Source organism: Uloborus diversus, chromosome 1 (assembly GCF_026930045.1).
Source record: "Uloborus diversus isolate 005 chromosome 1, Udiv.v.3.1, whole genome shotgun sequence".
Classification (NCBI taxonomy): domain Eukaryota; kingdom Metazoa; phylum Arthropoda; class Arachnida; order Araneae; family Uloboridae; genus Uloborus; species Uloborus diversus.
Window position 1 is genome coordinate 224,390,650 of NC_072731.1, and position 72,089 is coordinate 224,462,738.

Genomic DNA, 72,089 nt, shown 5'->3' on the forward strand with positions numbered 1-72,089 from the left:
AGGACTGGAATGTGGTACAGATGTTTTTTTTATGTACAACTCTCATTCAATTTTTACTTTTTTTGCTAAAACTTCAACCAACAAGTTTTTCAGAAAAAAAAGTATAATATAATAATAATAATAATATTTCTCTCATAAATTCTATTAAATATAAGAGGGTGAGGGAGGTGTGTAGACACGTTTTTGACAGAAATGTTGAAGACAAAAATTTTAAAAATTTTCTGTTACACTACTTGCTTACCCTTATCGTTCGACCATTTTAATTTCTACTGCCCAAAATTCTTCTGATCGTTCAAAGTGATCCTACTAACCGCTTGCTTGACGTTCGTGACAAACAATAATGTATTTTTAAAAGGCTTATTGCAATCACAGCAGTTGCGCTTATAACTTCTTGTTAAATTTATTTGATTAGGAGAGCGACAAAAGAACGGCTAGATGCGCGCTCTTCATCCCTAGCGGGGGAACACCTTCACGTGGCTATCGGACGGAGCTAGTATGAATGTTGCAATATTTTCTCACCCGTCTGTCACGTCCGATAAATCGGAACGGGCGGACGGATCGGTCGTCATGTGAATCGGCCTTAACACGGGTGAAAGTTACTGACAAATTTGCACATTCCCCTGTCTCACACGGGTAATTTTGTATCGCGCTTTATTCTATTTTTCTAATGCCCATCTGAGTTCTGAGTTTCGTTCTAGTTCAAATAGAGTGGTGTGGTAAAGGTAATGTACAGTCGAATCTCGATAACTCGAAGCTTATAACTCGAATATTCCTTGAAGTTTTGGTCTCAAACTCTTGAGACTGTTGTGGAAACTTCCCATAATTCGAACGTTTATCTGGTTATAACTCGAAGTCTCAAGAGCTTAGAGTTATCAAGAGTTGACTGTATCTATTTATATTAAAGTTTTGGCCATTCTTATGCTTGCAAGTATGACAATTTGATTTTGATAGTTTGAAATTTAAAATAAATATGCAACCAACTTGTTTACTTTGTTCGTTTACCATTTTCTTAAAAATAACTATTACTCTCACACTCTAGTCAACTCCCCCCCCCCCCCCCACACACAACTGAAATTGCAAAAAATAACTTAAAATATACTTATCTATTCATTTTCTGCTCAAAAAAGAAACTCCGATATTTTTTTTTGGCCAGTCAATTCGTGCCTTAAAGGATTAAATTAAAATATTGTTGCATTAGCGCACTACAGTAAATCCCCTTATTTTGACATTTTTGAGGTGTGAGAAAAAAATATCGGCATACATCCATTATTTCACTAATAATTATGCGAAGATAATGCATTTCCCCCCCCCCCCCAATTATATCAAATAAAATCGGTTACCTACATACTTTCAGAACATTATTTCTACTCTCAAAAATGTTTATTTTACATTTAATCATGTTGGTTTGGAAACGAACTGAAGGAATGATGGAGGCAGTGACAAGCAAAGCGGTGCAAATGAAAAAATTAAACATTTGGAAATAACCAGTACAAATGGTAGGTGAACCTCTCAAGGCAGGTACAAAAGATAGTACCAGTAGCCCTGGTAAGTGCTGCTATACAGCGTGATTTTGAAAATTTTTCAATGAAAGCCTACCTAAGAACGGAATTTTATATATAAACGCGTTTTGCTTAAACTTGAAAATATCCACTTACATACCTTTTGCTTCTCACTGCTTCAATTTATCACTTTGAAAGAAACTGCAGCAACTTCATTCACGTGGTTGATTATGTAAGAAAAGCAAAAACCGATTTCAGTTTCATCTTACTTTCCTAATAAATTGGGAACAATAGTCACAATATTTTTAATGCGTTACGTAAGAACTGAAGTTCACGGACATCCTTTTATCCATATGCACATTGGTCGGCGCAGTATGTGTCGGTAGAAATTTTATCGATACGTATATTTATCAATACATCGTTCACAGTACCGAGTTCACAATTGTCTGAAGCGCGACACACGTTTCAAAACGTGCCGATGTTAATAACACGTTCCAGAACACTTGATCTTAGTCATAGTTTGATGTGAAGGTATCAACAAGTTCATTTGAAGCCTTCATTTCCATTCAGGGGGTGAAGAATCTTTTTCAACATCAAACCTGAATGGCCAACTAGATCAAAGATTCCAGAAGAATAGAATCGGTTTAGAATCAATAGCTGACGTATAGTACCTTGACAGTTACAAAGTAGTTGAATGAAGGTGATGTTACATTTTTGATGTAAGCGTGCCAATAGAACTTTTTGTCGCTACATCCGGAAAAGTGCTGGCGTCTAAATCTTTCAAACAGGAAAACTTTGTGTAAAGAAAATGTTTTATATAAGAACTTTCCTTAAAGTGTAAATGATAAAACGATCTAATTTGGCAATCAATAATTAAACATGGATAATTTCTGCTGCTGAAAACAGTTCACCCTGGGACTAATAAATAACGCATTGGGCTTTCTGTCCTGGTCAGGTAGCATCTTGGAATTGTAACTTTAACCAAAGTTTTCTACAGTCGCCAACATGGATATAAGTAAGTCTTTCTACAAGTTTCTTTAGCAGTTTAAATGCTGACTATATTTTAACTAAAATCTCAGATTTATATTAATGCCACTAGAAATTAAAACATTAACAAAATACTTAGATTCGGGGTCTTTATTGGTTTGTTTTTTCTCAAATACTTGCCGATGAATTTGTTCATTGGGGTTCCGGTGCTGGCAAATTTACGAATCAATCCGGGCGTATGGTAAATGTACCTTGAAAATTTTTGGGGAAAAGATGGAGGTAAAAATTGTTATGACACTTGATTAATTCCTTGAACAATGATAAACTAATGCTTCATATATAGCAGAAACGATTACCACACACACAACCTTCCCCAGAACAAAGTACAAACTATGCAAAATTTGTATATGAACAATTTCTGTATGAGAAGAAAGTTTTTTTTTTTAAATTCCGATAGCAAGTAAAAATCGATTTAGGTAGGAGCCCTTTTTTTCAGGTTTAACTTTTTCATTTCATATGATTGGGTCCGTTAGTTTAAAAATAAAAGGTCAAAAATAATTTAAAATTAGGAAATTAGAATGCTTTCATAAAAATCACTTATTTTGAGGTAAATGCCAGCAGAGGTCGCAATTTTTAAAAGGTCATTCGCAAACAAAAATAGCAGTAAGTTGCTGAAAGTGTCTTCTTGGGGTAAAGAATGTTATTTTCCTCTTCTACTTTATAAATTTTTAACTTCAAAGTGTTTTATTTCATTACTCAAGTCTCAAACTTGAAATTTAGCTACAAAAAGTTAATGAATGTATAGGCTTATATTTGTAATTTCGGTTTTCAAATTCAAATAAAGGTACATCATTTCTTACAGTCTAAATAGCAAATATTTATTCCCCTAATTTTATGTAAATACAGTCACAGGACGACAATACGTAGCAAAGGAATAATATTTTTGAACAGTGGTAATTTTTTTTGGTTAGGGGTGGTTAAAACAGGAAAATAGATTTTTCTCTCGCTTGTTTGTATTTGAGGAAGTAACATGAAATTAACATGAAGATTTCATGAAAACTAAAGTATTTTCGATCAATAAATGTAAAAATGTTCAAAAAATAAAAAAACTTAATGTTTTACGTTCGAGTTGAATTTTATCTTCCTCGCAGCAAAAAATGGGGTGAAGTTCAACGTCGCAGCTTTGATTCGGATGAATCGAAACGATTTTGGTAGTTTGTTTAAAAAGTGACTTTGATCGACAGTGTTCTTAACTATCATTCATCTCAGTCTGTTTTTTAGAGTAAAATTTTAAATTTAGTATTAGTTCTTGTGCAGTCTTTAAGGTTAACTCTCTGAAAAAGGGCATATTTTGTATTAAAAAAAAAAAATTTATTTTCATTAGCTAATTATTTTCTGGGGTACCTAAGCAGCTATTCAACGTCAGGAAAACTGTGGTCCTGTAAGTTTCACTTTAATTCTTTAGTTAAAAAAATATTTAAATTCATTAATAACGGAGGTGAATCCTTAGTAACGCAGAGGAGAGCCAAGCAAACTATACCTGCATACACATGTGTAAATTAAATAATGAGCTTTTAAAAATCTAAACTGGCTCTTAAGAATTTTTTTTATGTTTAACAATAGGAAATAATAAAACTTGATGCAAAACATACCAAACATATTGACAAAAATCAACAGGTGATCTGTGTTCTATTACTTTATTGAAAAATAATTTGCTTGTCAACATATTCATATTTTCATGTATCATGCATAAGCATGTATCCCTTTCAGAAACTTTTGGATTTATGATCCAAAATGGGTTAAGTTTATAAAATGATGAATATTTGCATTTTATGTGAGGATTCTCTTAACTTGAACGCTTTGTGAAGATTACGTGTACTACAATGAATGCACATTTAATCGGAAAAGCAGAATAATTGTAAAATTTTTTTCCAAGCCAGGGGTGCTATTGATCTTCTTCTGGCCTTCTAAACGATGGATCTGCATAAATAATTGATAGTTTGAAATAACTACAATAATGGTTAATTTAGTCACAGCTCTAAGAATAATCAAGGTAACGTAGGGGAGAGTAATGGAGGTGAGAATCTTCTAAGGTATAATAGTGCATATTTTGGAAATATATGAACTAATGTTAATGTAATTTTTACATTATATATTGCTACATGTGTAAACTTAAGTAGAATAGCTAAATAAAATATTTCATTTACTTTATGCCAGTGGTAATGGAATGGAGTATCTCAAATAGCAAAGTGGATTTTTTTCAATTTATATCAGCAAACTAATGGGACACCTAAAACATATGGCAAATTTCTTCCCCAAAACTCACAAAATGGCTTAATTAACTTAGTTCTAAAGCGCTCATTAACTAGTATTGCCCTCTATAAATTTTTAAACTAAAACTTAATGGTGATGGAGTTGACAATATCATCTGAGACAAAACTCTATCAAAATAAAAATATATTTGTTTAAGGGGGATGGGGTACTTTATTCATTGTAATATTTTTTAGGTTTATTTTGCCAACATTCACGTAAAAAGAAATTCAGTTAATTTTCTTTAGCTTTTTGTTTATTCTACATTGCAAGACAAAAATGATAAAAGTTATGGATGGGGACAAGCCCCGGAGTTGATATTTCACATATATACCGTACAATTTAAAATTTAAAAACCGTAGAAAAATGTTAAATCATGTAAGTAGATCTAATGTACTGTAAGAGTTAATAATTACAAAAGAAACAAGCAAATAATTCTTTTTAAAAGATGCTAGATCTAAAACTGTCCTATTTGCGGAGAATGACCATTAAACGTTTTTCTTACTTCCGTATAGATATCCTCTCGTAAAATTTACTTGGGTACTGTAATTTCAGTTTCAGTAATGTTTGAAAAATTAAAAACGCTATACTTTGAAACAATTTTGAAAAATCTAATTAAATACAAGTTTTAAGAAGCTAGTTTAAAAAGATTCTTTTAGGCTCTTTTTATGTTTCATTTATTGCTCTCACACTTAATCATCTCAATGCATTTTTTACTCTATTTACGTTTAAAACTCTCCCAATGCGTTTTTCTAAGGGCGGCCTGCCCTGCTCGTCCTTTCCTTTTAGCCTCCAAAATTATCACATTTTTATCAAGACCCCAGTAAAAATTATACTAAATAATAATAATAAAAAGAACTAGTTGGATAAAGAGCGCCTAAAAAAAGTAGTCAAACGGAGGGCAATAAAATTAAATGCTTTTTCTAAACATGTATTGTTCATATCTGAAATTTGATTCAACAATATTTTGATATTTTTCGCATGGAGTATCCTGTGCCTTTCATACAATTTTTTCTTTTTTTAAAAAAATTAGATACGTCTTGGTGTACTTTTTATTGTTTTTTGATAATTTGCATTTCGTTCTCATGGCGTGAAATTTGGACAAGTCTTCCTATCCATCGAAATTTCCAACCTTTTGCGAGTACCAGAATTTATTAGTGATTACATGAGCTATTATACGGTTAGAGGAAAGAACCAGTAAGATAGACACACAAGGGAAACTTCGTGACTGCCACAACATATTTTAATTTGCTACAGAATATTGGTTGGAGCTGTCTCGTTCTTGTAAGAAATGAAAGATGATATTTTTCTTCATATATTTCAAATGTAAAACACAAACCAATGGATAGTTTAGCTTTCCTCTTGCTCCGTAGTCTTCAAATAAGGCAGTAAGAAGCAAAGGGATGCAAGTCGAGTTTTGAATAAAATCATGCTATACAGCAGCACCTACCAGGGCTACTAATACTATCTCTTGCCCAAGACAGGAGGGGTTCACCTGCCATTTGTACTGGCTATCTCCAAATTTTTAATTTTGCCATTTGCATCCCTTTGCTTCTTACTACCTCAATTGTAATTATGTGTCTAATTTATAATTCACGTTTTTCCTTGCTCATATTACCTCTAATGCATGCTTCATCCCGATATAGTTTCTTGACCAAAACATTTTAGGTTCTCAATGAGCGTCAAAAAATGTTTTTGACATGGTGGGGGAAAGAAAAAGACTAGATGAAACTGCCATTTTTCAAAAACTCGGTAAACATGTTGATTATGAAGGACTGTTCTGTAAGGTAAAGAATCCTCTTTTCGTTTCTAACGAATTCTTGTGTTGCAGGTGCCCCCGAACTCTTGTCCTCGCAAAAGAGTGGCAGCTTCTTCCTCGCACCTCCGAATCTAGTCTCCTCCAGTTTGCTCAGCATTTCTGGAAGCACCATGACGACCCTCGTCAAATCCGTAACCGACGTCTATGACGAATATATGGCCAGTGGAGGTTGGTATTGGTTTTATTTTTAGTCTCGGATAAAATCCAGTGCAAGGTCAAAGTTTCAGTTAGGGTTGATTTCAAAGTTCTGTAAAGTATTTATAAGGCTCATGCTGAAGAAGCATTCCAACAAGACACTCATTTCTAACATGTCAGTATTCTTATCTTAGGAGAACTCTCTTTTGCGGAAATGGTGGTAAAATAGCTATTTTTAAAATTATATCGATGCCATCAGCATAAGCAAAAATTTGAGCAGGTTAGCTGAGAGCACTGACTTTGTAGAACTTGTTTGTAGATTTTCAAGACAGCAAATTAACTCCAAAAATTTGGTTGAATTGGAAAATCTGACATTTGTTTTATGCTTACATCTTACCTCCGTTTTCTGTTTTCGGGGAAAATAAATTCTTCGTAATACCTTGTGGCGTGAAAAGTTTTAATGTGTAAAATGAAAGTATAAATAAACATTGGAGCTCCTTTTTTATAGTTATGAAAAACAGAAAATAAGGCATTTCTTAATGCTCATTCTAATAAAAGTATCAACAGCTTTTAATTGTATTTAATGGTTAAAATTTTGAAAAATGGTCCGAAGCGTATACATTTTTTTATATTTCCTCATAGATCCTCGTGTCACGAATTGGTTTCTGATGGAAAGTCCTGCTCCCACTTTCCTTTTGGTCATCGCCTACGTTCTATTTGTGAAAAAAATTGGCCCTGCTTGGATGATGGACAAGAAGCCATATGACCTTAGGTATCCTATGTTCCTGTACAACTTTGTCCTCGTCTTAAGCAACCTTTATCTAATACTTGAGGTGAGTGTGAAAAATAGTCCTCTCGTGTTTTTTTTTTCCTTTTTAACAAAGTTTTGTCTAAAATTATTCATTAATGGGAATAAAAGAACACTTGTATAAAGTACACAAACTATCAGCTGGGTTATGAAAAGGCCATTATATTACAGGAGCTAACTTATCCGCCATTTTGGATCAAAAAAGAGAACGTGTGATACCTCTAATATGGGGGTTCCCAAACTTTTCTGAAGCGCGGCACTCTTTGAAAAACTGAAATTTTTTCCCGGCTCACTAGTTCATTTCTTTTATATACATATGTTAACCTAAAAGACTGAAATTGGAGGATTTTAACATTTATCGGTGATTTACTGGAAATCTAAGAAGCGACCGAGCTGGAGACATCTCCAGCTCAGTCACAACTCAGCTCAGTCTCAACAGCGTGCCACCGCCGTTGCAAAGTTAAACATTTTTTTTTCTAAATGCACGTTGGAAGACATGGTTTTCAAAATATTTAACTTCAGTGTTTTTTCAAAGACGAGAAATAAACTTTAAAATTAATTTCCATTGTTCTTGATTTGGCAGCTATTAATGAAAAGGAAACTAGAATTTTAGATATTTTACTATTAATTCGCTTGGGGGAAATAAATTGAAACTGGACGTTTAGAACGAGGAAAGCTAGTGAAGTGTTTGCATGCGCGTAAAAAGAAATAATGATCGGCTTACATAACTTTTTCCTCTTAAGTTAGCAAATATAAGTAGGCAAAGTAATATAAAAGTTTCATATTTTTATCGTTCATCTGTAAATAAATACATCCGCAGTTTTAATTTATATCTTTAGTATGACCTTGTGTACTAAAACACATTGTTTGTAGAAGAAATGAATGAAGCGATTCATTTTGGGAACTGATAAATGGTCCGGGAATTTGATTGGCGTGTCAGGTTCCAATTAAACGCTTTTTCAAATGGAAGCAGCAATTTCAAGGTGACATACATGCGTTGCAATTTATTATGCAATTGACGGGCTATTACATCGGCTAGATAACTAGGGGCTAACCATTTAAAAGCAGATGAAAGCTTTTACACAAAATGAAATTAAAGAAGAAAGTGGCAAAACACACCAAAGCCAAGTGCAGCCAAAACAGCGTTCTGTGTGGCTTTTTGTGCAACTTTTGAGTCTGTTTGTATTCACCAGAAATGTCTGGGAATTTCCGTGCATTAAGTATCTCTTACTTAAAAATTCTATTTCGATCTGTTGTTAATTACAAGTTTGGCCATGGGCGTTTGGCATAATTTTATGGTTTTGTTCTTTCTCCTAGAATATCAAGTTCGTATTTTAACCAAGGTTAAGGCAGAATTTTGGCACTGCATTTGGAAATACTTTTGAATACAGACCGTACTATCGCGTTTACGGTCTACGTACAAACACCATTTATTGTCTATGAGAAATTTGTGAAGATTTTAATTGATAAAGCTTCTCGCTCTATTCTATTTGACTAAAATCTTTTTTATCTGCAGTTCTTAGGAAGCGAATATGAAAAGTTTCTCTGCTTCGTTTTTCATTACAAGTTATAGTTAAATTCCAGCAATGCCAAACTTAGAACCATTGAAAGTAATTTTTAGGTTTGGGCGCCATTTTTACTGCTTCAGTCAAAATATACATTGGCAATATTCCTTCAGGTTTACCTTTATGACCTAGACACGCTGTTTCGGTACCCAAAAATGTACATTCCTGAAAATTTAATGTGAGTCTTATACTATAAGTAATTTAACTTTTTCAAAATTCAGTTAACTCGTTTTGCTTACACTTAAGATGTAAGAAATATACCGCAATTGGAATACTTTCTAATATTTTACCTACAACTACGTGATATGAAGATGGTGCTCCAGGAACCTCATAAGGTAGTTTACGATTTGTACATGGATAAACCTTTTTGCTTACTGAGTTTTTAAAAATTTGGATTTAAACGTAATTTCTGATAAGCACTTGTTAAATTCAGATGTGAGAAATTTTACACTGTTCGACCATGGATTGTATGAAAAGGCAAACATCCAATTCGCGGGCGGAATCGGACCTATTTATTAGTTTTTAGGGATGTCAGCGTTTGCAGATGCATGTTAGCCTCTTAATTAAGCAGAGTCTCCTTCAAATGAGCGGAACACGAGCATCAAATTTTTACTTTTACCCCTCATTCAGATAGACTCGTCTTAATTGGACGTTTGTCAATAACATACAATCCATGGTTGGACAGTGAATGGTAATGTTTTGGTTGTAATACCGAAATTCAAGTCATTTAAACATCCTAGAAAATCCAATTCTATCAATATTGTTAGAATTACGACTGGCGCAATCCTTTCTGAATGTGGAGCTAAGTGAAGTTTAACCAGATTTTTTCTATTTTTACGGTTCGACAGGAACTAATTTTTCCTCAGAACTCTGCAAGGGGAGGCGTTTTTGCTAAGTTTAAGAACAATGTTTGGCCTCAGGTTTACTTAACTTTAACTGATTTGGTGTGGGATTTCTTATAACCTCAGAACAATTGGATTAGTGCCTTCAAACGTTTCTTAATGTTTGCATATACGGCTTTAAAATGTATGGTACTGCTTCAGTTGTACTTTCACGAACGAATAGACTAGCTTTAACTTGCTAAATTTAGCTTAGTGGTTAAGAAATATAATGCTTGGGTTACAACATAAACCCCTCATCATAACCATTTGCGTCTCAAAAAAGCACCTCGCTTGTTAGGGGTTAATTTGTTTTCTTTTAATTCCCCTTGTTTCTCGATAACCATCAACATTTCACCCCTCCAATTTTTAAATCGCAAAAACGACCTTTGGTTTACGTTCGTCTCCTGTCGAATGTCAACTACTTCGCTGCTTTCAATAATTCCAAATTTGATTAACTATTTAAAAAATAATAATAAAAAAGAACCTTAAAGTTTCTAAATTTCTTCAGTTTGCACGCTCTTGCTTCCTCTTCCCCCCTTCCGGTACGTATATTTACTGTATTTTCTGTAAGTAAATGTTTTGAAGCGACAATTGTATATGAAGTATGCTGCTTTTTTTCTGCGGTTTCATTTAAAATCTGCTTAATCCATACATTTATACTGTAAAACTGTTTTAACAGGTTTCTGGACCTTATTTATAAAATTCGCTTTTTTCAGATACAGTAAACTTTCCTGTAAACGATGTTACTGGGGCCTGATTACTGAATAAGCTAACTAGGTCGTGACTTAGGGCCCCCACATGGTTAAAATTGTTTTAGACAATGACTAATAGTGCAATGTTTGACTGCAGGGCTCCCTCCCCGAAGAAGTGCTTGGCCTGAGCCCCCAGATATCTTAGTCAAGGCCTAAATGTTCCGCAACTTTCTCAATCGTATAGTCAGATGTTTTCGAGCGAAATGCAACCGATGAAGAAAAAGTTATTAAAGTTGATACTGCTTTAGCAACTAATCACGTTATACTTATTGAAACTTCCCAGGAAACGCTATGTGAGCTACTCCGGTTTCAATTCAACTTTTATATCGTTGATCCCCCAGAACTTGTGTCGAAAGGAGTGACTTGAGAACACATGCGTGAGAGGTTTTACACACCATTTATTTCCCCCAACAAAATGTTAAAAATCTTTTTTTAAGCTTTACTAATAATAAAGCGGAAAGTCTCTGTCTGGATGTCTGGAAGATGTCTGTAGGATTTCCGCCGATTTTCATGAAATTTGGCACAAAGTTAGTTTGTAGCATGGGGGTGCGCACCTCAAAGCAAATTTTTCGAAAATTCGATTTTATTCTTTTTTACTTCAATTTTAAGAATATTTTCCGGAGCAAAATTATCATAAGATGGAAGAGTAAATTACGAAGTTATCATGACGTGGAATGGGAGAGCGCATGAACATAGCCAATTGGCGAGAAATTCGTCAACCATTATTTGTAAATATACAGGCGAACCGAATGATCTTTTAATTTTCAACTATGGGCAAAGCCGTGCGGGTACCACTAGTTCAAAATATTTTACTAGATATTCGTTTTAAACGCCAAATGTTGTTTTGTACCAGCTAGGCTGGCAATTTGGGGTGCGCTGCTTCACTTTTCCAACTGTACCTTAACTTGGGTGTGAAGTCCGAACTTCCGCAGAACACACATACCATAAGGATTCGTTCATAGGGTAGGCAACCATTCACAACACACTCACACAAAGAAAGGACAGTAGAGAAAGTACATAGCAGTCAGACTCCTCTAGACAGGGCGGGCGGTGCCAAATGTTATTAAAAGTATTTGATGAAACGATGAAATATTTGATGTTACAAATATAAGTTGCATTTCTTCTTGGTGACAGTGTTTTGCCCATGGCGCAAATTTTGAAGGATTAACAAGCATAAGATACTGAGTACGTAAAAGATAAGTATCAGAATTATTAATATATGGGTTGAAGTATCTTATTTTCTAAGGTTAGCCATTTCTAAATTTTAAAAGCCACAAGAAGATTTGAATTTCGTTCGTAACCCTTTTTAAATTATAATTTTTAACTCGTTTAATGCTCTTAATCACCATGTCGAAACTTATTGATCTGTTTATGTTTCACCTGAAGTTTATTTGACACGCGGTTTTGTTAAAATTTTGGCTGTTGTCATTTAACCTACTTTTACTCGAAGTAACTCAGTTTTACAATAAAACGCCAATTTTTCCTCCATAACTTCGTCTTTTAACGCTATTACGAGGTTTTTGAAGTCAATGTCACACTTTGTTCATCAAATGAATGAGAAAAATATCCATTCATGTTCTCTTCAATAAGTGCATTATTGCAGTTAGTTTGAAACATTTATCTTGAGAAAACGATAACATTAGGAGCTAATTAAATGATGCACGGATGCGAAATGTCACTTGATTGAAGGTTGACTATTGATTGGATGATTATTTTCCTGTTCGAAGATTGACTGTTCAGCTGTCTTCCTCGATCAAGGTTGGAAAAAGGTCCGAAATGGGTAACAAAATTGATGCATTCAAGATCTTCACGCGTGAGATTGAAGGGTTGCACGTGCGAGACTTGAAAAGGATAAGATGATACAAATGATTCTAGAGTTGTGCAAGGGCACTACGAACTGTTTCGTTGAGAACGTTTTGATTTGATAAGTGTATCTTCAAGAGTAGCACCTGCGCGAACTTTGGTAGTAAATTACGTTAGCAGTATTTGAAGATGTTGCACTTAGTGTCCGAAGCAGCGTGTTTTGATTCATTGAAACTGCATCTACATGTTACTAAATTAACACTTAGCGGATCTGCTCCGACTTTTTTGGTTTCTCAGCGTTTTGTTAGAGAATTGAATAAATATGTATAAATGTGTACCATTTTAACATTTAAAGAGTATGACATTTTGCTTTTAAAAACTCAAATATATTTTTTAAAATTCCGTTTTTTTCCATTTTTCAGGATGCAAATTTTTTTTCTCAAAATACGAAGCGTGAAAAAGGTTTTTATCAAGTTTTTGAGGCGCAATCCCGATTTTCAAGGCGCGAAATACGAGGGTTGGAACTTTAATAACGGCAAATATTTATTTACACATAATATGAAAACGATACATGCCACCAAGGGACCTTCAATATAGTCACCAGCATAGTGTACAGTGTCCAATGACGTGGAAGTGGCACCTTCCACGGACATTTGTATAGCAGCGCATGCTCAGTTGATGGCTGGAATGAAGCGTTCCACTGCCGCAATGAATCTCTGGAACAAAAAAAAAAGTTCTGAAGCGAATTGAATTCCACGAAGTGATTACTTCATTTTAGGAAAGTCAGTCCCAGAGACTAACCTCGAGTGACTTAGAATCAATCCATAAGACGAACACAGAATTCGTTTCAGAACAGCTCGAGATTCCTGCAACAGTAGATCTAATTATCGACAGAACAGGTGTCTTACGACTTCTATATCGTTAGAAACGGGTTGTATACAATTCTGGTTACTGTATTGAAGGATAGTAATTCTTATTGGCATGTATGACTTTTGTAATTGATGTGAATAAATAATTGTTACTTACAGCTCTAACCCTCATAATCTTCTCGAGGTGTTAAAATAATGTCTGCACAGTACTAATTTAAATTAAGTTTTCATTACACTAATTGTGCTTGGAAGTTTTTCTTTCCTTGAGTTTAACTTTCTCAAACTCTTGTTTTTCAGACCATTTCCATTCTAGCTGAACCTCCTTACAGTTTCACATGTCGATCAGACAACAAGGAAAATGCAATGAGGGTAATGTCTTCAATTTTGGCATTTTAAACTTTAATTTGTTTTGAAGTAACAGTATTTCTTATGAATATATTCGTATTTTTATGAATACAACATAGTACTTAGTTAAATTTATAGTGTATTGTTGTAGTGTTAAATAAAAATACTTTAAACTTTAAATCTCAGTGAAATTAAAAAAATTCTTCTGCAGGAAACTATGCTACACACATAAAGTTAGTCTTTAGAAATAGCAAAGGAATCTTTTAATAAATTTGTGTTTGATTATTTGTAGCTGATATTAAAAAATACATTTTTAAATTATACAGTGAAAGGTTATACATCGTCACCTCAGAACAAAAGTCGGATATATTACTATTATTTATAGACTTGGATGTCTTGCTTGTTGCTCTGAGGCAACAATATATTACTGAAATCTCTTGTGTATTAATTCAGTTTTTTTACTTTTATTGCAGTTGGCAGTTTTAGGATGGTGGTTTTATTTCATGAAATTCGTTGAATTTGCAGACACGGTAAGCTACATTTCTGTTTATGCCTTTCATTTACATCAAATAAAGACAAATTTGGTTCACTTAGATATCAAAGGGATTATATATACCCCGTGGTTCAACATTTTCTCAACATTTCGTTAAAGTTTAAAAAAAAAATGTTTTGTTTCAAATTTTAATTTCTTCTTTTAAAAAAAAAATTATCTGCCGTAGAATATTTTTTAAATTCAAGCCAACTCGAATTTTAAAACATTTTATACAGCTGGAGTAAAAAACCTGTTGAAGCTTAAAATATTTTAACAACAGTAATTAATTGAAATTGTGTGTTTTTGATTTTAATATATTTCGAAACAGAAAACCTTCTAGCTATTATTTTAACTGTTCAGTTTTTGTTAGAGGCACACTTTATCACTGATTGAGCAAAATGTTAAAACTGAGCTAAGATACCACTTTTTTCGAAACTAAATGTAAATTACAAAAAGCTTTCTGCTTAGAAAAATGTCGAAACATAAACAAAGATTTTTACAGCTACGCACATCTCATCGCTAAAGTATCATTTCCTGTTTTAAAAATTAAACCCTTTTAAAAACCCACATCGAATGACCAACAATTATTTTGTCATCAACTCTTATTGAACCGTTTATTGCCAGTCATGCAATTGTAATTTCTTTGCAGCATGCTGTGAATAAGTTGTTCAGGTATTCGTTAGTTGAAGGTCGTGGATACTTTCTCTGAGTAAAATAAGCAAGTTCTCCTTACGGAGTGACAGCAGTCTTATTTCTATGAAAAGTTAATGCGAATAATTTTCCTTTCAGATCTTTTTCGTATTGAGGAAGAAGAACAAACACATCTCAACTCTTCATGTGGTCCATCATGCTGTAGTACCTATTGCAGTATGGGGCGGCTTGAGAATAGAACCAGGTACTAATTTTTGTTTTTACTCAAAAGGTTTAATTGCACATTTTACAATCTACGAACTGTATTTTAATTTTAAAATGTAAGTGCTATCTTAATTTAAGCTACGGAGTGCTTATTATTTTCCCCGAGAGCAGCAACTCACAGCAAATTGAACCTCGTGGCCCAGAACACATATAAAATAAAAATAATTTTAGTTTTTTTTCCAGATGACGCAGAAAAAAAAATACAAACTCAGAATTATTATTGTGACCTGCTTATTTTAATGATACAATCTCTCGGTTTTTCAGGAACCAATTTCTGACTATTTGACCTGAAATTTGCGACTGTCATTCGAGAAGGAAGGTTCGAGGAGATAGTTTTCAATTCGTAAAATAGAACATTACAATGGGCCACGTGGATCAGCTCATTGAGCCATTGATTCCTCGTTGGCCGTAGGTTCAGCGCCATTGCTTTAAGCTTTTAGCTTAAGCTATTTGCATGAAGAAATGCTTAGTTCGCCACGCCAATAGTGCAGGCAAAAATTACTTTGTGGGTTCTAGTTGTGGTCAGCCGCCTTTATATGTATATAAACTACCATATTAGGATGCAACATGCGTTAAAACCAAGGATTTTGGGATGAGTTTTGACCCCTAAGCCTCTCCTATGGCTTCGCTACTGCGCCATGCACTTCTTCCCTTTCTAATGTAACAAAGATTACTCCATTAGCTATTATATAGCTACTTAATTCAAAAAAGAAAGTTTCTCAAATTTCATTCCATTATTTGGGTTGACAGTAATGTATCTGTCACAGTAGATACTTAGTCACAGAACCTGCAGTAAAATGTCTATAATTGAGGAGTAATTTAACAAAAGGGAACGTATCCACTTTTTAGAAGAAAAAATCATTTTATGACACTTTCTAAATCTTTCAGATGACATTTATCAATTCACTTACTCTCAAGAAGTCCAAACGTGGAAAATCCTGTTTTATTTTAGGGTAAAATGCAACTTTTTGATCAAAAGGTAACAAATCCGTCCTATGCACGCTTTATTTTGAACAAAAGGGGACAGATCCTGAAAGAATCTGTAGTACGAAGTCTTTTAGATCCAAAGGATCACATGTCCAAAATCCTCAAATTTTAATCCACTACTTTTAGGTTCATGTATTTCGATAAGAGAATATGAGAAGGTGAAATATTAGGGTTTTAGTGAAATTGAAATTCTCAACATTCAGATTTTCTTTCAAAAGGGGCACATATCCAAAATTAAGATGGCGATATCTACTTATTTTTTTTTACACAAATATTTCTTACTATGGGCCATGGTTTGATGTGCTTTTTTGCTCAATTATGTACCTAGAGAAGTTGATAAAACTATTTTGCTCTTTTCCTAATTCGTTCTCACCTCCTGAACATTTTTAGAAAATGGATTTGTTCTCTTTTGATAAATTAGTCCTCAATTGAAGTGGAAAAGTGTCTATATTCTCCTTCTCACGTAAGAGACTAAAAAATCTAGCTTATGAACATCAGGAAGTTTTAAGAAATTCTTATTTGAAACGTATTCTGTTTTATTTTTTGTTTAATCTATCCTTTATTTTTAGGGAGCTACAATTATTTCTTCCCCTTCATCAATACGATCGTTCACACAGTCATGTACTCCTACTATGGGTTGTCTGCCTTGGGACCAAGCGTGCAGAAGTACTTGTGGTGGAAGAAGCATCTCACCACTTTCCAAATAGTAAGTTATCTCAGAAAGTGTTCCTTTATCTTCTGCTATAATGTTATTTATTTATTAAATAGAAATTTAATTATTTACTTATATTTTGAATAGAAAGTGAATCGAGTACGTCTTAACCGTGAAAAATTTACTAAAATTAATGCTTAGATTTCAGTAAAAAACAAATGTCAACAAAAACAAACTAAAAAAAAAATTAACATGAAACAATGAAAAAGAAACAGTGGGTACTGATCTGCCTCGTCGTTACAGGCCCCACTACCCATTATTTCTTTTTCAAGTTGTTTAAAACTTAAAGATTCTCGTTTTTGTTTACATTTGCTTTTGTGCACGCCTAAGGGTAAGACCTATATTAAAACTTAATACATTTAATGCTTTAGCTGCATTTGTGTGCTGGTTAATATGTAGAATATTTTATCATTCCATGGGGGGAGAGGGAGAGTGCCATTCCCCGAAATATCTATTTTTTTATTGTAAAAATAATCAAACTGGAATATAAATTGCTTTCAAACTACCTTTTCTTTTGATGAGTCCTCCAAAACACCAAGGTGAGTTGTACCAAATATTGCTTTTCAACTATAGCAGTGCGTGTAAATGTGCATATATATATATATATACAATAAAATCCCGTTACAGCGACTACTAATACAAAGAAATATGTTTCAGCGAAAAAAAAATTCAGTTTCGATTTAACTGCCATTACATTGCTTGAATTTTGTTACGACGAATAAAATTAGTGGTCCCTCTTGAAGTTCGTTGTTACGGGACTTCACTGTATATATGAGGCAGCGAGAAACAAACGGATGTAAGTGGCAAAATTACAAATTTGGAGATAACCAGTACAAATGCTGGGTGAATTTCTCCTTTGTCTTGGAGCAAGAGATAGTACTAGTATAGTCCTGGTAGGTGCTGCTATGCAGCATGATTTGGAACATTTTTTAATGAAAGCATACCTAGGACCTTATCTTCAAACATTTTTTTCTCTCACAACTTGAAAATGTTCACTTACACCCCTTTGCTTCTCACTAGCTCATACTCGTATATAGTATGCATTTATTGATTTATTTCGCAAAAAGTTTCTCAAAATGTGTTCACGTTTTATTTTTTTCAAATTTCCAAAATTACACAGCGTTATATTCAAGAGTACATTTTTGTTGCACATCAACAGTTTTTATTTAATTTTTATGCCTTGCGGAGAGTTCTCTTATTTGTTTTTCTACTTTCAGATTCAATTCGTAATGGTTTTCTTCTATGTGCTAACACTAAGCGTCACCAACTGTCAAGTTTCGAAGTTTATCATCTACCTGAACGTGTTCTTGGCCGGCCTGTTTCTCTTGATGTTCTTGGATTATTTCCATAACACATACTTGAAGCAGAGGGCCGTCCAAAAGCAAAGAATGTTGGATGAGAAACTTCATGCCGCTGCTCAGCTTAAGAATAAATTACTCATCTCAATCAACGAGCCAGAGAATTCTATCGAGAAGAAAATTGGTTGAACATTATTGTTTTTGTTGCGTGAAAAGGGAATTCTGAAGTACATTCCGATTTCATTGTAAATACGTGCTTTGTTTCGTTTTTGGACATTTTATTCGGAGGTTTGATAGTGGCTACCAGCTCAATCATATGTTGATCAATGATGGTACTTAAATTTGTTATTTAATTTGAGAAATGTTTACGACATGGTTTGAACAACTTTTCTGTAAATGTTTTGTTTTGCTGAAGACAGATTACCTGGCCTCTGAACTCTGAGGTGGTATTTGCATTCAAGATATACATGTGATAGGATGAACATGAAATTGTTGCGTTGTGTTTCTTTCATTTTATAAGTCTGAGCTAAAAGATAACTTTGAGAGCTCTTACTTGAATTTACGAGTTTAAATTTGGTTTTGAGCTATAATTTACGTTACAATGAGATGATATTGAATTAGTTTTATTATTTTCTTTATCTTGAAATATTTTTTCTTTAATAATAATAAAAGTTGGTCAATGGTGTTTTTTCCTTTGTTCCAAAAGTGCTCAGAGCTTCTGACATTTTCCCCCTCCAGGATTCAAAACTGTTCCCATTCTATATAACTATTCAAGTACTAAATATTTGTACATGAAATTCTTAGTGGCTCTTTATGAGTGTAGCTGATTTGGTATGACCTATTATCAGTGACTCACTTTTTCATCATTATGCTATTTGCATTAAATCATACCTTTTTGTTTATCACTGAAATGATTTGTAGCTTATGCATGCTTAAAAATTAAATGCCCCACGGCTCATGCAGTACTACTTTTGGGTGAAATACTCACTTGGTATCCATGTTTCTGTGATGAACAAATAGCAGTGGTTCTAAACTATTGCAACTTTTCTGCCAATATGTCTGTGTGAATCTTTTAACTCATGAAGCTTCTCAGATTGTTAATGAATTATCTTATAAGCAGGTTAAATTTCCTTTCATTTTGTCCTATTACTTGTTATCTTAAGATAACTCATTTTCACTATTGCCCCTTGATAGAGTGCCACTATCACTCTCTGATTTGTTAATGACATAAGCTCTTCGCGGGCAAAGAACACATGGTACAGGTGTATTGTTGTAGCATTGTACATAATATTTATGTTGAACTGTCATTGCTTACAAATCAAGTTTGTTTCAACTGTTGAGGTGTAATTCTCGAAGGAGTTTAAAATTTGGGAAATACATAAAACCATTAGAAGGATGGAGAAAAAGTTTTCGTTTCGCTAGTTAATTCTCAAAGAAATTTGTACAGAATAAAATGGTCTTCCACTGGTGATTTTTCTGTGTTATTTTTCTTCAGAGTTTACAATGGAAATCGGTAAAAAAAAAATTGTTCTGCGCTTTCTGTAGTGTCTTATCTGCAATAAAACATTTATACCTCAACTAAACTTGCATATACGACTTTGTAAAATCGATTTTTGATTTGGACTTTTCCCGCTGATTTCAAAATAATGAGGTAAATGTTTATGATAAAAAAAAAAACATATTTAAAAACTATTTAATTGTTTTGTCTGTGTTTCCACCTATTTACGATGCATAAAAAATCATCACAAAGAATCTTTTTATAAGTTATCTCAAGTAAAATGAAGAGAATCGTTTTCTAAAAAGCAAATACAAAATTTTGTTAACCATTGATTAGTTTAGAAAACTTTGTTTTAAATTTGAATCGAAACAAACTTTAAGGATTTGCTATGCGATCAATATCTAGATTTCTTTTTGTTCAAAATAATAAAGTGCTGTTTTTTAATAATTTACAAGTATATACGTAAACTTATCTAGAATCTTGTTTTACATATTTGAAATATTTATTCCATTTTAAAAAAAGTTCTTATTCCAGTTATTTTTAAATCACTGGTTGATATACTATTTATAAAAATGATTTTCAATAAATTTTAATAAGTGGATATACTTTGTGTGATTCAGATTTGTAAGCATTCTAAATGCACATTGTTTGTTTTTGTAAATTTTGATAATAAATACTGTTTGTGTTTGTACATTTTGATTTCTTCTTTTAAAGCAGCGTTTCAAGCTGTTAACTTTACAGCCATCGAGTTTTATATTGCCCTATGCGTTCTTATTTTATTCTTTTTGATTACTGACGGATAACTCTGTTTTAATAAAACAAAATTTATAATGTTTTTTATTAGTCAAAGAGTTTCAAGCTTTTATGCGAATCGTAAGAAGGAAAATCATATGGTAATGACTCCAAAAATATGAATATTTGTAGCACAGGAAATTGAAAAACCTTTTCAGTGAACCCTTCTCTCTCCCTTTTCCCCCTCAATGGTATATAGATTTTTATAGGTTAAATAAAAAAATTCTGAATGAAATCTATTAAATGTTCTCGGTATGAAGAAATTAAGTTGGAAATGATATATGCTTTTAAGTTCATGTTGGATAAAAGAATAATCAAAATTACCGCTGCAACGAGTTTAAAACTAAATAACACTAAGAAAACCTAAATAGCAATAAAAGATATCTAATCCAGAAAAAATTACTAAAGATACTTAAAAAAAAAAAAAAAAAAAAAAAAAAAAATGCAGACTATATTATTTAGTACTACACTTTTTTCACCCCCATTTGATTACTTCAGAAAATAGAATTCAAAAGATCAATTACTTTACCTCACTGACAAATGTTCAAATGAAAATTTGCACATACACTCAAATGCAACATTTAAAAGGAAAATAGAGCTTTTTCGTGAGGGAGGAGGGGGGGGGGGGGGGAGCTACTGAAAAGAGGCAAGTTTTATTGAAAAAAAGTTTATTTCCGAAATGTTTGTATGTAGAAGTTTAGAAATAAAATGGTAAGAGCAAGAACAATTGCCATGATTGAGGCGTCCAAGGTGCTTAGAATTTCGCAGCCAGTCAGATGTGCGTGTCCCATATACGCAATTATAGTCAGAAACTGGACCTGAGGAGAAAGATTCAATCGTTTAAGGTATCCGACTGCATTCGAAGACATTTTTTTGAAAAATAACCTGAACATTTTTTTAAATGTTATTTTTTAACTACATATGTTTCAAAACCACGAAAAAAATGTAAAAACAAGCTTTTAAAATATAATTTTTTAAGAAAATGGACAAATTTGAAGAAAAATAGCGAAAAAAAATCTCTTACGCTAACAGCTATGGACAAAATTTAGTTCTAATCACACACAAACCCTTGTAGTAATACATTTGTATGACATTAATGTGTGTTTTGCTCTAAAAGTTTTATTATTTTTAAAAAAAGTACTGAAATATAGCCGAACAAAGTTCCTATACCGGTATTTTTTCGTAAACAAACGCCTTTGTTTAAAATTAACCGCATGAAAATATTACTTAATAATGAAATTCAGCTTAGCTTTTAGAGGAAAACATCAAGCATATTACAGAGAACTATCTCAGAAAATTTCACATCAATACTCGAATAACTTTTTGAGATATTGTTACAGTAGACAGCTTTCTTCAAAAATATCGTTCTTCAGAAAACGCGTTTAAATGCAACTTCCGTTCTGGAGTTCAGTGTACGAATCTGTAATAATACAGCTATAACTCCAGTTGTAAGTCCCGTAGAGTAAAAACTAAGACAGTTTTGGAAAACTAATGAATGAGACTATAAAATGAAATCATAAAAACAATTACGAATATTTCATCGAAAATGTCGATTTTAACGCAGTCGGATACCTTAAAGATTTTAGTTAATGGCTACACAACAATATACATAAATTTCAAGCTAGTGAATTGATTCTTTCCTATAAGTGTTGTGGAAAAAAGTCTTAATAACCAAAATCAAATTTAGCAAGCGTTACTTTTTTTTTTTGGTTTGGTGTTTCAATGATTATTTTCAGATAGCTTCCCCTCCCTGTCAATCCCATGGCAACAGGCAAGTATCATGCAGGAACATATGATAGCAAATAGGCAGTGCTGGTGCGCCTCATTAATACAAAACCAGACTGAAGGAAGCGACAAAGGTCGCAAGTAATGAAAGGAAAAATTTTCCAAATATTTTTAAATATTTAAGAAATGTTGGATTGAGTTTTCTAACTTTGCGGTCTGAATGCGTAATACACGCGTCGCGACAACAGCAACGCACGTGGTGAACGAAGCTCGCCAGAATGGTTGGTGGTCGCTGCGTAGTCAGTGCATTACTGCTGCAGGTCGTGACCGTGAACAACTGCTTTAAACCTTTCTTAAAAACTAAAATGAAGTGTAAAATCAAGTTTTTATAAATTTATTGAGCAATTACGATTGCTTATTGTTCTCATTTGACTGTTTTTGGCGTCTTTTGATTTTTCCCACCGCCACCCTCCGCACCATCACCGACGACGCGCTATTCACGATGCTGAATGATTCCTATAGCGAAAGCCGTCTCCAGGTTGCATCCATTTCCTACAGACACGCGCATACATACAGACACCCACACATACACACAAAAACATACACACAATTACCCACACATTCATGCCTGCACACAGACACAAACACATATTCCTACACACATATACACATACACCCGCAACACATTCATACACACAACCACCTACACACTTATGCCAGCACACAGACACAAACACACATGCCTACACACACATACACATAACCCCTACACACAAACACATACCCCCACACACAAACACACACGCCTACATACACACACTCGTGATTGCGAAAAACATAATTTGAATTCAAGATGTCAAAATTCAAATTAATTTTTTTTAAATTATTATTTAGGACCTGTTTTGCCTTTTCCATTCCCTGACTCTGCTTGCATGTACCGCATCAGAATTGCGCATCCGAGTATAAATTCCTTAATACTTTACATCCTTGTGATCGTGTGCCTGAACCAAATGTAAATCTTTGAACAGTAGTTCCTAATCCTCTTTTATATTATTCTCAGCCTATAGCAACGCGCTGCAGGACTTCCTAAATGGAGGAGAAATAGTTGACTTAGAGTGTTTTTTAATATTTTTCTTGTGATATTATTTCATAAGAAAATAAATGGAACTTTGAATTAGATGAAGAGAGTCTACTGTGACCATCCGTCTCTATTTTGAGGTCGTGCCTCCAATTTTCCGAGGCATTTAATACATGACGTTAGAATCCTTCAATAGACAATTTTCTGAGGAAAAAGTCTAGTTTCTAAGGTACTGACTACCACCCGCTTTTCCTTAGAGCTTTGACCCTCTCTTTTTTAATTCACCAGTCCTCTGTCTTACACGGTGCTATTACTGTAATTAAATTGATTTTTGACCCACCAGTGCTTCGTGAAAGACAGTTGCAAGACTATGTTTTACGTAATTTTCTATTGAGATTTGTTTGTTTTTACTTCCCTTAATTGTTTCCCTGATTCGCTTTCATAATTTTAATGAGTCATTTATGTATTTCTGCTTTAGATCTGGCTTAGGGCGGTAACTTACTGCAAAATATACAGAGCTACCATAAACGAATATCCCGGTTTTAAAAATGTGTTTCATACACTATTACACTTGCCACTACAAATGATACATAATATAAAAATAAACTGTCCGAGCTTTTTTGAACGTAGTACGTAACTACTTAAAAGCGCACGTTCCACACTAGCGCAGCCAGAAATCCCTTCGGGAAGGGCTTTTTTGTTCACAACAGTCCTTACAGGTGTATTAAATACTGTGTTAGGATTGAAAGCAATGTTAAAACTAATACCTTTGGGTAAGGGGATTATCCCCAAACTAAATGGCGCAGCCAAGTGGGTGGTTTACCCCCCCCCCCTTCGCTGCGCCACTGGCGTTCCGTAACGCTGTATTGGCCGTGGAGGTGATGAGGATGGTTAGTTTACCCTGTACGTCAGATCCCCGAACCTAACCCCATGTGATTTTTTTATGAAGTTTCGTCAAAGACAGTGTTTATACACCACCATTGTTTACAACATTGCAAGAACTGAAAGATCGCATCAAATTGACGGTGAAACATTCCAAAATGTAATATATGTGTGTCGCGTTACGAAAGGAGCACACTTCGAATATTTGTGATTGAAAAAAAAAAAACTTTCACAGTTTATCTTTATTTTTATGTGTCATTTATAGTTCTGAGTGTAATAGTTTGTGAAACATAAATTTTTACAACCCGGATATTTTTTTAACGCAAACCCTGTATTACTCTGAGCTATTACTATTTATTTATTTATTACGATTCCGAGTCACAACTGACTACAACTGCATTTATGTCGAGGACTGCATACTAAGTGCCTTGCCTTCATTATTTTTTTTATACCGATAGATGGCAGCACCATCACCGGATCGAACAGTTAGTGAGAATTTAGAAGGGGTCGTGGTAGCCCGATCGGTAGAGTGTCGGATTCGGGGCCGGAGGTTCCTGAGTTCGAACCTCGATGGTCAAAGACCCACCGTCGTCATTAAAGGGGACTGGGCGACGTTAAATATGCTCGTGGTCTCAATGTCCTCCAAGTGAAACGATACCTCTGGGGGTGCTAGCACCAGGTAGCTATTAGCTCCTGGACTAGTTCTAAATTCTCATTAACTGTTCGATCCGGTGATGGTGCTGCCATCTATCGGTATATAAAATAATGGAGGCAAGGCACTTAGTATGCAGTCCTCGACATAAATACAGTTGTAGTCAGTTGGGACTCTGAATAGGAATAGGAATAGAATTTAGAACTAGTCCAGGAGCTAATAGCTATCTGGTGCTAGCACCCCCAGAGATATCGTTTCACTTGGAGGACATTGAGACCATGAGCATATTTAACGTCGCCCAGTCCTCTTTAATGACGACGGTGGATCTTCGACCATCGAGGTTCGAACTCAGGACCCTCCGGCCCCGAATCCGACACTCTACCGATCGGGCTACCACGGCCCGAGCTATTACTTCATTCCTTTTTCAGTCTTCATTCACTTTGCGCGAGAAGATGTAGAAGCAAAGTGGTGAATGCCAAAATTAAAATTTTGGAGAGAACTAGCACAAATGTTAGGAAATAACTAGTACAAATGGTAGGAAAAACTGATCTATTTTGGACATTAATGGTAACACAAGATAGTTCAAAAAATGCACTCGCTGTCCGTAATTCAATAACTTTTAAACAAGAAGACATACACTTACGAATCTCATGCGTATGTGTAATGTAAGGGTTACGTTTGTCATGGATTGGCAACACTGGAAATTCGCCGCGCATGCACAAATGGAAGAACAGCTGACAACATTGCGCCTAATACAGTGGTATAGCAATAGTTCAAGCTTGGCAGCATCAGAGATGTTTACAAATTGTTGATGGTCATTTCGAATATACTATGACAGAATTCTAACTGAAGGAAAAGTTCTAAGATACCGGTAATTGTTCTTGCATTTCCACTCACATAACTTGTATTCATTGTTTTAAAACTACTTTATCTTGTAATTATTTCTATCTTTAGAAACGATTTCCTTTTGTATCAATGCTCACAATGTCTAAAAATTCATACTTACTATCTGTATTGTAGTGATGTATTTTTTCCACCATAAGTATTTTTTGGCTTTTGGACCCACTGCAGCAAGAGCGTAGTAAAAGTACATCGTCACGTGAACGAAGGAATTTATTGTCAGCACAATGTACATGTAAAAACCTTAAAATATAACACAAAGACATAATGAGTTACGTTCAAACCTTCGTTTTAAAATGAAATGCATCAATTGAGATTGTTAAAATAAATGTAAGGCTGTAGAAATTAATGTTAAGTTACCTGAAAAGATTTCAACGTTGAAGGATTGTCGACTGATGTATGCATTCCTTCCGTCTCAAATTAGTTGATACATTTAAATAATTTTGTTTTAATTAATGATACTGATGATCTTATAATTTTGATCGAATATTTTGTAGAGATATCCGGGTACTTTGTTATCAGTCAACAACATGTACTTCCCCTCCGTTCCTTCTCAAATCTGTACCAAATTAGTTTCAAAAGTCAGAGATCGAACGCTCTTAATCTTAAGTTGCTCCACATTTTGTAAAGACTTTACCACCAGTATATCAGAAAAATCCGTGTTCTTTCAAATAATTTCACGGTGCATAGCTAGAAGCCGGGATATGTGCATGAGGCAAAGTGAGCTACAGTTCATTTCATTTACTTATTCAATAGTTTATTTAATAAGTTGCGCATTAATTTATTAATTTATATTACTTCATTCATTAATTTACCCTTTTATTCATTCATTTATTCACTTGTTTTCTTATTTATTCATTATTTTATTGACTGGTATTTTATTGTACATTAATTAATTCCTTTATATTCCTTCATTCATTAATTTACTATGTTACATTCATTCATTTATTCATCTGTTTTCTTATTTATTCATTGTTTTACTAACTCATATTTTGTTATACATTAATTAATTCGTTTGTTTCATTATTTATTCATTAACTCGTTTATTTATTCATTTATTTGAAGAGGAATATAGTTAATAATTAAATAAAATATATTTCTCATGAAAAACTTTTCATTTTTCCTTTTTCCCCCCATGAAAAAAAAAAGTGAAACGTGTTTCCCCCTTTTTCCGAAGGTAGAAGTTACTGCAGAAAATAAAAAGTTTCAATGCAAGTTTTATTATAAAATACATTGTTCCTTTTTATATACTGTAATTTTCAAAACAAATTTCTAGTATGCTCATTTTGAAAAAGCTAAGCTATCTCAACTACTTAGTTTTGCCCCACTTTCCCCCTATATTTATAACATCATACACAGCTTGGTAAAGACATTTTAAAACTATCTTTTAAAACTAAGACTCACTAGGCTGCCGGTTCTTCATGATTCTCCAAAAGTATAAGCACACTGCACTGTGGTGGAATACATGCAGGAAGGAAATTTGTTTGTGCTTCTTCCTCAACACGAAAAACACCTGTTAATGATTCCATAAAAATAATTTATTACATTAAATTATTATACATCTATCATTAAACATGTAATACTACGTGTTATATTACTTAGTAGTGGTACCCGCACGGCTTTGTCCGTAATAGAAAATTAAAAGGTCTTTTGGTTCGCCTGAATATTTACAAATAATGCATGGTGAATTTTCTCGCCAATTGGCTTGTACCCATGTTACGGTTCCACGTTATGATAATTTCGTAATTTACTCGTCCATCTTATGATATTTTTGTTCTTAAAATTGGATTGGAAAGAGAACCACATCGAATTTTCGAAAAATCGCTTCTAGGTGCACACCCCCACGGTACAAACTAACTTTGTGCCAAATTTCATGAAAATCAGCCGAACGGTCTAGGCGCTATGCGCGTCACAGAGATCCGGACAGACAGAGGGACATTCAGCTTTATTATTAGTACAGACTACAGTCGAACTTGCTTATAACGAGCCTTGGTTTAACGAGAGCTCGGACTTAGCGAAGAAATCAGAAATACTTGACTGGTACTGCGTTAAGTCTACGAGAGCATAACTCGCTTTAAACGAGCAAAGCCCGCTTAAAGCGAGCAATAATTTTGTGATTCATTCAATTTCTGCTTATTTCCAGCTCAGCTTATCCTTTTTTGAGAAATTTTTTTAACATTTCGAATTTAACCGAAAGTTAGTGATAAATCATAAATCCCGAGAACAAGTGATGACAGCACTTTTTTAATTTGCGGATTAAAGAAGCATTTCAAAATTATGTGTATGTGTAGGCTTGCCAGATTTCTGAAATGTTCAACCAGGTCACCGGAATGCCCCCCCCCCACCCCAGCGACATAAGTATTCAAAAGGGTACACATCTCTGGTCGTATTTTTAGATGTTAGCCGATTCTCAATGTTATGACTAAATGGTTGTTTACTTATCATGAGCCTAAATTCGGAGCAATAACAAATGACACAAGTAGATAAATTTTAACATTTTATTTCTTCATATTAACATTTATAAGTTGCTTTAGTAAGAAGAAACACTTTGAATGAGGAGTAAAAATTTGAGCAATATCTACAAGGCAATATTTGAGCAATATTTCGCTAGGACTTTTTTGGTTTTATCCTTGTAAAAATCTCCACGATCTAATCCGATATTGATTTTACAAGCCAATGTTACAAATGATGATGTAACTATCATAAATAATCCTTTACAGAAATGATTTTTAGAACTTTTTGGTCAGTTGTAATCAAATTTATCTTTTTCCGGGACGTGAAGTAAACCGGCCGGGACACCGGGATTTTGTCTGAAAACCGGGACGACTGCCTAGCCTATATACGAGTATGTGTATTCCAAAGAAACAATTCAAGGACATTCAGACAGTTCAAAGAAAGTTCACCAACTTCTGTGCAAAAAAAAAAAAAAAAATTTTAAAGATTTTTGCACGAACTCGTTTTCTTTACGAGCATTAGGTTATAACGAGCAAATATCGTGATCTCTTTGCGCTCGCTATAAGCAAGTGCGACTGTACCCAACTAGCTGTTGCCAACAAATGATGTCACGCTTTAAGAGGGGGGGGGGAAGGTTCGTGAAAGTGTGACAGTTTAAGACACGGGGTTGATAGTGAGTAAAAATAAGTGTGAGATTACTCATTTTTTGGTACAAAAAAAAAAAAAATTTTTTACAAAAATATGTTTTGTTCTACATAGTGTAACATGTGGCGAGAGGGGAGGTGAAGTGTGTCACTTTGCGACAAGGGGCTGCTCATAAATAGGCTTGCCAGTTTTCTGAAATGTTCAACCATCGTTGAGGACACCATAATACTCCCCTCCGCCCCAGCGTAGCGAGTATTCAAAAGGTACGCACCCCTAGTTGGTTTTTAGAGTGTTCTAGAGGGTATTTCATTCTCAGTGTTATGAATAAATAGTAACTAATGAGCCTAAAACAGGGGTAATAAATAATATATGACGCAAGCAGAAGCACTTAAACATTTTGTATCCTAGATGTTGATATTTTTAAGTTACTTTAGTAGGAAGAAAAACTTTGGATGAGAAATAAAAATTTGTAAAATCTTTACATGTGTTTTGCATTGGCGAGCTTTTTTAACACCGGTAAATAATTAGAGGCACTAGGATTCTACATACAATGCAGTAATAAACATAAAATCGTAATTTTTGGACTTACGTTCAAATATGTTGAGAACAAGCTGATGTGTGCATCACATGACTTCCTTTTACTCCGATTTAATGTCGTTTTCTCATTATTGGCAGTTTTAATATGATTCAATAGTTTACTCTCTAAATATCACCAACAGTGGCCAAATTGAAACCAAAAAAAAAAAAAAAATCGCCAAGTTGGCGACAAAACTTGGCGACCAAAAGACTGGCGATTTATCGCCAAGTGTTTGCCAAATTATAACACCACTTGAGTTTACATCGAAATTAACAATGATTTCCCCCCAAAAAGGGGCAAAAGACTCCCTTTGGAGCATAGGAATGCAACCAAAAAAGAAGGTGCACAACTAGACCCCCACTAGGAATCTAAGTACCAAATTTCAACTTTATAGGACATTCCGTTCTTGAGTTATGCGGCATACATACACACATACGTACATACATACGTACATACAGACGTCACGAGAAAACTCGTTGTAATTAACTCGGGGATTGTCAAAATGGATATTTCGGGTGTCTGTACGTTCCCAGAAACATATCCACGTGTGATCGGGTTGAAAAAAAAAAAAAAAAAACTCAATCTTCATTTGGAACTGAGCAAAATGGAAATTAAGGCCGATATTTTGGTGAAAATTTTTCGCGAATACAATACTTCCTTTTTTGTAAAAGGAAGTAAAAAATGCGATATCATTGATAGATGGCCCTTATAATACATACACTATAATTAGAAGCACAACATTTAACAGCATTAGTTAAAAAAATTTATTTTAACGTATAATACTAATAATATCAATGTTTTATTTATACATACATGCTTCTAAGAACTCAATATTATAAAGAGGAAACCTAATAATTTTGTCTCACACATGCTTTTTGAAACATGATGAGCATATTCTTAAAATGAATTTAGTGGGTTGTTTATTTTTGAAATCTACAATTTTTTCCTACCAATTTTCAGTACCATTTTGGTTCTCGTAAAAAACAACAACAACTAATTAGGAAATAGTTTGAATGGTTGGAATAGTTTAATTTCGGAAAAGTTTAAATGGAACTGACAGATTTAAAGTTTTAACTCCTATGCACAACGGAAGTGGATTTCGATTTTTTGTTTTAAGCTCTTTTCTGGAAAAATGAGATGAAATCCCGATTTATAAAATCTTACTTTAGGGGGGGGGGGGCATTACTTAGTTTTATTTAAGGAAGTTATGAGGGAAGAAATATTAAAAAAAGATATACTTTACATTATTATTTATTTCCACAGTATTGGAAATATGAATTTTTTTTTCTAAAAATAAGCTTACTTTGATTTTGAACTAGGTTTGAATTATTTAGTGCGTAACTTCACATGTTTTTTCATTATATGTTGTTGTACCCAATACTTGTCAAAAGTTTTCAAAACATTTAATTTTTACAATTTTGAATCTCTTTTCTTATTTTTCTTTGTTTTTTTTTAATTAAAACACTTAGCGGTTTATAATGTTGTTGTTCATATGCACTCAAGAATTACTTCACAATCAATTTGATGCATCCGCCTTCCCTTTTAAAACAAAAATCACATTTCAATTCAGAAAACATTCGAAATGAAAACTTACCGTATCCATTAGCTCAGCGTACTTCAGCAAATACAGAGGCCAACAGTAATTGATGCTCTCCTAAAATTCGCAAAACATCATGAAACGTGTTGAGTACGAGAAATACGAGAGAGAAAGAGGGAGGGAGAGAAAGGGGAGAGAGGAGGGGAGAGGGGGAGGCGGAGAGAGGGAGATAGAGAGGGGGAGGGACGGGGAGGGGAGGGAGAGCAAAGGAATATAATGGGAAAGAAACCCTCGGATTTTTACTTTTTTCTCTCTTTCTTGAGAACATCTTAATAATTGTGGGGGGGGGGGGGGGAGATTCCACAAATTCAATGGAATCTCAAGACTACAGTAGGCGCCGTTTAATGTGATCACTTTGGGAGAAATATAATTTGATAACAATAACCGACTGATAACAATAACCGAAAAGAATCCAGGAGACACAAAATAATGATTTTTTTCCAATTAAGGTGCCTTTATTTTGGCAACCTCAAATTAAAATCACAATGACTCAACTAAACGCAGTTTTAAATTATAAATTAACAGAATGGAAATATCTGAATTATAAAAATTATGCAAAACTAAATTATGCAATATTTAATCACATAGTAATAGGTGAAGTAAAATATGACCGTTTTCCTTGACATTCGTAAACCAGTTTCAAAGCACATTCTGCTTTTCTATCTTTTCCAGCATGGTTTTGCTTGTTGTTTAAATTTTAATTTAACTTCGCTTTGTTTTCAGTCTCGACACAATTCTTTAATAGTTTACAAAGTAATGGCAACAATGGAGGTCCTACATCAATACCTGCAATATGGCCAGCGACTGATTTTTTTTAGGTCCAAAAGAAAGTTTTCTTAGGGGGAGTCTGTGGTCATTGGAGGAGAACTTTTTGTAACTTCATTCCTAGAAAAATTTTGAACTGTTATTGAAAACCACAAAATGCTACACAGAAAGTTAGTCTCGTCATGATTTGCCTATGTATTTCTGTTAATTGAGGAACAAAAACGGGGAAAAAAAAATTGAAAGTTTATGAAAAAGTGATAACAATAAACGAAGACGCTGATTACAATATCCGACTTTTTTAACGTGTATTAACATACAAGTGTGCCGGGACTTCATGATTCTGACAACATTAAGCGAATAATAACATTAACCGTGATCACATTAAGCGGTGCCTACTGTATTAGGTAAAGACACCAGTAGTGGCCAGTGCTTCAGTAGTAGCCACTTCAAGGTGTGCTTCAAAATGTAGCCACTTCAAGGTTTACGTCTAAAAAAATAGGATTCCTCCAGGTTTCCCAATGAGTTCAAACGTGCAGGAGGTAACTCCTTGCACGTTTGAGGCACTTGAATCCATTCGGAGACCTGGAATCCTATTTTTCAAATATAAACCTTGAAGTAGCCACTACTGAAGCACTATAGCTGCTACTGGTGTTTTTACCTTACATCGATTTTGGTTTTTGTAGACTACAAAGACGATGTTCTAAGCATAGATATTTCCTAACGTGTCTGACAAATTGAAGCCCATACGTTTATTTTAGAGAAGAACTACGTGATATCCTCATGAAGTGCTAAATAAATAAAAAACTTGCATTGCTATGCAGATTAGGGGTGCGAATCGATGTCGATGTTTTGGAAACATCGATGTTTTTGTTAAGACATCGATGTTTTTAACATCGATGTTTAACTTTCGATGTTTTTGAAACATCGATGTTTAACTTTCGATGTTTTTGAAACATCGATGTTTTGGGTTCAATGTTCTTTAGATGTTGATGTTTTTATATTTTAATTGAAAATTGTAATACATTTTTTTGCAGAGAAGTGACATCGATTGAAAATCACCAATGATTCAAAACATCGATCTTCAAAATAAGAAGAAAAAAGAAAAAAAAAAAAAAAAAAAAAACAATGGTATCTGTAAATTGACCCAAAAGCATTGAACTTTCGGAAACATCTACATCACCTAAATTAGAAAAATGTAGGAGTTGAGCTCTTGTCAGCTACCATGCAAAATAGGCTCAAATAGGGGTGCCAACTGCTCCGCAAAAATTGCGAAACTCCTGAGCTCCCCAAAAAAGTTATTTATCTCCGCATTCCCTGGCCGAGCGTTTTCAAGCATGAAAAAAGTGTTTAAAGCTGTTTTTTTTATTTTTATGCTAGTGCTTAAAATGATTATCAAAGCTCAAAAACAATTTAAGACGAGTGGTTTTCTTTTTTTTTAAATTGAATTTTATGAAAAATACGGAGCTGCTCCGCCAAATTTCAAAATGCTTCTTAAAACATCCACATATGCTTCTCAAATTGTTTCTCCAAGGTTGGCTCAGAATCCTCATTGCTTGGAAAACAGCATAGAAAAATTCAAAGAAAGTAAATTCGCTGCTGCCGGTATTCAGATTATCTGAAATTTCCTAAAACTATTTAAGCTTCAACGGAGTATAAAATGAATGCATTCAAAATAAACATGGCATTTTTTTCAATGTTTCATAAGCATAAACGGCGACAGAAAAGCTTCCTCTGGTCTGATTTGTTTATTTTTCTGTTGACTTGCGAAATGTGGTTTTGTACATATATTCTCTAACCAAAATTATGTAGTATATAATTTACTATTGGCTTTACTTAGGAATTTCTGGAAAAAAAAAAGCTATAATTAAATGAATTGACGCAATGCCAAAAAAGAATTTATTGATCTATTAAGAAACATTTGTTAGGGATTATCATATATTTAAATCTGTAGTGTTGTTCACTCAAAAATGTATTTATATATTGATAAAAAGATCGATGTTTCGAAACAGTCGATGTATCAATACCATCGATGTTTTAATTTCGAACATCGATGTTTTGCCATCGATGTCGCACCTCTAATGCAGATTAAACGAAGTGGATGAATCAGTTAAACCAAATAAAAATTAGTCAATGAAAATTTTTTAACAATGTCTATTGTTGCAAAATTAGTTAGGGAGTAAATGACGAAAGAAATATTATATTCTCATCAAACTCCAAGTAGACAAATTTCTAAAAAACAAAAGGTAATTAACTGCAACTTTTCAATCTGATAAAATGTATAAATAGCGAAAATTAGCGAATAAACTTTTTATTGTTTAACTCCCAAACGCTGACGCATACAGGCACAGTCAGTAGAGGATTGGGGACGGGGGGAGGGGGGGCGTGCCCCCCAAAAGGATGAATTAATTTTTCCTTTTTCAGTTATTATTTTTAATTGACTTCTCCATAACATAATTTTTTTTTACAGTTATTTAAAAAGAGCACAAAACACACTTAGTATATTTTCGAATAAAAGCATTTTTGTTTGCTAAAGAGTTGAAGGCCAGAGTTGAAAAATACATTTAACTCACTTGTTTCGAATGCAAGTGAACGTAATATAACCAAAGATATTTTCTTTGGTAGGGGAGACCGAGTCTAGTTGATACAGGGTCAAGTTGATACAATCCCAATAATTTTTAAATTAGAATGTGTATGAGAGCGGGAAGCAGAGTATAGGAGGGGCAGGCCGTTAGCCAGTAACCTGTCAAGTACCTGAGGAGGAGGTTGCTTGTCCTTTTGTGCCTTTTGGAAAAAACTGTTTTTGACTGAGAAAAGTAAAATTTTGCTTGATACTTTGACCTGTTTTATATATTTATTTGTTAGGTAGTAGATCAACCAAATACAGTACTTCGGATTCGTCACTTCCAGGTAAGGATATTGACTTAAACTCGTTATTTCCGCTGCTTCCTGTTTCTCATAAATTTAAGTTTAAAGTAATGGCGTCGTTTGGGTCAAATTGATACGCTTCTTTTGGGTCAAGTTGATACGTGTATCAACTCAACCCACAAGTAGTTTTTAATGTGGTTTTTTATTTTCAGAAATGCCAAGAAACTACAAGAAGAAAATCGAGAGAGGTGAAATACCTATTGATGTGTTTGAAAGGGCATATGATGAAATAAATAATGGAAGGATGTCTATCAGGGAAGCAGCAAAAACATTTTCTATAGACAAAATGACGCTTTACAGATATAAAAATTAAAAGGAAAAACAGCTTGAAACACCTGACGCTGTTGAAAAAGAAGTAAAAATGGGATATGCTAAGCACCGTCAAATATTAAATGATGATTTAGAAAACGAGCTTAGTAAATACATTTTGACAAGTGCTAAAATTTATTATGGATTAACTCCTAAAAATGTTCGAGAACTGGCTTATGAGTTGGGACTTGCAAATCAATTGGAAATAAAATGCCTGATACCTGGAATAAACGCCAAAATGGCAACATCAGAGTGGTTTTACAAGTTTTTAAAAAGGCACCCCACTCTTTCTTTAAGAGAGCCAGAAGCGACAAGCTTAAGTTGAGCAACTAGTTTTAATAAGCATAATGTTGGGAGCTTTTTTGAAAACTTGAAAAAGGTGTGTGAAAAATACAAATTTCAAAGCAAAGATGCGTGGAATGTGGACGAAACTGGGGTGCAGACAGTTCAGCGACCAGGCAAAGTTATTGCTGAGAAAGGAGTCCGTCAAGTTGCAAAAGCTACTTCTGCCGAGCGAGGACAAACCGTAACAATTGCAACTGCTGTTAATGCTATTGGCAATGCTCTCTCGCCACTTTTATTTTCCCTAGAGTATTCTTTAAAGACTATTTCATAAAGGAAGGACCACAAGGGTGTATTGGCACTGCACACCCTTCCGGTTGGATGACTGGGTCATCGTTTCTCACTTTTATTAGACACTTTCATAGTCACGTAAAGTCAACACTTCATCAACCTTGCCTTTTATTTCTAGACAATCATGATTCCCACTTGTCTATACAAGTGTTAAACTTCTGTAAAGACAATGGAATAATTTTGCTATCTTTTCCTCCTCATACTTCACATCGCCTCCAGCCCCTAGATGTATCTGTTTATGAACCATTTAAAAGATACTACTTTGCAGCTGTTGACAACTGGCTAGTTAGCAACCCTGGTAAAACCGTAACAATTTATGACATTCCTAACCTGGTCAATTGCGCCTTTCTAAATGCTATGACACCGAACAACATAGTAGCAGGATTTAAAGCTTCCGGGATAGTCCCATACAAACGCCCAGATGTTTTTACTGACGACGACTTCTTGTCAAGCTTTGTAAGTGATCGTCAGCTTTCTACGAACGCAGAAGATCAACAACCTTCTTTGTCAGGAGGAGACCATCAACAGCCCTCTACGTCAGCCGAAGATCAACAGCTCTCTACATCAGCCGAAGATCAACAGCCCCTCTACATCAATGGGAATGATGTCTTCAATTGTCACGCCGGAACAAATCCGTCCTTTGCCAAAAGCAGGAGCACGTAAAAATAGCGGAAAAGGCAGGCAACCCTTAAGATCTTGTATACTTACTGATACGTCTATAAAAGACAAAATAGAACAAGAAACTGAGGAAAGGGAAAGAAAAAAAGTCTATTAAGGAAGAAAAAAACAAATTAAAAATCAGGAAATAATTTGACAGCGAAAAAATTAACCTTGACAAGTTAAAAAAACAGGATAAGGACATGAAAAGAGCTAAAGACAAGAAAAAATCAAAACCCAAGAAAAAGAAGTATGAATCAGACTCTGATGAAGATGGAGACTCCTTTTGTTTAGTGTGTTTTAAATCTTATCCGTCTTCCAAACCGGGTCAAGATTGGATTCAATGCATTTCCTGCAAGAAGTGGGCTCACATAGCCTGCGCAAAAGACTGTACATTTTACACTTGTAAAAATTGCGAATCAGACGTTTGCCTATCGTCAGAAACGGAATGACTGCTAAGAAATTATGACTTTATTAGAAGAATATTAAAAGCTTAATTCAACCCATTCAAGTACTTTTTACTGTTTTATAATTTTGTAATAATAAAATTCTTTTTAAATGTATGACTTGCTAATTATTCCAATGATTCTCCATTTTACTGAAATGCGTACCAACTTGACCCATTAGTGTATCAACTTGACTCGGGGTGGGTTAAATTGATACATCTTGCAAAGTTTAGAAAATATTTCTTTTTATGCTAAAATCTTTTTCATAGAAGGTCTTTTTATATGAAATGTGATAGCTAAATAGTTATATTGCATCATAGTGCTGTATTTGTTTCAGTACGACAAAAAACAAAAATTACAAAAATCACAAAGTAAAAAGTGTATCAACTAGACCCGGTCTCCCCTATAACTCGCTGGTTTCGAATTCAAGGGAACGTAATATCGCGATTCGTCCATTAATTTTTTGATGGAATCAACAATCAACAGTTTTAAAAAAATGTGTCGACGCACCTAAAAGAATCATTTTGGTCCACGAAGCTATTTTCGAAATGATAGATTTCTTTTTCAGCTTATAAAAATGCAAACTGAAAGAAATCACATAATAGTTTCTTTGCAAAACCATGATATTAATGGAAACGGCATGTAGCATCAAAATGTCACCTCAACTGTATCATGACATTAAAAAACAAATTAGTAACTGCTTTCAAATTCGCAAAGAAATAGTTTCTGAATTCTTCAATGAAACTTAGGTGCGATGAAGCTACGATTTTCTTACTTGCATACTATTTTATAATTAAAATATAAATTGATACTCAAATGAGGTATGGGTTTATTTAATAACCTGTCCTCGTGTTGTATCGTCTCAGTGATATTACATAGGGTTTAGTATTTGATTCGCTTGAAGTGTTAAAAGTTATTTTACATCCACTTTCAAAGCATATTAGTGCATAATATTTATGTAAGTGTTCCTTAAAAAAAAGTTAAATCTTTGATATTAATTGTTGAATGAGGGGGGGGGGGGCATTCAATTTCCGGGCCCTTTCCAAAAGTTATTTCTGTATCCGCTCCTAGGCACAGTAACTGGTCTTTTATAAAAGTAGTGACAAAACAAAAGATCTATCTCTAGAATAAAATTAAAAAAACTATAGCATGCTAACAAGTGCATAAATCATGAATCTCTATTCTCAGGGGTGTCATTCCCCCCCTAATTGTATGGGCACACTTCCCCCCTAACCGCGAAGATCCCCTCAAAAGTAAGAGCTCCCCAATGGGGAAAATACCTCTCAAAACACCCCCCCCCTTACAAGTTTCAATAGCGCAGTCTGCGCCATGACCCCCCTCCGTAGTTGGGCACCTCTATCTAAATTTTATTGGACAGTCCGAAAATATTGGTGAAACAAAAAGCATACATACAAAGGATTTTTTTTTTAAATTTTTTTTAACGCATCAGAAACTGCTCAGTCGAAAAGTTTTAGTGCTGCCATCTGTTTACGAAAATTTAAAAGAAAATGTTGTTCAAATGCGGTTCAAGTTTTTATCAACAACGTTTCAAATTTTTAGATTACTTTGAACAAAACCAAGGGCACCCATATGGGGGCAAGGGGGAGGGCTCAAGCCTCCCCTTGAAATTCGAATTCCCTTACTTTTAGTACTTTTTTCTTTGCAAAAATGTAAGAACATTTTTTTTCCAGCAATTAATCAATAAGATATTAAAAATGTCAAATTTTAATAACTCTAATCTGTACTGAACTGTTTCTATGGGGAAAATATCCTGCTAAATCATTGGGAAAATATCCGAGCCCCCCTTAAAATTTTGCATATGGGCGCTCTTGAACAAAACATTGATGCGCTATTTAATAGAGTATAGGTTTTATACAATGTAAAGGTATCTAACTGTTTTAATGTGACGCAGTGGAGAATCCAGGGTTTTGCTTAGGGGGCGGCTGAGATCATTAAAAGTTTGTCTCCTTGACATCAAAGTTTGTAGTTATGAAATGAAGAGGCGTTTTTTCAAAACTAGATTTTCATCATATGCTATCTAGAGGTGTTAATGGCTAAAGAAATTTTCTGAGCTACACTTGAAATTATCTAAAATTTGGAGTTTAAATTTAAAAGTAAGTTAGTGTATAGCAAAAAAAATGTATGCACTATGCATTTAGATACCATTGCTAAGAATTTTGAAGGCGAAAATTTCAATTCTTGTTTCGGGTGATAAAAACTTTTTTTTTCTCTAAGAAAAGTTTACCAGGACGAAACTGCAATTCCTAAACTATACATATCCTCATGCATGACCTAGTTATCTAAGATTTGCGAAGGCTACTCACCTCAATGGCAATTTTGTAGTTTTCTTGCTGTTTAAAGTCGCAACGTATATGCCAGTACTTTAGGCTCCAAATTAATAACTGAAAATACAAAAAAAAAAATTCATACTCTTTTCAGATCAAAAATAAGCATTAACATATTGTGTACAGAAATTGGGCAAAAACTTTAATAATTATTAAACTAATGTTTACAAATTTTGAATTTTTATTATTTTGAATTTGAAAAAATTAACAAATTTTGAAATGTAATGTTTTAAAAATTCTATCTGCCTTTTTTTTCTTCTTATTTTTCACGGAGATAAATTTTTATTTTAAATACAAAGTGGGAAAAAACTTTTGTCTTAATGTTTGAAGCATGTTTCCGATTCTCAATGCGTGAAATACGTTTACAGGGGTGTTATTTCCGGTTGTAATAGTTGTTTATAGTGAGCTGAAAAGGGGAAGTAATGAGTGCAAAGTATAGAAAAGAGATAGGAGCGTGAACGTTATTAACACATGTGAAACTAAATATTAAAATCAAGTAAATTAAACATAGAAAAGGTTTTCTAATATCCCCCTTTTTTTTTTGCATAAAATAAAATGACACTTTTATGTCAAAGGTACGTTACCCGGCGCATCTTTCATTTTTCGAGATTTTAATTTGTTTATTGTAAACAAATTGTTTATTGTAACAAATCGTTATTGTCAACTAAAAACTTTGCAATTGCCAATTTTCAACTATTTCAACGTCTAAATTATAACGTTGCCATATACTTGTCGGTATCACCAGCCACTTTGCAAATTTTCTATTGTCGCCAAGATAGAAAGTAAGCTAGTCGCCAAACCAAGTGACGTACCTTTATCGGAAAAGTACCAGGAAAAAAATGTACTGATCAAAAACATCAACTCTGCAATTAATGTTATTTTACTTTCATTTCACGTTTGATTGCGTAAATTGTACATCTTCATTAGCGCCTTTTTGGTACCCATTATCTTTTAGATAGACGTCTACACCAGAGTATCCCAAACTGTGGTCCGCGGACCCCCGGGGTTCCGCGAGTCCATGCCAGGGGGTCCGCCGTGCTATCCAGCTAAAACGCTAAATATAACTGAGGTTTTCTCTAACCATAGTTAATAATTTAAGTCCTAATACGCCATAAAAATGCAACTCATATGAAAAATTAACACACTAAAACTGCTAAGAGTATTTTGTTCACTAACTTCAAAAGTTCATTTTTATTAGTAAACTTGTTGTAGAAATTTGGTGAAAACATTTTTATTCCTATTCGAATTTCAAATAGATTTTTACTTGTATAACTCAAAATAATAATTTAAGAAATGAAAACCAGACAAGAGCTCTGAAAAATATGCAGAACATTTAAAGGAAAAAAAAAATTGATTGTGTCAATTTTTTTTTCTTTTGGGCGCGCGCGCCAGGCCGGGGGGGGGGGGGGGCGGTGGTTCCGCGATGTTCATAACCTCCGCGGATGGAATCCGCGGAGGTTTGAAGCTTGGGAACCTCTGGTGTACACAATTTAGATTATTTATCGACGTTGCATCTCTAAAATATACAATGTGCAGAAAGTCCTGTTTGCAGTTTTTACATTAATCACTATGAAATTAACATTTGAATCAAAGTTTCAAATTCAGAAAACTCACTCTTTCTCCCATTTAGGCTTTGGAAAAATTAACAAAAAACTGGAATTTTCGGAAAATCAGTAAAAAGTCTGTCCGTAAACGGCGTGACACCTATTCTCATCATTTTTGACCCGTTTCCCCATTTTTTCACAAAGTGTCACACTTCCTCATACCTCCTACCCACATTTAGTCACATGTCACGCTAATTTTCATAAACATACTCTCATGAAAAAAAATGTATCATGTTTCACTTTTCGTTACCCCCTTCCTCCCCTTCTCTCAAACTGTCACAATTTTCCGAGCCCCCCTCCCCCTCAAAGCGTAACATCATTTGTGGACAGCCCAAAACATTCATTTCGAAATTGAGTTTCAAATGTATTTAACTGATTTTATAAATTCTTTTTTTTTAATGATTAACAGAGATTCATTTAAACATTAAAAATAATGCAGTGAAACCTGTGTATAACAATACTGTTTATAACAATAAACCTGTCTATGACGATTTTTTCCTTGGCCCCAGCAAAATTTTAACATGAATAATCAAACTGTCTGTAACGATAACCTGTCTATAACAATATTTTTTTAGGTACCAACAGTATCGTTGTAGACAGGTTTTACTGTAGATGCCGATGCTAGCTGTTTGAGCCAATAGTGCTGTAAATAAGCAGTTCCTTCTAGAAAAATAAATTAGAATTTTTTTGAAAACGTAGCTGACTACATTGGAAAAAAAAAAACCTCTTAAAAAATTGTATTCTTACTAATTTTATGACCTTACCCATGGAAGGAAAAGAAAAAAAAAACCTTCAAAGACATTGCAATTTAAACTGTATTTATGAATGCTTCGCACCACATAAGATTCCTGGTGGAACGTTAGGAAAAGTTAATTTTTTTTAAATTTCGATTTTTGAGAAAAGGACGATTACTCAAAGATTTCATTTAAAAAAAATATGAAAATAGGGTAAAATGAACCTCTTTTGATACTTGAAAATAAATAAACATTAAAGTGCTCGTTTTAATATTTAATTAGTTGGAAATGTAACACATTAAGACCTATTTCAATTAATTTACTCAACTGGTCGGCGTAGGTAGCACGATAGCGTTAATTGCAAAAAAAAGATTTTTAACAATAGAGCCAGATGGTTACTAGTGCTAGATTTTTTGCTATAAGAAATCATATTTATACAAGTAGGGTAAGGGAGCAAGTTCTGGATATGTCTAAGGATAAATGTCATTAATCCAAGAGAAAAGGAGCTGCATTTTATTAACATAACAATTGCATTATCCTTCGACACTGTTTTATTTTCAGATTTCCATTTTGATGGCACTGTTTTATTATCAGATTTCCATTTTGATGGCACTGTAATATTATCAGATTATCCCATTTTGATGGCACTATAATATTATCAGATTATCCCATTTCGATGGCACTGAAATATTATCAGATTATTCCATTTTGATGGCACTGTAATATTACCAGATTATTCCATTTTGATGGCACTGTAATGTTATCAGATTTTTTCGTTTTGATGGCACTGAAATATTACCAGATTATTAAATTTTGATGGCACTGTAATATTATCATATTATTCTACGAATGAATAAGTGCTGAACATTCAAGCATCGACAATATATAGTATATGATCTACATTTAGCAGGTTAGGCAACTCCTTTGAAGGTATGAAACTATCCGAGCTACATGTCGTCTCATCATGTAACTAAATGCAGATAGCAGATCCTCAACCATAGTGGCCGGTTCACTAATAGTTCCCTTGCCCAATCGAACCAACCGATATTCAGTTAAGAAAACGGAAAAGAGCCAGTAAAAAAACATGAATAATGAAACCGGAAGCTGGAGCTGACATGCTTTTTAGCGACTCCGACTCATTTAACACAAAATTAGCCCGACTCAGACTCTACAGCCGGGTCACAAGAACAAAAAGTTATTCATTTTAGATAATTTAGGATTATATTCTAGGAAGAGTTGTAGTCAAAAGTTCTTTGTAGTTCAGAGTTATACTTACTGTTGTAGCTGCATATGCGTTTCCAACAACTAGTAGTGAATTGAATATGATCATTGCTTTCTGCAAATTGTAAGGATTTTTGTATTTCATGATAGCAGGTCCGAAGAACTTCGTGTAAAAGACATAAACTGCAACGATGACGCCCGGAACATAGCTGTTGTGAGTCAAAATGTTCTTGGTACTGTCTGTGAAGGTTATGAAAAAAAAAAAAAAACATTAATATGCGAAAATACAATGCGTCCCCGTTTAACCTGCTAGACCTCTATTTTCGTTACCGTTAGGCCTAGATACATGCTTCCAAATGCAACATTGGTCAAAATAAGGAGCAGAGCTAAGATATTGAAAGTTGAAGGTGAAAAAAGAAAGTAAAAAAATACGACATCTAACTTTTTATACATAGGTCCCCTAACTTACTAACTTATTTCTATTACAAGTTATGTCTGAATTCATGCACATTTTTTCACATTCATCAAAATCTACCATATCGAAGCCATTACCACTTTAATTTGTCAATGAAAAGTAATAACATAATGACGTATGTCTTTTCAGTGTACGTCATTTAACAGTGTAAGTAATAAAATGCATTAGATTTTTTTTCTTTTTTGTAGTTTAAACTCTTTGCTTTCTCTTCTAAACAGCTTAGTTTCTTTATTTTAAATCAGCAATTTGTTGTTTTTTCGCTTCAAACTTTCAATATCCTAACTCTGCATCGTATTTTGACCATTTTTCCAATTAGAGGTATGCATCTAGGGTCAACAGTTGCGAAAATAGCGGTCTTGCAGGTTAAACGGGGACACCCTCTATCTACCGCGAAGGAATAAAGTCTAGTAAATGTCGATATTAGCCGGTGGATATAAACTATATGCCAAAAACATCGGTGGATGTCGAATGCTTCCAATTTCGGTCATTTATGGTATTACGTAAGCATAGGAACTCTATCAGAATCCAACAAATTCCGTAAGCCAGGTCACCCTGGCAACTAGAAAAAATACCTAGGAGACTAGTTCTTTATAGAGAAAACCAATCCCACAAAAAACATTCTGTAAAAAACTAGCCAAGTCTCGATGGAGCTGCTTGTTTATCTCTAAAAAGTAATGAAAACTAGACAAAGTCATGACAAGTCGAAGGTTCCTTACTGCGATTTCTTTATTATTATAGTTAATGTTGTGTGACTTTGCCGTTAAACATTCTTTATACGTTAGTGGGTACAAGTCAATTTTGTTTACCACGTTTTCCAAGTGGGAATTTTCCATCGTCAATGGGTAGCGGTTCTGGCGACAGATTGGTGCAATGGTGTCATCTAGCATCTGGTTTTGTACCCTTGTGTACCCTTTAACGGCCAAGTCAACCAACATTAACTATAATAATAAATAAATCGCAGTTAGGAACTTTAGACTTGTCATGACTTTGTCTAGATTTCACTACTTTTTAGAGATAAACAAGCAGCTCCATCGAGATTTGGCTAGTTTTTTACAGAATGTTTTTGGTGGAATTTCACTTCTTTTTGTAGAAGTATTTAATTTGAGTAATGTTCGAGTAGACTAAAGTTAGGCTAGATTAAATTAGAAGATGTGTCCCACTACGCTGGACTTTTGCAATGACAGTCGATTTTTTAATGTACCAATAGTAGAAGGGGGCATTACCATGTCTCTAATACAGCTGAGACCAGCTGAGGGTTCTTCATTAGATACTTCAGACTTTCGATTTTTGACATCAAATGAAGCGGCCCACCAAGCTGAATATTTTTTGTAACGGCGGCATGTCGATCTCTAATAGTTTGATTGGGCTCTTGTGTTTTCTAATCAGGGTCCCTCCAGATCTTCGATTAGCCTAGTTTTTATAGTTTTTCCCTTTATGTGGCCATTAAACCCTAACTCTGTACTAAATTTCACCTCTCTGAGTTTATGGGAAGTACTAGTTCTATTTTGATGATCATGAGTGAGTGAGTGTCATAAATGCGGATCTTTGCTTTCGCTTAACTTCGGAACTAAATGACCTAGAGACTTGAAATTTTGGATTTTAAGTATGTGATTATAGCTTACTAGATGACGAAAATTTCTGCGTTCTGGTCTCATCCAGAGGTTCTCAAATAGGGGCCTGAAAATGCGGCGAAATGGTTCCAGTAAAGGCTGGAACGGCAGTGTTTGCTTCGCGCTCGACTTGGCGGGGGCACTGCCGTGCCCCCTAATCCTTTAGAAAACTAATTTTTAATCTAACGTGTTTTCACTCCTTCTTTTGTCGTCTAAATTCAAAGTAAAGTAATATTATACAAGCAAAGTCATATTTACACCAGTAAGAATTTAGATCTTTCAGTCACTAATATATTTTCATCTTCTGAACAACATATTATTAACGTATGACGTATGTGCAAGAAAAAAAAAGTTGGTGTTTTGTAATGTACCTTTAGCCACCAATTAAGGTAATAAGAGAGTCTTACATTACATTAAACATTAACTGAAAAAATAATTTTTTAAAACCTTTGTGAATCAATTTTTTAAAGTGTACAGTAGTTTCGAAAACATAAATTTTTTAAATCCGAAAACATGTTTTAAAATTATTCTTTTGCGCTCTTAAAATATGAATACTTACTGGGATCGATGAGAAACTCGTGTAGCAGATGCAAAGTCATTCTTCGTCTAATTCCAGCTTCTGCTTAAAACTGAGAAAATTTTGAGGATAAACGTTTGTAAATTGTGTATTTAAAAAAATGTAAAATGATAATGCATTGAAAAAGCAGAATTTTTTATTGTTTTGTGCAGGTAACGTATTGACTCAAGAGCAAAAATTGAACAAAACGACATAGAATGTAAGAAAATTCTTAAATGAATATTTGCTGGGTTAAAAATGAGTTAAATCTCATTGAAGCGTAGAGTGCCAACCAACTGGTAAATAAAGTACGTTTATCTCACCAGCGGGTGCTCGCAGCATGGTGTGGTTCGACTCGTGAATTGAAGACAAAGCTAGGGTATTTCGCAGTAAGGGGCATTTCATTAATCACGTAAGGATTTTGGCAATTTTTGACCCCCCCTCCCCCCCATGTCAGGGTACGTAAGATTTTTCAAACCCCTCCCCGCTATTCTTGCGTAAGATTCCATTTCGTTTTTCAAAATAATAAAATGACGAATCTTACATCGCTGGTGAATCGTTATTAAATTCACTATTATTAAATTAAAACTTTTTGTGTAAATAAATATTTACTAAAAAGTTGGAATTTAAACTAAATATTTTTTTGACATTAGTTTGTATATGATGCTATAATATTAAAAAATAAAGCATATCACACACAGTGCGACTCTTTTATTATATTTTACATTATCCATTCTTTGTAAATCAAATAAGAAACAGCTCATCCTAATACGTTTTTTACCTTCCAGACGAAATTGAAATATGATCCCTGCCAAACCACTTGACGGCGTAATTTCTAATGTAAAATATCGACTTGGAAAATATTACGTAAGAATGGGTTTGACCCCCTCTCTCCCAAGTAAGAATATGTAGAGAATTTTCCAACCCCCTCCCCCTCGGGACCCTTACGTAATTAATGAATGACCCCTAAGTAACCACCCTACCAGACTACTAGTAATACTACCAGTTTTCTGGCCCTCTCAGCTTCAATGAGATGACATCTGCCTCCAGCTCGGATATTCACTAATCCAGACTCATGCGTTCTAACAAAAACGAAACTGCAGTCTCTGGATGTGATAACCGGGCTGCCTGGTATATTGCATGTAGTTCTGCCTTAGCCCTGGCTTAGGGGCGGTTACTTAATGCTAAATATCTTTGTTCAAAACCTTTGTTTTTCAGTATAACCGTATTAAATAATATATATACGGTTGTTCTTACATTACTCTTTGAGTTCTTACTTTTTTTTTCTTTTGTGAAAGTATAAAATGTTTTAGGAGTATGCATAGAGTTCAACTGGATGGTTTTGGTCACAATCCGGTAGTGATCTGGTTATGCTCATTCTTACCAGAAAACTATACAATAATGTAATGATGAAAAAAAAATGGAAATAGGTAGCAATCGAAAGAGCACAGTAAATCATGTTTTTGGACACATTAATAATTTACCCTTGTTTCCCCTGCTATCGAAATATAAAATCTTAAAACCTGCCAAAATTTTAAGAAAAGTCGTCGAATTCAGCAAATTCTCGTGAGTTATGGAGGTCATCTTTCACACGCGTTGCAGATGGATATTTTGCTACATGCGGACGGTAAAATCGCGTAGTACCTGCTATTTCTCGTCAAGTCATTAAATTTGGCGCGTTTATTTAAATTTTGGCAGCTATAAAACTTTATACCTCAGTGACAGGGAGACGAAGGCAAATAGGCTTTGCTTCTAAAAATTTCTCAATACGCTCATTCGATTGCTACTTTTTTTTCTCATTATTAGGCTGTTCGTGTGGTTCGCTGGTTAAATCTAAAGAAAAATTTATCAAAAACAGTAGTACAATGTAATACAATGACACCAAAGTCCTTAATTTTAAAATATGTTGATAGTGAAAGTTTTTGGTTAATCGCCGGCATCAAAATGACAGTGAAGTGATTTTGTCGTGAAGTGATGACTGTTTGTATGAGTTTTTTTCTTTCTAAGGATTTAATTTATTTTATTTGAAAAATAGGAACGTGGGGAAAAAATCAGCGTGCTTTATCTTTATTTCGAAAGGCAGAGCTGCAGACACGTGTATTCTTGATGAAAGTTATTTATTTAGGCGAACTTTTATTTATTTTTTTATTTTGAATGCCTGTTTATTTACTTTCATATTTTGGCTACGGGAAGAAAGAAATCCTTTTGGGCATATTCAATACCCAAAAGAAATGGGATGCATCTTTCTCGTACAAGTGGCAAGATAACGAATAATTATTTCTTCCGAAAATGACTCGATGTGTCATGAAATGTTGAAATAATTTTTATATTAATCATATGGAGGCAGTGAGAAGCAAAGGGATGTATGTGGCAAAATTAAAAATTTGGAGAATACCAGTACAAATGGTAGGTGAACCTCTCCTCTGTCTTGGGGAAAGAGATGGTACTAGTAGCATGGTAGTTGCAGCTATACAGCATGATTTAGAAAATAATTTCAATGAAAGTCTAACTAGGATGTTATCTTTAAACGCGTTTTACTCAAAACTTGAAAATGTCCACTTACATCCCTTTGCTGCTCACTGTCTCAATTGAAGACTTCGGAGCAAGGCGAAAGCTCCACTATTCATTTGTTTTTGTGTTTTACATTGAAATGTATGAAGAAAAATATCATCTTTCATTCCTTCCAAGAATGAGAAAACTCCAACCAATATTCTGTAACAAATTGTAATAGCATGTTGTGGCAGGCACGAAGTTTCCTTGTGTGTCTATCTTACTAGTTCTTTCCTCTAGCCGTATAATAGCTCATGTAATCACTAATAAATTTCTGGTATTCGCAAAAGGGGGGAAACTTCGATGGATAGAAAGGCTCATCCAAATTTCGCGCCAGGAGAACGAAATGTAAATTATTAAAAAGTAATAAAAAGTACACCAAGACGTATCTAATTAAGAAAAAAAAAACAAAGAAAAATTTTTTATGAAAGGCACAGGACACTCCATGCGAAAAATATCAAAATATTTTTGAATCAGATATAAATAATTTTTTTTTAATTTATGAAAACTGAAAAATCTTTTAAATATTAATGAAAATTCACATTAATCGCCCAGGTATGAAAAGTTTTAAACATGCCAATGCTTAAACATTTAGATGTTGAATCATGATATATTGCTAAATATACATACCGTATCAATGACCGATAAACATACACTTTTTACCTCTTCATCAATGCTTGAACATAAAATACGCGAATTATAGTCATTATTGAAATCATAGCTAAAAAAGGTCTGTTGCGCTGAGTTAACGGGAAGGAAAAGAATCCGAATTTGAAATGCATCGCTCTGGATGTGTCTGAGAAGGAAAACATAGAAAATTTTACTTGAGTCGTCATTAAGTTCTCATTATTAACGGTATCGTACGTTACCCAGCCTTGTCATTAGTTTCGTGAGACCTTGTTTATTTGAAGTCATCTGGTGATGTATAAGCTTACTAAATTATTATATTAGTAATATAGACTCTAAAACACTAATTTTCAGTTTGTGGAGCCCAGTGCCGGAGCACGGGAAAGTCTTGAAAGTGCCGCACTTCCCAATTTTTTATCTTTAAGTTTTTACATCTAGTTTCAACGGAAAAAAAACACACACACACACACACACAGAGATAAAAGTCCCCCCCCCCCTTCAAAGTGAACAGAAAAAAAGCCTTCCAGAGCAGGGACCCGGAAGACTTTTTTTTACGTTCTTTTAAATTTTAAATTTTCAGTATGATTTTGCATGTCAAACAATAATAAAACAAAACATTATGCAATGTCAGTGTTTTTTCGTAGTACAAATAAACGTCCTTATTTTTCTCTTTCCTTAGCTTTTTCTTAATTTCCTGCTATAAAGAATGCACAGCGAATCGATAATTTGATTTCAATGCGAAGAAACTTATAACTTTATGTTATTTATCGAAATGTTAAAAGAAATAATATTGCAACCTTCTTTTCATAAACAGGTGTGCCCCTAGGATTTTTTAAATTAATTAATACATTTTTTTGTTGCACAAAGCAGAACTTTTGAATTAAGTGTCGAAAGTTGAAAATAGTTTATTAATAAAATATAACACACTACATGCATGCAATTAAAAAAGTTAATGCATTGATACTGAGAATAAATAAGAATTTATACCTCGTTTTTCGCAATCACGAGCGTGTGTGTCTTTGTGTTGGCATGTGTGTGGGTATGTGTTTGTATGTGTGTTGGTAGGTGTGTATGTATTGGTGTGTGTGAATGTATGTGTGTGTATGTATGCGTATGTGTGTAGGATATTGATGCGACCTGTAGACGGTTTTCGCTGGAGGAACAGCATCGGGAGGGGCCGGTCGACGCGACGGTGGTACTGCAGACGGAGGCGAGGGGAAAATTAAATCATAGGAACATCAAAACAGTCAAATGAAAACAATAAGCAATGTAAGCTCAAAAAAAAAAAAAAAAAAAAAAGACGAGCAATTTTAAAAATAACTTTAACAAATTATCAAAATGAAACAAAAAATAATTAACAGATTTCTACTAATAAACAAATTTAACTAGCTTCAAAGTGATCGGCTTTTGCTGCGATGCAGCAGCACAAACGCTTACAAAGTAAATGCTGTTGATTAAAAGCACAGCACCCTCAATTCTCAAAAAAAAAAAAAAAAAAAAAAAAAAAAAATTCCAGCAAAATCATTAAAATTATCAGTATCAAATAAGGAAGATCATTGACTTACTGAGCAGTACTAAAAAATATGCATGGTTGGCATCTCAAGTCTGTTGTAGCAAATTTCCTTGGAAATAATAAATCTCCTGAATATGTAAATATTGTGCAGAAGTGCATTGGTGCGTATAGCTTGATGGGCTGCAACATGTTGCTCCAGATTCATCTCCTCGACTTCTTTCCTAATAACCTAGGTTCTGTTGATGAACGTGGCGAACGTTTTCATCAGGACATCTTAATGACGGACAGGGCCTGTTTTAAGTGTAAGCTCGTGAAGCTCGGGCTTAGGGACCTCCTAGCTTGGGGGCCTCCAAAATTCGAAACTTTTTTTTCATGTAAGTCTTTTTAATTGTTTTGAACTATGAGAAATATTTTTTGTTCAAGTGTAAGTTTAAAAATTTAATTGTTATAGCCGGCACTGTTTCAACAAAGTTTGAGTTTAGTGGAAAACGAACTCTCTCCCATTAAACGAGACAATTATGAGGAGTGACATCTTGAATGGAATTAGAAGACTCACCTGTCACTCCATGTTAGTACGGAGCTTACTATTAGTGCTTACGTCGTTTATTTTGTTTCCGTTAATTTACAATATTTCAAGATGCTTGAATCTTTCGTAACTGCTTATTTATTTAAACTTTAGATTACGAATACAATTAAGGAATTAAGAAACTTCATTGAACAACAAAGACTTTGGAGATTGGATGACCATACATGGCAGTCTATAGTAAATTCCAAGGTGTCACAGGGAAGGGGGGGTCAATGGGGTCAACCCCTAAAAAAAAAAAAAAAAGGTGCAGACTAGACCATTTTTTTGAAGGGGGGGGAGGTGACGGCTTTTTTTTTTTTTTTTTGGAGGGAACGCCAGTACTCTTGGGCAGAGCCGATTTTAGTCCCATGCCGCCCCTAAACGGATTTTAAATCTGACGCCCCTTCCCCCTAAAAACTAAAAACAAGCAAAAAAGTGTTCCCGAAATTTAAACTGTCAAGCTTATGAAGAAATGATGACGTTTCATATTCAGGGGAGCCCCTAAGGAGGTCACAGCGATCTCTTAAAACATTCCTTATTCGGCAAACTTTGCTGACGGATTGGAAAACTTGGAGATAATACGTATTGCAACATAGATTCTATTTTCTTTTTTAAAATAATTTTTCAATGATACCTAAGGTTCCTTCTCATTAGATGTTATGTAACGTATGTGTGACATGCGTGTAAGCTCGTATTTTATCATTCGGTAAATTAGAATTTACCTACTCCCCAAAATTTTAGTTCGATGCACCTGTTTATATTATTTAATTTTGTACATCGGGGGGGGGGGATGGGGGGGTCATGACTCTAGTACTGGTCTTGGGCAGGTTATCTAAGCGATTCACAAAAGACCAATTTAAATAATATTTGCACAATATGTATATTTATTCACAATTATCAATTAGTAGAGCATGGTTATTATTTTTTCATAGATCTAGTTTCTTACAACATGTTCTCTTTCATGCTTTGAAGATTTAAAATATTTCTTTATAATGGCAACACAGAATTACTGAAAAATGATATAGACTTGAGTTAGACCTATAAAGGAAAATATAATGATTGAAAATTGGGAGAAAAAGAGTAAGTGAGATTTGCTTCGAATGAAAAGCAAGTATGTTTCACATAAGACAGCATCTTTATTTTCAGAAAAAAATAATAAACTTCTTTGTTGTTTCATTTTTTGTTATCGTTTGCTCAAAAAGACATTTTGATTTTAGAAAAAAAAACCCCGAGGAGAAAAAAAGATTACATTTCGAATAAATTCTGTTACTTTTTTTTTAAAGGTAACGTATTAGTGCTATTTTGATAAAAACAATGTTTTGAAAGCGAAACTCTAGCTTAGTTACTTAATATCGATTTAGCTGAATCTTTGATGAGCACTGAACTTTGATGTCCTGTGCGTTAATCATTTTGTCAATTGTCATCTTAATTTATAACAACATCTTTATCCTGTTACTTTTATTATTATTTTTTTAAGAATCAATGATTTGAATAATTTCCTCTGAAACTGCCCATTTGAAAAAAAAACCACGTTGAAAAAATTTTGAACTCTTTTTTGTTCTTTGGTTTTTAATTTATCACGTTTCCTTTATTTAAAACCATTTATCCTTTTACACTTATTTTCATTTGCATCCGAGGCTTAATATTAGCAGAAAACAATTTTTAAATACTAATAATGTAAAAAAGAAAATAAACTTCAATCACTCAAGAAACCAAGACTGAATAAAATTTAGCGAAAAAAATCTTAATAAAATCTCGAATCTTGTTGCGACTTCTGGATAAACGCAATGACACTTTCTGAAATCGACACCTGCTTTTCGCCTTCACTTACTATTTTATGCTGATTTATTGCCATGATTGAAAAAAATTTGATTTTCATAAGATGGGTGAAAGTTATCGTTATTAAATTACAAGACAAAATTGTCTCTATGAAAAATGAAAGATTGCTAATATTTTATTTTCAAGAATAAAAAAATAATTTAAAAAACGTGTGGTTGAAGCAAAATTTGCCGACCCTGAAAATTTTGCCGTCCTAGGCAGCTGCCTACTCTGCCTACAGTGGCTCCCAAAAGTGTTCGTACACCTACGACTTTCAATGAAATAGGCCATTATCCATTGGTTAGAATTAATATTTCGAGATAGGTATTTTATTATAAGATCTATGATCTATTTTTAACAAAACTATATGAAAATTTTTCATAAAACATTAAAATATAATTTTTAAAAAATCAAAAACCAAAAAATGCCGGAAATTTTATTTCACAAAAGTCTTCGTACACTTTGTAAAAATGTCAAAAAATTAGTAAATAATCTAATTTTTTACAAAGTTATTATTTAGTACAATATCATGCAGTATCAAAAACAGCTTTTAAACGTCTGGGAATAGATTTTATTGTTTTTTCTTTCTTTTTTTATGCAATTTCTGAGTAAGTGTTCAGCCGCTCTTCGAGTCTTACTGTTTTTAGTTCGCTTTTTGTTTCAATGGTATATTTTCGTAATCTAACCGCCAGATATCTCCAAATATGTTCCATTAAGTTTAAATCTGGCGATTGAGGAGATATTTCTAAGGACAATTTTTGAGGCACCAAACGCAAACGTGTACTTCTTATCCTTTTCTTGATAAAAGTTGTTTCCGATGACCAAATTTTGGGCTAATAGTTTAAAATTGTTTTTTTTTTTAATATTTAAATGAACAGCATGATTCATTATTTCTTTTAAAAATTCTAAATTTCCAAGTCCTGATGCAGTTATGCACCCTCGCACAAAAACACCTTCACCGTTCTGATAAACTGATCCAACTAAGTTTTTAAGATTAAATTTCTCATTTTTTCTTCTATTGACAGATATACATCAATTAAACCCAAAACATTGAATTTATTTTCATCTATAAGTAAGACGTTGTTCCAAAATGTTTCGAGCTTATTTATCATTGGTTTTACGACGGAAAGCGTAAGCTTACTGTTTTTCGCACGAACAAGAAAATTCTGCGTGAAGAGGTCCCCTTTAATCCAGCTAATCAGAGAATTTGAGAAACAATTTTAGGTGAAAATTAAACATAAAATGTTTCATTCAATTCTGCAAAAACTTTTTCAGCACTCAAATGTGTATTTTTCATAATTTTTTTAACTGTAGACCTTCAACCACGCTTTGTTAACTTTTGCCAGTTGACCTTTTCTTACCTTGTTTTCGATCCGATTCTTGTCTTTAAAGCATTTTATCAAGCTCTTCACTATAGAATGGTATAAATTAACTAATTTAGAGACATTTTAAACCAATTTATGTCTACTGTAAAGGAAAAAAAATCAAATTTCGAATCGTGTTTGTTGTTTTCTACGCATACCGGCCATTTTAAAATAATTAGCAGAATATTTGGTAATAAATAAACAAAAAATTAAAGGCAAATGACTTTACAGTGTCATTAATAAAAAAACCCACATATAATAATTTTAATTATGAATTTATTCGAAAATATTTCAGTGTACGATGACTTTTGTGGCGAATTTTTTCTGTCTCTTCATTTTTTGACAAATTTCGAAAATAAAATCTGGCAATATTTTGAAAAAAAAAAAAAACTACTGGGTTTTATTCAGAATGGCATAGGAATGGTGTGAAAAATTGGACTTCATATTCGAATTCAGTTTTGCGTTAATTTGGTTTTACTAAAAAATTTCAAGGCGTACGAACACTTTTGGGAGCCACTGTATGTGGGAATTTGGCTCTGCTCTTGGGGATGGAAACATCTGTAGTGACGAGAAGATGTGCGATTGAGCGCGTTCTTCGATTGTGCAACCTGAAATTTCTAAATCGGGCCCTAATGATGGAGTCACGCTATCAGGGTCGATGGAGTGCAACAATGTTGGCTGACTACTGCTGGATAGTGATGTTCCGGATATCCATATCCGCGGATATCCGAGGGAAAATAAAGATCTGTATCCGTATCTGTACCCGTTACTTTTTTGGCGGATCTTAAACGGATCTTTTCTATTCTAAAAATTCTTTAAAATTTGAATAAAGGTCTCTAATTCCGTTTAAATTAGGTTTTATTCCCTATTTAAATTATAAGGGATAATTTCCGAAGCCAATTTCTACCCCCCGTCGCAAAAAGGAAAAGGTGCTAAGTTTTAAAAGTGTGTATCTGTGTGTCTATTTGTGGCATCGTAGCTCCTAAACAGATGAACCGATTTTGATAGTTGCTTTTTTCGTTCAAAAGGTGACTTGTTCGAAAGTGTTCTTAGCTTGGCCTCGTTTTTGTAGAACTTTAATCACTGGAGATGTTAATTAAAAACCGACTTAACGTTTTTTACAATTATGGTAGTAAACGCTACTCGTACGTACAAATATTGGCCCTAATTGAAAGAACGAAGTTTTCTGCGTTTCATATTTATTTGGAACTTTCAAGTTATATACAGTAGGAGTTATAATCTTGTTAAGTAAATTTTAAATGCTATTCTAAGCCTTTATACGCGTGATTGGTAGCGATTTCATAGTCGGAAGATAAGGAGAAAAAACTCAATGATTTAAAATTTCTATCTGCTGTCAGTTCATATTTGTCAGCAATGCGTGTTCTGACCCACGAAATTCATCTCAATATAAGGTCGGCCCTCTGGGATATATATATTTTTTAATTTTTTAACTTATTTTTTTAAATTTTTTTTAACTAAATATTGGTTTTTGTTATTGTTGTTATGGTTATTCTTCCTTTTGGTTTTGATCGGCATCCTTAAAAAAAAAGTGAGACTAAGTTCTCTATTTACTGTTTGTAAAGGTGTTACCGGCTTTGCTATTTCCTCGGTGGGGGTAAGTCGGGTGAAATGGGTCAACGCTGCATTTTTATGCTGAAATAAAATGCGAAAAAATATTTCTAGCCTGTCTAGAAGCAGCTTTACATTCTTGCTCCTGTATCCTACATCTACCAAGTTATGTAGAAATAAGCTTACTCCCCCTCAATTTTAACGGATATTTCTTAAGTAAATTATACTCTTGATTATTTTTTGCTGTAGATAATATTTTTTTGAAGAAACAGTGCCATTACCCTAACGGGAATACCTTCCGTAGCAAAGTCTGCACTTGGGTAATTGATTTGGGTAAAAACATTTTGGTATCCGTATCTGTGGATCTTGCCACTGATGATCCGTATCCGTATTCGCGGATCTACTTTTTTAACGATCCGGCACATCACTACTGCTGGATGCTTCAGTGCTATTTGCCAAATACTCAACACAAACGCAAGTCTACAGCCATGACATTAAAACCAAACTAACTTTAAATTAAGGAACTTTGCTATACCTATGTATTTTATGTGTGTATTATACCTTAAATTTTATGATGCTATATAGTTTATCTTAATTAGTACCAAGGCCGTATCCAGAATTTTTTTTCGTGAGGGGCCCGGATTAGCACATTGCCCTAACACACACACACACATATAGTATATATAGACACACCAAACGCATAAAAATGTTAACATAGAAGACTTTTTGTCTCGATTTTTAATGATTCCACTGTTTGGACTGTTGTTATTTTATTTTAATTTCTTATTTTTCTTATTCACCTTGTAGTGGTAAGGATAACAAGAGAGTGTCCCTTTAAGTCAGATGTAGAACATCCATAATTTCAGGGGTGCGGGGGTTTCTCCCCCCAAGAAATTTTTGAAAAAAAAATCTGTATTTTGAGGCCTTATATTAGATAATTGAAACAACGAAAATATGAAAAAAAAATAGGCAAACAAAGTTTTTAAAAAGTTATGAATTCTTTTGCCAATCAAGATCAAACAAAATAAAAATTGCTTGCTCGACAAATCATGGAAATTAATGGACAGAGAGGAAAAACGAGAGAGGAGAAAAGAGAAGCACCCCGTCATCTGCTCATATCGGCTTTTAGTGAAGTTTGTTTTTGATTACTCCCCCTACCCCCACTTTTTTTCTTTAAATGCCCTAGTATGAAAATTGTACAAAATAGTTTAAAAGAAATAGTGTAGACATGCAGAAAATAAGAACGGAAGAGTAATATTCTGGCCATTTGGAAAATTCATACTTTATTTTCTTGATAAGATACAAAATTGAAGAACTTTTCAAGGAATTTCGTAAACTTAAATAATTTTCAAAGACTCTCAAATAGTTGTAGTTATTTGAAACTCTTATAACTTTGTAAGACGCACCAGTTTTAAGTTAATAAATGCAACGAAATATTTCTCGAAACAAACGTTTTTTTTTCAATCACAAGTAGTGCAGAAAATGAAAAAGAGTAGAGTAAGTGTTATTTTTTTTTCTCATACTTAAGGTATTATCAGTATGCAGTAGAAGTAAGAAAAAAAAAAACAAGCAATAACAAAAGAACTTCCATGATACTGAATTCGGCATTTAATAAATGCAAGACATGAAACATATCAGTCACAAAAATGATCTTGAAAATTATGCTACAAAAACGCGAGAATCGTGATTTTTGCATTTTTTACTCAATATGTATTAAGGAGCAGAATTTGGCACATCTTGGTAACAAGATACTCGCCTAATCGGAAACTAGGGGCCCAGCCTTTGGGGAGTCCCCGGCTCGAAATCAGTACAGTGTAAGTTTTATAAGAGTTTTAGGGACAGGAGGGTAGGGTCGTGTACAGAGGGGAGAAGGGACACCTGTTGGTCCGGGCCCGAGCTTAAATGGGGCCCAATATCTTTAAACCTAGGGTTGAAAATATAGGTAAACAATATGGAGTTGGCCCAAAAAAGGCATTTGTGACAGCCTCAAAATTTCTGTGCACGCCCCTGGAGGAGGAAGTGCACAGAAGTCAGTTCGGTAGACTTGAAAACTGACAAAGGGCCTGCCTCGACCCTGGACTGCCCTGAACTGAATTGGGAAAGAGAGCAAGAAGTCCTAATTAAAGGTCTAAATTTCAAGTGTGCCTTGCGACTAATGAGAAATAGAATTGCTTTTTCTGTATTTCTGCAAAATATTATAAATCTTGAATAGTAGCAAAATTAAGAATAAAAAAAAAACTTTACTATTCTCCTTTTCTGACATTAGGAATTAAAAAAAAGAAACCTTCACCTGTTTTACGGTACAAACCATTTCGGGTTTCGGGGGGGGGGGGCGTCAGGCCCCCCCCCCGTCTGGATACGGCCCTGATTAGTACTCTAGTTTGACTTGATACAATATTAAACATGTTTGGTCACCACTTTAGTTACCACTTTGATGGTTGCGTATGTACACCACTTTTGTACCGGGGAACACTTCTTAAAAGACGACGAAACATTCTTGATGTAAAACGTTAAAAATCATTTTATTTAGTAAGAACTGGTAAATGCTAAAAACATTGAGAACACTTAAATTGTAGCCGCGAACATCACGAATCTAATTGCTAAGTGGAAGTTAAAGTTCGTACTGTTGGTAGAAGTTAAAGTTCATATTTCTGCAGAAAGTTCAAGTTTATAATTTTGAGTTCACCACACAATGTATAAATGGTTAATGTCAGATACCTCAAAAAATACGGTGGGTGATCCAGACAAATGGTTTGCATATTTTTAATCAGCGTGTCTAGTTTGTCTTAACTAGTGTTGAATACCAAGATATCCGCCAAAACCTTTTTTTTTTTGGTTATGAGTGTAATTGGTACAAAAGTATTCAAATGTGGCATCTAATTTAAGACGGATCGAGCAATAAAACTATCTTACACTGGGGGTATAAGATGATATGTTTTTTAATCATTCCGTTTTAAAATAATTGTTCTCTTCTTCCTGCAAATCTTCTATATCTGCTTTTTTTCTTTACACAAGCTCATACGTACTGAAATCGCAGAAAAATCCTTCTTCGTAAGCCTTTTTATTCTAATATGCTTTGTCCTTAAGTAGGTGTCATTTCACCATGTACTTTATACGCAAGTTTTAGAATGACGGTTTTTCATTTCCTTTTTTAACTTAGCCGATAGAAAGTAAAACATTCTGAAGAACGGTTCAATTCGATTAACGGGAATAAGTTTAACATCAGAAGCTAAAGATTTAATTTTTTTTAATAGACAAGTAAGCGTTTTTGAAAATGAAAGTAAGACAGAAATTCGGCTTTCAACATATCTTGAACTGTAATGAACGCATTTAAACGCGACAGAGGGTTAAAAAATCGATTTATTGCACTAAACTCTTTAAGACTTAAGCCGCTTAAAGTTTGCACTTAGCTCAACATGTTGTTAGATTTAATGGGCAGTAAGAAAGTTGAGTGCTCACTCTTTTTACCAGACAGCGCACAGGTGGTTTATAAGTCAATGTATGTTTGTTCTTATGTGGCGTTGTAGAGGCTAAACGTCTTGGCCCATTTTGGTAATTCTTACGTCAATCGATTTGTATTAACCTTGGTAGTGTCACTAAACACATGACAGTAATCAAAATTCACCATATCAACAACCAGTTGCCATTTTGTCAGTTCGAGATCGTGTCGCGCGGTACCTGCGTGCGACAAATACAGGTAGCTTTCGCTGCATGAATTTTTTGTTTACTAAGTCTATTAATTGGAGCTTCAGTGGCCGAGTGGTCTAAGTGATTACTTCTCACATTTGATGCAGTGGGTTCGAATTCCACCCTCGCTCCGGATGTACTTTCCCCTCTTTCTGACGTAAATTCTTTCATGTGTTCTTGATATGTATTCTGTATCGTAATAAAAAATATATCATGCATGAGGGAGGCAAGACACTCAGATTGTAGTCCACATCAAAATAAACCCGTGCAATAAGCATCAAAAGAAAGTCAACTAATTCGATTTTCATCTCTAATATGTTGCATTTGTTTTTGTCGTGATTCAGGGATCTGAGTTTCGCCACGTGTACTTTTTTGACAGGCTTTTTTAGTTTTGCGGAAAAGATTTGACTGACGGGAGGGGGGGGGTTTCCTAGCTGGAGTCATCATGATTAGAGTCATGATTAGAGTCATCATCGAGTTAGATATACAGGCTGTTTCCCAGGATTTAGGTTGGAGAAAGGTTGAAAATGCATCGCAATGGTTGGAAATATGTTTTGGTTAGATATTGTTTTTTTTCATACGCTCATCCGATCATTCGAAGCATCGGAGGATGGTTTAAAACCAACCTATACCCGTCTAAACGCATTCCCAACTTATTTCTAACCTTCAAACCTGTTTCACATTTACGCCCGTTTATTGCAAACTCGTTGCTGATTTGCGCGTTCTGCGAAGCGTGCGTAATGCGTCCCATAAGCCCCCCCCCCCCCGCCTCTGCAGTCTTGTTGAGACCCAGGACTTGAAAGGGGTGAGGGAGGAGTGTGCCGGGGCATAGCCATTTTTCTTTTTCATTCCAGGGTCACATACACATTCACACGTGTCGTACTTGCTCACGGCGAGTGTTCAATCCTCGCAAGTACTCAAAAGTCTTCCAAAGTAAATCAATTCATTTTTCCAACTATTTTTCTTTCTTTCAATAAGTTTAAAACTAAGAAATTTGCATTCTACTTTTATTTGTTTTCCAAGCACGACAAATCATTGTGGCTGTGTACTGTGCAGGCCCAGATTTTTTCGTTTTAAACTGCTTGAATTTTTTCTACAAATTCGTTTTGGCAGGGGTTTTTAGGGGGAGGTTGTTTCTAGGGGTATTTTCTCTTTTTTTTTGGGGGGGGGGGGTCTCCGATGAATCGAAATTCTTAAAATTTTTGCGCATTTCAAGTGATTTTTTTTTTTTTTTTTGATAGATGCTTTAACTAGTTTTCTAGAGAATTTTGTGAATGCTTTGAAATCGTTTCAGAATTTCGTGTTGTTCCTTTGTTTAACTTCGGTAATTTTAAACGCACAATATTTAAAAATAGTTTGATAATCATACAAATTACACGTGCAATTTACCATAGAAATAAATTGTGTCTTTGAATGAACTTTTCTCTTTAATGGATAAAATACATTAAAATTCCTTCCCTAATAATAAAATGAAAAAAAAAATCAATGAACATATAAACTTTGGAATGAAATAGGAGAGAATAATAGTTCCGCAAAACAATAAAATAAGTACTTTTCATGATATTCAAGTTTAACCCACGTCATTTTAATTGTTATGAAGATTTACTAACTGAATGTGTATGCGTATGTTTTTTTTTTTCTTTTTTTTTAATTCTTATTGCAGGTCAAAGCAAAATTGAACTTTCAAACAAGTTAGGTTATTTTTCATGGCAGAATTTTAAAGTCAAAAATTTTATTTTGTCTTAAGAATAACCTTGCTATTAATTAATATTTGCTGAAAAAGAAAAAAAGAAACTAATGTCTGCTTATGAAGATAATTTTCGAGTAATTATTCGGAAAAATAAAAGGTAAGAATTATCAATATCTTAATTTTTGTTCATATTTTATTGAAACGTTTGTAAATGATAGGGAAATGATAAATTGTATGTCAAATTCAGCCATTTTATCATTTTATGTTAATATGACTAAAAAATTATTCTTTACACTCGCTCTTCTAAGAGCACTTATTTTATTAATGTAGATAACATTGGAAGATAGTTGGTTTAGCATTGAACTTCATAGTGGAATAACGTTAGAAAATGTAGGTTAAGCGTTGTTTTTTACATCGAAATTACGTTTGGAAATTGTTAGTTTGCTGTTGTGTTTTACATTGGAATAACATTTGAGAATGTTGGTTAAGCGTTGCTTTTTACATCGAAATTACGTTTCTAAATGGTTAGTTTACTGTTGTATTTTACATTGGAGCAACACTGGTTGACCGTTGTATTTTACATTGAAATTACATTTGTAAATGGTTAGTTTACAGTTGTATTTTACATTAGAATAACGTTTGAAACTAACCAATAACCAACCGTTGGATAACCGTTTTCCGACGTACCGTTTTAAGGTACGTTCCGACGTAAGATGCCGACGTTGGTCCAATGTAATATGATAACGTTGGGCCAATGTTCGTGTGCTAGCTGGGTTTATATAGCTGTGCTGTGGTTAACTTTAATTCGCGCATTTTTGCTGTAGGTCAAGCACATGCAGCTTTAAGCCGAGTTAGGTCCCTAGAGGCACTAATTACTAGTAGTTTAGACCACCGCAAGTTACTTAATAAACCTCACGATGTAAACTCTCTCAAAGAAATGACAATATTTCGAAATGTACCGTCTTCTAATCATAATAACTAATTCAATGAAAATTAACTAAAAACTGTAAAATAAAAAAATATTAAATAAAAACAAAAACCCGACTGCGTAAAAACTAAAAAAAAAAATAAATAAATAAAAAAAAAACAAACAAAACAAAACAAAAACGAAAAATGCATAAGCCCAGTGGTTTAGAATGTTATTAAGCACTACTGAATAACTACACCATTGAAATAGACTTATAACCGTACACAGATAAGACAAATCATAAATTCAAAAGCAGAATAGAAGGATCAACAGTCGGGGCCCATTTAAATTTTACGGGGTTCCTTGATTCAGAAAGGAATGGGCCCCGACTGTTTATCCTTCTATTTTGCTTTTGAATTTATGATTTGTCTTATCTGTGCACGATCATAAAACTATTTCAATAGTGTAGTTATTCAGTAATACTTAACATTCTAAACTATTTGGCTTATACATTTTTCTTTTTAGTTTTTTTGGTTTTTACGCAGTCGAATTTTTTGTTTTTATTTAATATTTTTTCCCTTTCTAATGTCGAATGTTTTTCATTGATTTGATGGACTTAGGTGTGAGTTGGATCTTTGAAACCAGACTGATTACACACTGGATTTGATGGGATTATGTGAGAAGTAGAGTAGGGTAAATTGAGTCAAGTGATCACTCATCAATAAAAGGCTACGGCTTTGAAATAAAAAGTAGAGTAAGTGTTTTGTTTGATTATCCAACATTTTATTCCCTGAATGCCTCTTTGAACTTCGTTGTGAAATGTGCTTCATACATGTTTCAAGAACATTTCCTCATTAACAGCTAAGCTGGATTCATTTTATATCACGTTTTAGTAAGACAGGGCAAAGTGATCATAGAATTAGACCTAACATTGCATCATTCTCTTAAAATCACTTACTGGGGGAAGATATGGCAGCAGGCAGCGAAATAAATTATGTTTAGCAAAGATATAAAAATAAGCCATCAGGAAAAAAAAAAAAGTTTTTGAAGCATACTTCTTATGGGACGTTGTAGCGCTCGGAATAAACTGGGGGGGGGGGGGAAACATAGAAACGCGTTCTACCTACAACCTTCGACGCGCATGCGCAGAGCTTTGTTTTTATAAAATCATCTAACAATTCATCTGTAGCGAATATCCCTTGGCGCAATTTGCTGGCACGTTCGGTTGGTAGTTCAAGCCTATAGGAAGAGTGATATATTTTAATATTTTTTTTAAAAAATGAATTTTAAACGCTGTAGCAATATTGACAGACATAAGTTATGCTTTTATTGATCAACGTAACGTTGAGTTGATAAAATTAAACTAACTGTACTAACTGAAATTTAATTTGATTTGTTGATTCAATATACCTTTAATATTATTATCTTATGTGATTCAATAAAAGCAAATCTTCAGTCGGCTAGTTCCGCGACTGCAATTTCTTTTTTCTACTTCTTTTTTTTTTTTCCCCAAAAAATGACTTTATTACAAGAGCTACACATTCATTCAAGAAAATGCAATTCATCACACTGAGTGATTCAAATACGCGATTCAAAAATAAAGAAAAGTGAAAGGCAAAATACTTTTAAAGTAACGTTTTTATAGCATCTTCACCGCATGCACTTAGCTAAATGCTCAGGGAACAAAAAGCAGATGTCTCCAAAACAGAAATCTCATTCCTGTTTTCCATCTGCGGGGGAGAAAAAACACAGTTCTGTACTCACAGGCGCGAAATGCTCTCGCTGAGACCACCGTTCTGAAAAATCTTTCAAGTTGAAAGCGCGAGGCTGCACGGATGGATGTGCGACACCATTTCGCGTAAGAGATAAATGCAGGAAGCATTTCGATCGGAAAATAAACACTCCGGATTCGGATGAAGCATATTAGTAAAAGGATTGACAGCCGCAATGATTCTGAAGAGGATTCTTACTTGGAATGTTTAATTTTGGCACTTGCCTAACGGAGTTAAAAGTATGTGAGAACAAATAGCCGAACGGATTCATTATATGCTAAATTTAATGCCTGTGCTGTGTTAAAAAACCTGAACAGAGGTCGGCAACTTTTCTGAAGTTAGGAGCAGACCCGTCATTTAGCGGGGTTAGGGGTCTGCTGTACAAAATATTGGTATACATAATACATTTGTCGATAATATTTGAAAAAATGTGCAATATAACGGCTATCTGCTGTGACACGTGTATTTCAGGGGCAACCATACTATTTGTTTCATGTAGTAGGGGCATTCCACGGTATTTTTGACATTATGTAGAGTCCGTAACGTGACCTTTTTTTGCCATAACTTTTTAATTTACCGTTTGATTTGCAAATTATTTTAATTTGAGCTGGTGTGTTGGTAGGAAAAGATCAAAATAAAATAATATGCTAATCAAACAGTAAATTAAAAAGTTATGGCAAAAAAGGTCACGTTACGGACTCTACATAAATGTCAAAAATACCATGGAATGCCCCAGTAGCAAAATATGTAATTCAAAAAGGAAACAGATAACCTTTTATATAACATAGATAGGGGCGTGCACAGAAATTTTTAGGTCTCGTCACAAATGACTTTTCCGGCCCCCCCCCGTATTGTTTCCCCTATACTTCACGCCTAGTTTCAAAAATATTGGGCCCCCCCTTCAAGCTCGGGCCCGGGCCAACACAGGTGTTCCTTCTCCACCCCCCACTCCCCTGAACCTAGTCAAAACAAATCTAGTTATTAAAGTAATTTCAGTGGGTAAAAATAATAGAAACACAAGTATGTCTTAATTTGGCCGAGTCAAGTTGGCCAGCTTTTTCTTCTATGACTAAAAAAAAAAATGATCTAAACATTTTGTGAAATTTTTTGAACTAAAAAGATCTCTTTGCACACAGAATAAAAATTTTTATATAAAATTTTAAAATATTTATTACATGTAATGCCTAGGCAACTAGTAGAGGTAAAGATCCTAGTCGGCAGGGCAAACTTGCCCCGATTGCGGGGTAAATTGGTCCACGCTATTTATTTTTGCGAATGTGATATAGAAGATATCTATTTCAAATCCTATATTTTGTTCGTAAGAATGAAAAAATAACACATCCTAAATAAAAAATATCCACCTCTTGCAGCTTCATATTACTGCGTAATATGCTGCCGTGGAAAGGTAAAGAGCAGTATCCGCAGAAAAAAGAGATTAAAAAAAAAGTTTCGGATTCCATAGAAACAAATAAGTAATTGCTGGAATGTTACGTCCTTTTCTTGCTTTATTTTCAGCGAAAACTAAATAAGCAAACTTGTATAATAAAGTGCTTGTAAAAAGGCAGTTGAAAACTTTGTACTATGGAATGAGTAAAACGACAACCACGTTGTTGACGTTTTCTTTACTAATAATAAAGCTGAAAGTCTCTCTGTCCGGAGGATGTCTGGATGTCTGTAGGATGTCTATGACGCGCATAGCGCCTAATCCGTTCGGCCGATTTTCATGAAATTTGGCACAAAGTTAGTACGTAGCATGGGGGTGTGCACCTCGAAACGATTTTTCGAAAATTCGATGTGGTTCTTTTTCTATTCAAATTTTAAGAAAAAAAATATCATAAGATAGAAGAGTAAATTACGAAATTATCATAACGTGGAACCGTAACATGGGCACAAGCCAATTGGCGAGATACGAAATTATCATAACGTGGAACCGTAAGATGGGTACAAGCCAACTGGCGAGAAAATTCACCATACATTATTTGTAAATATACAGGCGAACCAAAAGACCTTTTGATTTTTCTATTACGGGCGAAGCCGTGCGGGTACCACTAGTACTCAATAAAGTGCTTGTAGAAATGTGCAGTTACTACGCTTTACCTTCCCACAGCAACGTGGTATCCGAACACGTTCAGAGCAAAATTTCTTTGACTCGTAAATTTGCACCCCATAACACATTTTCAGACTTGAATTCAAAAAATTGAACAATGTATCCGTATTTTAGGACTATAAACAAGTATGAATTTACAAAAAAAAAAAAAAAAAAAAAAAAAAAAAAAAAAAAAAAAAAGTGGGACGCGGGGGGGGGGGGGGAGAGTAGTATATTTAAGAGTGTTTTAAACGTGATGGAGGTCAAAATTTTGTAGAAACTCGAGTAAAGCTATTCATAAAAATTAATTATACTTTGACATAAAGAATGTACTAGAGTCTAATATACTAGCCATTTGATTTAACGAATTAAGGAAGTATTGTATTCGCGAATTAAAAGGAAGTATTGTATTCGCGAAAAAAAAATTCAATTAAAAATCGGCCTTAATTTCCATTTTGCTTGCCCCCGACATTGAGTTTTTTTTTCAACCTGACCACACGTGGATATTTGTCTGAGAACGTATAGACACCCAAAATATCCATTTTGATGATCCCCAAGTTAATTACAACGAGTTTTCTCGTGACGTCAGTATGTACATATGTATCTCACATAACTAAAGAACGGTATAGCCTAGACAGTTGAAATTTGGTACGTAGACTTCTAGCGGGGTCTTGTTGTGCATCTCCCCTTTCGGTTGCATTCGGATGTTCCAAAGGGGTCTTTTATACCTTTTCGGAGGGAAGTCACTGTTAATTTCAATGCAAACTCAAGTGGTGTTATAATTTGGCAAACACTTGGCGACTAAATGCTTGGCAATAGATCGCCAAGTTTAGTCGACTTTTTACTTCCTTTTACAAAAAAAGAAGTATTGTATTCGCGAAAAAATTTTCACCCAAAAATTGGCCTTAATTTCCATTTTGCTCACCCCCAAATGAATGTTGAGTTTTTTTTCAACCCGACCACACGTGGATATGTGCCTAGGAACGTACAGACACCCGAAATATGCATTTTGACGATCCCCGAGTTAATTACATCGAGTTTTCTCGTAACGTCTGTATGTAGGTATGTATGTGAGTATTAGGACTCGATCGATGCATCGGCACCGATGGTTCAACAATTTAGCCATCGGCATCGGCGGCCGATGCTAAATTGCAAGAAACATCGGCCCATCGGCCTTAAAAACTTCGAAAAGCCGATGGAATTGGCCGATGTTTTTGAAAAAAAAAAAGACCTTTGATGTTTTACCTTTTAATACAAAGTAAAGGTTGTTTTCATATAAAATTGTTTACTAAATTTCAGTATGAATTTTTATTTGAGTCACCCCTTGAAAGAGTTTTTAATACTGCATTCAGGTACCAAACAAGTTAATTATTGCGTTGTTTCTTGCTGCTGGATGTACGTAGTATCTCTCATAAGTCATAACTCCAAAATGGTAAACTGTAGAAGGATAAGTTTTCGCGTGTGGGGTGTGACGTTCCAGTTGTGCACTTCCCCTTTTGTTTTCGATCGGGTGTTCTGAAAAGCCTGTTTACTCATTTTTTGTGGCTATTAATTACTTATTTCAATGCAAAACTAAGATAGCGTCTCAGACTGACGGTCATTTGGTGATATATTGCCGAATTGGAGACTATGGAAACAAATATGAGATGGCAAAACCCCGCTATTCATTTTAAAACACTCTGTATTTTAAATCCGCCACTGCAAGTCAATACAAACTCGGGTGCAAGTTTCGGAAGGGTTTTTTTGCTCAATGTTTATGATTATTTTGAACTCTATTTTTTACGACTATTTTGAATTTCCGAGAACACTTGTGTGCCCCTCCTCCCACTCCCTCAATTTCTGAAATTAAACTCTAGTTATACTCCCGAGTTGTTTAAAACTAACACCATTCATAAAATTAGAGATTTTTTTTTTCAAACTTCATCTATTGTTTAGAAAGAATTTAGAGCATTAATTTAAGAAATTGATTAAAGAAAGACGTTTTGAATGGTGACACAATTCGGAAATCGAATTTTTTCTTCGGAAGTGCTGAAATAGATTCAGAAACTCTTCCGAGGTGTTGGTTTTAGCGGTTCTGTACTATAAATATTAGGCCGAGGTTGGGGCCAAAGTGTGAGTTACTGCAAAATCAGAGGGTGACCCCCCCCCCCCCTCCATTTCGTAATGCGCCATCTTTTTTGTATCATTAATAGCGATCGATTTTTTTTTTCTGTTGTAAGTAACTATTTTTATGTATTTATATAAAATCAATGAATAAGTTATTTTCGTTTTTTATAGAAAAGTTTCAAGGATTTTCTATTATGCAATTTTTTAAATTTCAGAAAATTACTGTTAAATTGAACAATTTAATTTGAACTTGTTTGTAAAGCTTCATAAAAGATTAAACAATCTAATTGTTCAATATTATGTATGCAAACATCAGATCAAGTAGTCATATGTATTCAGTTATTAACTTTGTGTAAATATTGATTTTGTTTATAGCTGCGTTTTAAGAACCTCGCTCTTTTCATGGCAATTTTTTTTCCAGCAAAATTTATGTCACTGTTTTAGTTTTTTGAAAAATGCAAAATTTTCTATTCATAAATTTTAAATAAGAAAAAAATATTTCTTTTATGATTTAGTATTGTAATTTATCTGTTATCTTTTTTTTTAATTTGATGACTAAAAAATGTCTACGTGCAATCTTTCCAATTTAATCGCGTAATTTGTTGACGGTTTCATAGTTTTATTCTTAATTTTTTTTGAATGATTTAACAACATAATTTAATGTTTTTTAACTATGTTTAGTGAACTTAAATCCATACATCATTACAATATTACTGAAATCTTAGTTATATGTTCAATTAAAAAAAAATCAATTGTTTATTAAACAGTCTTTGTTTTTCTTCCTTTTTTCTTTCTTTCTTTTTTTTTTTTTTGGCTGTTGTTCTTTATCTTTCATTGTACAGCAGTCAAAAAAGGAGAAGCATAACTACACCCTATATAGATTGTACGTAGTACGATCCAAAAGTTCGGGACAAGCTGTATAAAACCTTATCCAGAATAGTTCACATTACAGAAGCACATCCACCTTCAAAAGTTTACCTTGAGGGACTATGTACTTCTGCCAGTGTTCATCTAACTTTTGGAAACACTTCTGAAAGCCATTTTTCGCTACCTTCTATGATGCAGCTTTATCTTCTCCTGACGGAGGAAAGCATCGTCCATGCAAATGTTTTTTTGCTGGGAACAGGTAAAAGTCACACTGAGCTAAGTCCGACGAAACGTTATGTTATTTGTTTGTCATATCACAGTATTGACCAATCGAACCGTGCATCCTCAACATGAAAGTCGCCTTCTTCCCTACGATGAAGTTAAAGCAGCAGCGCAAGAGGCCTTACAGGAGGTTGCGAAAATGTCTTCCAGGAGCGCTTCTAAAAGCTATACGAACATTGGCAGAAGTGCATAGTCGTTCAAGGTGACTATTTTGTAGATAGATTTGCTTCGGTAATGTGAACTATTCAGGGTAAGGTTTTATACAACTTGTCCTCTAACCTTTAGATCATACTACGTACGTATGAGTTTTCAACTTACTATTTCATAACATTTTTGAGTGACGTAAGTTTACGCGCATGAAGACATCACAAGAGAATTTGCGATAATTAACTGAGGAAGCGTTCAAAATGGATATTTCGGTCATCTACATGTTCTTAGGTACATATGCATGTACAGATGTGCCGAAAAAACTTGTGAAGTTTAAATTGGGTGATTGTAAAATAAAAATTTAGGTGAAAATCTGATTTTTATTTTTATTTTTTGTGATTGCAATTCCTTATACGTAGAAAGGAAGTAAAGTGAAATGAATCAATCATCCTTTAAATCTCTGACAATTTTATCAATTTATTTCTGTTTGATTTTTTTTTTTTGCCATCGGCCAACGGCATCGGCCATCGGCAATCGGCCATTTGGATTAAAACAATCGACCATCGGCCATCTTTGAACAATCGGCCAACAATCGGCATCGGCCCATCGGCCAAAAAATGCCATCGGTCGAGCCCTAGTGAGTATGTGTGTATGTATGTATGTCGCATAACTCAAGAACGAAATGTCCTAGAAAGTTGAAATTTGGTACTTAGACTCCTAGTGGGGGGTCTAGTTGTGCACCTTCTTTTTTGGTTGCATTCCTATGCTCCAAAGGGGGTCTTTTGCCCCTTTTTGGGAGGAAATCATTGTTAACTTCGATGTAAACTCAAGTGGCGTTATAATTTGGCGGACACTTGGCGATATATCGCCAGTCTTTTGGTCGCCAAGTTTTGTCGCCAACTTGGCGTCAAATTTGGCAATTTTTATTATTACTTTTTATTTTCTTAAAATCTGGTTTCAATTTGGCCATTGTTGGTGATATTTAGAGAGTAAACTATTGAATCATATTAAAACTGCCAATAATGAGAAAATGATATTACATTGGAGTAAAAGGAAGTCATGTGATGCACACATGAGCTCGTTTATAATATATTTTCAACAGAACTTTGATACAATTTTCTAAAATTCTAAATAAAACTCCATAACTCATAAAATAATAATACAATAGAATATGATTCAGTGCATTCCCTAGAAAACCATTTAAAGAAAGTAATCCCATTATATCTAAATCGTATAAACAATTATTATTTCTCAGAATATAGTATTCGAAGTGTGTAAAACTTTCTGTAAAATTTTCCGCCAATTTACTCTTTATATCCCAAAATAGGGCTCTGGTGTTCCTTTTTACGAAATTCAAATAAGAAACATACAGTATTCTTTCTATATTACAAGTTTCAGAAATTTTGCTCCGCGAATACCATGATATCTTCTCAGTTAAATAATACTTCTAATTAAATGAAATTTAATGAAATTTAAACTGAAGTCTATTAATGCCTGCCGGAAAATAAGATGCCTTTGAATACGTAACCCATACAATAAAGAGCAAGTAATCGAAGCCCGGAAAATAATATTTACTCCTACCAGATATATATTACGGCATAAATCTGGAGGACAGCAACACAAAGCAGCGCATAGTCATTTGGTAAGTGCATAATAACTCTGTGAATCAGCCAAGCAAGGTGTGGGGCTTCGTAACTGGAATAGGTCGAATTTTTTTTCCCTTTGTACTTCCTATGACGGACATTCGCTATGATTAGGAAAGTATTATGTAAGAGTAATGGGTGTTCTCTCTCTCTCGAAAACTATACAAGGTGTTCCTTTTTAACCTGCAAGTCCCCTAATGTCGCAACCGTTAGTCCTAGATGCATACTTCCAATAACAAAAATGTTCAAAATCAGATGCAGAGTTAAGGTATTGAAATTTTGAAGCACAATCAGAAATTAGTCAGAAAATACAAAATTTAACTTTTTATACCGGCTCTAGGTCTCCTAACTTATATTTAAGGAAAAAAAACTCCATTGAAAAATATTAATTACACAAAAAACTTGACATTTGTGCGACTAAAACTCGAGGAGATATTCGATTTTCTAGTTTTAAGGGACCATACAAAAGATGAGATTGGAACTTATCACCCTTTCAGAGGAATGTCAGGTTGTCGAAGTAAAAAAAAAACTTAGTATTTATATTTTTCATTGCTATTCCAAAGTAGATGCAAACGTTATGCCATGATACGCAAAACCACATTCGAAAAACTCGTAAACCTCGAACAATTTGAAAAATCACGCTCTATGCATACATAAAATTTTAAACCCTTGTTAACTGCTATATTTTCCCCCAAAAGGTGTTATTGATGGCAAGTGTAAAGTGGGGTAAGTCACAAAACGCTGCGTTTCATAGCTCAGTGAATATTGGTCGTAATAATTTCAAACTTTTTCTGTTGGAAATATTTTTCAATGCAGACTATTTCCCTAAATATAAGTTAGGGGACCTGGGGTCCGTATGAAAAGTTAGATTTTGTATTTTTTGACTCATTTTTATTTTTGCTTCAAATTTTTAATGTCTTAACTCTGCATCTGAGTTCGAACATTTTTGTAATTGGAAATATGCATCTAGGACTAACGGTTGAAAATAGAGGTCTTTCAGGTTAAAACGGAACAACCTGTATATTGTAGTGTGAGGTAGAGTCATAATAGATTATTGAATATTAAAACGACTTGTGAGCAATAAAGTTTTTCTATGCGCACTAAATACCCTCTAAGTCGTCAGAAAGATACCCGTGTTTCTTCACAAAAATACAGTATTCTAATGTATTAGCAATTTAAATATACAAAACCAATTGAATAAATTTTATTGTATAAATAAATAACTTACATTCTGACCACAGATGAGAGGGGAAGGCAAACATCCGGTTTACAGGCGGAAATGGACGGATCTATTAGTTTTTAGAGGTGCAAAGGGGGGGGGGGGTATGTTAGCCTTTAAATTAAGCAGAGTTGCACTGAAATTGACGAAGCACGGGCAGTGCGCATTAAATTTTTATTTTTCCCTCATTTCCAGATATACTCGTCTTATCTGGACGCTTGGATATTGGATATCATCCGTGGGCAGACTGTAAACATGCAAATAAAATTTCAACAAGGAAGCAATAAATGGTTTTCTTCCTTTGCATTAGCGCTTAAGCATCGAGTTTAGCTCGTTTTTAAAATCCAATCACGCCTTTTGAATATAGCAGCACCAAAGAC

At 34.1% G+C, this 72,089-nt stretch overlaps 2 protein-coding genes across 2 annotated transcripts; one reads left to right on the forward strand and one right to left on the reverse strand.

The window, feature by feature from the left end:
- The first annotated feature begins 2,380 nt into the window (after positions 1–2,380).
- LOC129218953 (elongation of very long chain fatty acids protein 7-like) lies at positions 2,381–18,406 on the forward strand. The gene is made up of 8 exons (XM_054853276.1): positions 2,381–2,514; positions 6,628–6,783; positions 7,393–7,583; positions 13,726–13,797; positions 14,247–14,303; positions 15,095–15,200; positions 16,777–16,913; positions 18,137–18,406. Exons 1-8 carry the CDS (start codon positions 2,505–2,507, stop codon positions 18,404–18,406), a joined length of 999 nt encoding a protein of 332 aa, XP_054709251.1. The 5' UTR covers positions 2,381–2,504.
- Positions 18,407–21,158: 2,752 nt separating this feature from the next.
- On the reverse strand, positions 21,159–48,625 carry LOC129225262 (elongation of very long chain fatty acids protein 7-like). Its single transcript, XM_054859849.1, has 8 exons — positions 48,478–48,625; positions 45,301–45,370; positions 42,712–42,896; positions 39,077–39,154; positions 31,015–31,074; positions 27,149–27,257; positions 25,851–25,987; positions 21,159–21,325 (listed from the first exon to the last, which is right to left on the reverse strand). Exons 2-8 carry the CDS (start codon positions 45,338–45,340, stop codon positions 21,176–21,178), a joined length of 759 nt encoding a protein of 252 aa, XP_054715824.1. The 5' UTR covers positions 45,341–45,370; positions 48,478–48,625; the 3' UTR covers positions 21,159–21,175.
- Between the last annotated feature and the right edge of the window lie 23,464 nt (positions 48,626–72,089).

Bases quoted from the DNA above. Each gene is read 5' to 3' on its own strand.
- LOC129218953 (XM_054853276.1), top strand. The intron at 13,798-14,246 runs GTAATGTCTTCA...CTTTTATTGCAG, and splicing joins ACAAGGAAAATGCAATGAGG to TTGGCAGTTTTAGGATGGTG. The intron at 15,201-16,776 runs GTACTAATTTTT...CTTTATTTTTAG, and splicing joins CGGCTTGAGAATAGAACCAG to GGAGCTACAATTATTTCTTC.
- LOC129225262 (XM_054859849.1), bottom strand. From the start codon at position 45,340: ATGACTTTGCATCTGCTACACGAGTTTCTCATCGATCCCA. The intron at 42,897-45,300 runs GTAAGTATTCAT...TAACCTTCACAG, and splicing joins CGAGTTTCTCATCGATCCCA to ACAGTACCAAGAACATTTTG. The intron at 31,075-39,076 runs GTGAGTAGCCTT...TGCGAATTTTAG, and splicing joins ACTACAAAATTGCCATTGAG to GAGAGCATCAATTACTGTTG.